The sequence below is a fragment of the Hyperoodon ampullatus genome, assembly GCF_949752795.1.
Source record: "Hyperoodon ampullatus genome assembly, chromosome: 3".
NCBI classification, from domain to species: domain Eukaryota; kingdom Metazoa; phylum Chordata; class Mammalia; order Artiodactyla; family Ziphiidae; genus Hyperoodon; species Hyperoodon ampullatus.
In genome coordinates, this window is record NC_136916.1 from 92,417,570 (window position 1) to 92,478,517 (window position 60,948).

General features: G+C 37.8%; 2 protein-coding genes across 2 annotated transcripts; both read right to left on the minus strand.

Moving 5' to 3' along the window:
- Positions 1-17,429: 17,429 nt before the first annotated feature.
- On the minus strand, positions 17,430-39,521 carry TERB2 (telomere repeat binding bouquet formation protein 2; the record flags this gene model as incomplete). Its single annotated transcript, XM_079699846.1, has 7 exons — positions 17,430-17,572; positions 23,329-23,417; positions 31,709-31,794; positions 35,728-35,789; positions 38,331-38,470; positions 39,260-39,341; positions 39,458-39,521. 7 exons carry the CDS (start codon positions 39,519-39,521, stop codon positions 17,430-17,432), a joined length of 666 nt encoding a protein of 221 aa, XP_079555972.1.
- Positions 39,522-45,511: 5,990 nt separating this feature from the next.
- Positions 45,512-60,430, minus strand: TRIM69 (tripartite motif containing 69; the record flags this gene model as incomplete). Its single annotated transcript, XM_079700710.1, has 5 exons — positions 45,512-46,053; positions 55,598-55,722; positions 55,805-55,827; positions 56,603-56,905; positions 60,089-60,430. The coding sequence occupies 5 exons, from the start codon at positions 60,428-60,430 to the stop codon at positions 45,512-45,514; spliced, it is 1,335 nt and encodes a 444-aa protein (XP_079556836.1).
- Between the last annotated feature and the right edge of the window lie 518 nt (positions 60,431-60,948).

The following is a 60,948-nucleotide window of genomic DNA, read 5'->3' on the forward strand; positions in this document are numbered from 1 at the left end:
CAAATTTTCTAGGTTCCCTGAACCTGGGGAACAGACTTCAGAACAGTTCTGCTCAACAGAAGTATAATGTAAACCCTGTATCTATTTTTTTTAATTAATTAATTTATTTATTTATTTTATTTTTGGCTGCATTGGGTCTTCGTTGCTGTGCATAGGCTTTCTCTACTTGCAGCAAGCAGGGGCTTCTCTTCGTTGCGGAGCACCGACTCTAGGCATGCGGGCTTCAGTAGTTGTGGCTCATGGGCTCAGTAGTTGTGGCTCACAGGCTCTAGAGTGCGGGTTCAGTAGCTGTGGCCCACGGGCTTAGTTGCGCGGCATGTGGGTCTTCCCAGACCAGGGCTCAAACCTGTGTCCCCTGCATTGGCAGGCGGATTCTTAACCACTGAGCCACCAGGGAAGTTCCGCTGTATCTAATTTTAAATTGTCAAGTAGTCACATTAAAAAGGTAAAAAGAAACAGGTGGAATTAATTTTAAGAATATATTGTATTTGACCCAATATATTCAAAATATTATTTTCAACATGTAATCAATATAAAATTAATTCTTTGTACTAAATTTTCAACAATCCACTGAATATTTTATACTTAGGTACATCTCAATTCAGACTAGCCACATTTCAAGCATCCAGTAGTACCAACATCTGGCTGGTGGCTACTGTATTAGACAGCTCAGGTCTAGAGTAACCTGACTTGCTTCCTCCTTCCCATTCTTACCTCCTATTGCCATCAGGTGCAGGGATTTGAGGGGTGAGCCAGAAAAGTTCAGGGGCCTTGTTGTCACGCTGATGCTATGAGTCCAATAGGAAAAACAAAGTTGCTCTTCTTCTGAGCCATCATCATCTATTCCAGTGTCCCCCTACCTTCCCCCTCCTGAAATCAAGGACTAATGTTCTCAGAGAATTTGGTCTATACTTTATTATAGTACCTATTTCACTTTGCCTTACAGTCAGATGTTTATGTTTCAAACTCCTAAACAAGATTACTAATGCCTTAATGGCATTTGTCCTATTCCCTGGCATCTCTCTTCACTAGGTTTAGCACTGAGTCTCAATAGGTGTTTGTTGATGAATGAATGAGACAATTCTTACAAGATTGATGAACATGCTTTATGGAAGCCTTCGTTTCATCTGGGACCTCCAGATTCATACAACCCATTTCCTGATTAAACAATGAAGCCACTCAGGGCACTGTTGGTCTGAAAACTGAGGGAAACACTTGCCTTTATCCTCTGGGGTCTCATGTTCATGAATTCAATTTAACAAATAGTCCCTGAACAGCTCCCATGTTCCAGGCACTATGCTGGGTGCTTTGGGAGCTGCAAAGATGAGTAAAAAATATCCTTGCCCTGAAGTCCCTAAGTATCTAGTAGAGGGCACAAATAATTATACATAATAATTATACACAAATAATTATAATTTTGGATTGAGTAAACTAAGTGCTATAAGTAGAATAAACAGTCCTGTGGGGAGAGGGGGTAAGAAGAGGCACTTGCAAAAGAAGCTTCATTCAGACTTATCCTTTGAGATGATACTTGAAGGTAGGACATGATTTGAACAGTTGGAATGGAGGGAGGGAAAGAAACAGCTTTAAAAATTTTACAGATGAGGAAGAAACACAATGCAGAGGAGGTATGGTGAAGAGACTAATTAAGACAAGGAAATGAAATGGACTCCAAAGAGCAGGGTGGAAGAAATCACAGGGTGGCAGAGAAAAAAAAACCCATTAGAGGGGTTAGGGCTCCCTAGGTCCTTCTTCTTTTTAAAAAAAAATTTTTTATTGGAATACAGTTGATTTACAATCTTGTTATTTACAAGACAGAAATAGAGTCACAGAGGTAGAAAACAAACCTATGGCTACGGTGCGGGGCAGTGCGGTGAGAGGGAGGGATAAATTGGGACACTGGGATTGACATATACACAGCTCCTTCTTAAACTCTTGTTTAAGAAGGCAATGCTGTGAAGAAGAACTCGCCTGGAGAGGGAGCAAAGCTGGGAATTCCAGGTGGTGAGGTAAGTCTGTGTCACAAACTCAGAGCGGCAGAGGCAGGGACTAGAGGTATGAAGAGCCCTCCGACCAAGGAAAGGGAAATCTCCTAAAGAATGTTACACAACCAGATCTGAGCAAAGCCCCAGAGTGACAAAGTATGAGCAGAGATCAGATAAGACAAAAAGAACTTTATGTGACGTGAGCGATATTCTGGCTAGAAAGTACTGAATGCCCAGAGATCAAGGAGCAGTAAGAACAAAAAACAGACAACAGCCTGGGAGACAGAAGAAGAATGGAAACAGCCATTGACTGGGCTGGAGTGTAAATTACAAGTTCTGATAGTCTTTTCCAAGCCACTAAAGTTGAGATTCATGCCTGGAGGTGTATAGGCAGTTCTGCACACAAATAAAAGTTGCACCCACAGTGGCAGGAAAAATTGTACACTGAGGCAGGTGTACAAAAGGAAAGCAGAAAGAATCTGATTTAAGGACAAAACTGATTTACTTTCAATTTTATTTTAAAATTTCAAATGCATCTAGTGCCCCCAACCACTTTCACTTCAGAAAAAGAGAGACCAGGCCCTTTTACCTTTCAGAACACGCATACTAGGGCACCTGCAGAGCACGTTTTTGCATTCAGTGATACACACCCAGAGCTGTAAAGGAGACTCAATGGCTAGCTTACACTGAGCAGGTGGCAACTACTAGGCCATGGGCAAAGTGTTTTTACAGGCATTATCTCATTTAATCCTCACAGTGTTACCTATGACATAATGTTATTATCTTCATTTCTCATATGGGGAAACAGGTACATAGCTTGGCAAGATCACAACACTAGTAACTCATGGGGCTGTAGGAAGTTTTTTATCTTATAAATTCATATTTTTTATAGTTATAAGACTAAACATATTTCCTCTTTTCTGGGTGTCTGTTTTAATAAAATATATTTCCTAGGAACTTAGACAGTTCTTTTTTTTTTTTTCTTTGCGGTATGCAGGCCTGTCACTGTTGTGGCCTCTCCCGTTGCGGAGCACAGGCTCCGGATGCGCAGGCTCAGCGGCCATGGTTCACGGGCCCAGCCGCTCCACAGCATGTGGGGTCTTCCCGGACTGGGGCACAAACCCATGTCCCCTGCATCGGCAGGTGGACTCTCAACCACTGCACCACCAGGGAAGCCCTAGACAGTTCTTTTAAATCTTCTAACTTACTGGCATAAATTTGGTCAAATTTCTCTCATAATTTTTTTAAGGTCTATTGGGCCTGAGATGTATTCCTCTTCATTTCTGCTATTGGCTTTATATGCTTCTTTCTCTTTTTCTTAACTAGTCTTGCCAGAAATGTATCAATTTAATTAGTCTTCTCAAAGAAATATTTTCTTGATTTGTTGTTCCTATTATAGGTTTGTTTCTTATTTCATTAATTTCTCCTCTTATCCATATTATTCCCTTCCTTATATTTTCCTTGGGGGTTTTTGGTGATTTTTTTTCTAGTTTCTTGAGATGGATGCTAATTAGAGTGATTTTTAGCCTTTGTTCTTGTCTAAAGTGTGTATTTAAGACTATACAACTTCCTAAAGCACACATCCCACATGTTTTGCTTGCTGCATCCCACGACTTTTGTATTTTATTATCATTTAGTTTAAAATATTTTCTAATTTCCACTGTGATTTCTTTTTTGATGCATGGGTCATTTAGACGTATTTATATCTCTTATTATTCAAATATGAGGGTTTTCCAGTTATTATTTTCATTGATTTCTTGCTTAATTGCACTGTGGTTAGAGAACATACTTTGACTATTTCAATTATTTGAAATTTGTTGAGACTAGCTTTATGGCCCAGCATATGGTCTGTAGAAGATTATATTTTCCAGAGATGGCCACAACAATATCCCAATGCCGCATACCCTTTTGCTATGTGATTTTGCCACTGGCCATCAAGGGGCAAGTCTATGTTTTCATCCCCTTTAATCTAGGAAGGCCTGTAACTAACCAGGATAAAATAGCTGTCCTGGTAGCTTTTGCTTCCAGCTTCTTGGAAGATGGGCACCATGTTAAGAAGGTTGACTACCCTGAGACCACCAAGCTGTGAAAGACTCAAGCCATGTGGAAAGACCTGGAGGATGAGATACACTGAGAAGAGAAAGAGAGGGCAAGGAGCACTAAGATGCCAGGACATGTGACTAAAGGAGCAGTCCTGGATATCTGTCTGCAGTCACATAGGAGACGCCAAGTGAAAACCACCCATCTGAGCCCAGTCAACCCACAGAACCTTGAAAGATAATAATAATAATAAATTGCTGGGAATTCCCTGGCGGTTCAGTGGTTAGAGCTCTGCACTTTCACTGCCAAGGGCCCCGGGTTCGATCCCTGGTTGGGCAACTAAGATCCCACAAGCTGTGCAGTGTAGCCAAAAATAAAAATAATAATAAATTGTTATTTTGAGTTCTACATTTAATGATAATTTGTAATGCAGCAATAGTTATCCAGAACATGGTCAATTTGTTTAAATGTTCTGTGCATATTTAAGAAGAATTAAGAACTGTAATTTCAAGGTGTGATGTTCTATGTGTCAATTAAGCCAAGTTCACTGGTTTGTATAACCAAATATATATACTTAATGATTCAGTTTGCATTCCATAAATTACTGAGAGAGGTATTTTGAAAAGCTCTCAATATGATTCTGTATTTGCCTATTTCTCCTTTTAGTTCTATAAATTTTTGTTTTATCTGAGGCTAAGTTATTAGGTTAGTATAAATTTAGAGTTCTATATCTTCCTGGTGAACACAATCTTTTATCATTCTTACTGAAGCCCACGCACCTAGAGCCCATGCTCTGAAACAAGAAAAGCCACCGCAATGAGAAGCCCATGTACCACAACGAAGAGTAGCCCCTGCTCACTGCAACTAGAGCCCATGCGAAGCAACAAAGACCTAATGCATCCATAAATAAATAAATAAATAAAATAATAATAAACAGGGCAGTCTGACTCTGTGCTCTTAGCGACTCCTTTTTATTGCTATTGAGATGTGATGCCCTCTCCAGTGCAGAGGAGATGAGTGCAAGTATCATTTAGAAGCATGTTTGCTTGGCATAATGAAGAATGCAAAGTAGGAAAAAAAAAAAAGAACAGATGGGTATTCCAGGAAAGATCTGTATATTTTAATAAAAGTATTAATAGCTTAAAGTGGGTTCTCCTGGTATAGAGTAGTAACAAGATGATAGATACATCACTGGGCCACTAGGCCCTTCATTTGAGTCCTTCAGGGAATCACTCGTTAAATAGGAAGTTATGCTAAATAGTATTTCTGGGAATAATTTGTACCTAGTTAAATTTTATATACACATAGGTGTGGAAGGTCCCTTAGAGATCAGTTATTCCAGACCACTCATTTATAGTATTAACAGTTATTATCTTTGGAGGTAGAATTCTAAGGGCCTTTTACTTTTTATATTATTTATTTACATGCCATTTAATTTTTTATATGAACACATTACACATAATGAGAAAAATAAAAGAGTTAGTCCTGCTAAGACAATTAAATGGGAGAAAGACTAGTTTTTTCAACAAATGGTACTAGAACAACTGAATATCCACATGCAGAAGAACGAATTTGTACTCCTTCCTCACACCATGAACAAAAATTAACTTGAATCACAGACCTAAATGTAAGAATTAAAACTATAAAAGTCTTAGAAGAAAACATAGGACTAAACTTCATGATCTTGGTTTAGGCAGAGACTTCATAGATACAAAACTAACAGCACAACCAACAAAATAAAAATAGAAAAAGTGGATTTCATCAAAATTAAAAACTTTTGAGCTTCAAACAGTGCCATCAAGAAAGTGAAAAACAGGTCTCTGGCGTTTGAAGCTGATGCTCACAACAGTCGAGCTCCATGCCATAGCAACAAGAAGTGGCTATGAAATTATCACAAGACTATGGGAAATCATCTTTGGGGATCTTATGAAGAACTTCTTATGAAACAAGATTCAAATTGGCTTATTCTAAGAGGTAAACATACCATAAGACCTCTGGATCTGTTGTGAAAATCAAGGATAGCAATGTTGCTATGCCATGAAATGAGAGAATGAAAATTTTCTTTGACTCTCAACTTTGCTTGTCTGGCCGTGTGGCTGACAGGGTATTGGTGCTCTGGCCAGGTGTCAGGCCTGAGCCTCTGAGGTGGGAGAGCCGAGTTCAGGACAGTGGACCACCAGAGACCTCCTGTCCCCACATAGTATCAATCAGCGAGAGCTCTCCCAAAGGTCTCCGTCTCAACGCTAGGACTCAGCTCCACTCAACAACTAGCAAGCTCCAGTGCTGGACACCCCATGCCAAACAACTAGCAAGACAGGAACACAACACCACCCATTAGCAGAGAAGCTGCCTAAAATCATACTAAGTTCACAGACACACCAAAACACACCACTGGACGCAGTCCTGCACACCAGAAAGACAAGATCCAGCCTCATCCACCAGAACATAGGCACCAGCTCCTCCCCCAGGAAGCCTACACAACCCACTGAACCAAGCCTTACACACTGGGAGCAGACACCAAAAACAATGGGAACTACGAACCTGCAGCCTGCGAAAAGGAGACCCCAAACACAGTAAGTTAAGCAAAATAAGAAGACAGAGAAATACACAGCAGATAAAGAAGCAAGGTAAAAACCCACCAGACCAAACAGATGAAGAGGAAATAGGCAGTCTACCTGAAAAAGAATTCAGAGTAATGATAGTAAAGATGATTCAAAATCTTGGAAAGAGAATGGAGAAAATACAAGAAACCCTTAACAAGGACCTAGAAGAACTAAAGAGCAAACAAACAATGATGAACAACATAATAAATGAAATTGAAAATTCTCTAGAAGGAATCAATAGCAGAATAACTGAGGCAGAAGAATGGATAAGTGACCTGGAAGATAAAGTAGTGGAAATAACCACTGCAGAGCAGAAAAAAGAAAAAAGAATGAAAAGAATTGAGGACAGTCTCAGAGATCTCTGGGACAATGTTAAATGCACCAACATTCAAAGTACAGGGGTCCCAGAAGAAGAAGAGAAAAAGAAAGGGACTGAGAAAATATTTGAAGAGATTATAGTTGAAAACTTCCCTAATATGGGAAAGGAAATAGTCAATCAACTCCAGGAAGTGCAGAGAGTCCCATACAGGATAAATCCAAGGAGAAACACGCAAAGACACATATTAATCAAACTATCAAAAATTGAGTACAAAGAAAAAATATTGAAAGCAGTAAGGGAAAAGCACCAAATAACATACAACGTAATCCCCATAAGGTTAACAGCTGATCTTTCAGCAGAAGCTCTGCAAGCCAGAAGGGAGTGGCAGGACATATTTAAAGTGATGAAAGGGAAAAACCTACAACCAAGATTTCTCTACTCAGCAAGGATCTCATTCAGATTCAATGGAGAAACTAAAACCTTTACAGACAAGCAAAAGCTAAGAGAATTCAGCACCACAAAACCAGCTTTACAACAAATGCCAAAGGAACTTCTCTAGGCAGGAAACACAAGAGAAGGAAAATACCTACAATAACAAACCCAAAACATTTAAGAAAATGTTAATAGGAACATACATATCGATAACTACCTTAAATGTAAGTGGATTAAATGCTCTAACAAAAAGAAATAGACTGGCTGAATGGATACAAAAACAAGACCCGTATACATGCTGTCTACAAGAGACCCACTTCAGACCTAGGGACACATACAGAATGAAAGTGAGGGGATGGAAAAAGATATTCCATGCAAATGGAAGTGAAAAGAAAGCTGGGGTAGCAATTGTCATACCAGACACAATAGACTTTAAAATAAAGACTATTACAAGAGACAAAGAAGGACAGTACCTAATGATAAAGGGATCAATCCAAGAAGAAGATATAACAATTGTAAATATTTATGCACCCAACATAGGAGCACCTCAATACATAAGGCAAATGCTAACAGCCATAAGAGGGGAAATCGACAGCAGCACAGTAATAGTAGGTGACTTTAACACTCCACTTTCACCAATGGACAGATCATCCAAAATGAAAATAAATAAGGAAACACAAACTTTAAATGATACATTAAACAAGATGGACTTAATTGATATTTATAGGACATTCCATCCAAAAACAATAGAATATGCTTTCTTCTCAAGTGCTCATGGAACATTCTCCAGGATAGATCATATCTTGGGTCACAAATCAAGCCTTGGTAAATTTAAGAAAACTGAAATTATATCAAGTAACTCTTCCGACCACAATGCTATGAGATTAGATATCAAGTACAGGAAAAAAACCTGTAAAAAATACAAACACATGGAGGCTAAACAATATACTACTAAATAACCAAGAGATCACTGAAGAAATCAAAGAGGAAATCAAAAAATACCTAGAAACAAATGATAATGAAAACACGATGACCCAAAGCCTATGGGATGCAGCAAAAGCAGTTCTAAGAGGGAAGTTTATAGCAATACAATCCTACCTCAAGAAACAAGAAACATCTCAAATAAACAACCTCACCTTACACCTAAAGCAATTAGAGAAAGAAGAACAAAAAACCCCAAAGTTAGCAGAAGGAAACAAATCATAAAGATCAGATCAGAAATAAATGAAAAAGAAATGAAGAAAACGATAACAAAGATCAATAAAACTAAAAGCTGGTTCTTTGAGAAGATAAACAAAACTGATAAACCATTAGCCAGACTCATCAAGAAAAAAAGGGAGAAGACTCAAGTCAGCAGAATTAGAAATGAAAAAGGAGAAGTAACAACTGACACTGCAGAAATACAAAGGATCATGAGAGATTACTACAAGCAACCATATGCCAATAAAATGGACAACCTGGAAGAAATGGACAGATTCTTAGAAAAGCACAACCTTCTGAGACTAAACCAGGAAGAAATAGAAAATATAAACAGATCAATCACAAGTACTGAAATTGAAACTGTGATTAAAAATCTTCCAACAAACAAAAGCCCAGGACCAGATGGCTTCACCGGTGAATTCTATCAAACATTTAGAAAAGAGCTAACACCTATCTTTCTCAAACTCTTCCAAAATATAGCAGAGGGAGGAATACTCCCAAACTCATTCTAAGAGGCCACCATCACCCTGATACCAAAACTAGACAAAGATGTTACAAAAAAAGAAAACTACAGGCCAATATCACTGATGAGTATAGATGCAAAAATCCTCAAGAAAATACTAGCAAACAGAATCCAGTAGCACATTAAATGGATCATACACCATGATCAAGAGGGGTTTATCCCAGGAATGCAAGGATTCTTCAATATACACAAAACAATCAATGATATAGACCATATTAACAAACTGAAGGATAAAAACCATATGATAATCTCAATAGATGCAGAAAAAGCTTTCGACAAAATTAAACACCCATTTATGATAAAAACTCTCCAGAAAGTAGGCATAGAGGGAACTTACCTCAACATAATAAAGGCCACATACGACAAACCCACAGCCAACATTGTTCTCAATGGTGAAAAACTGAAACCATTTCCACTAAGATCAGGAACAAGACAAGGTTGCCCACTCTCACCACTATTATTCAGCATAGTTTTGGAAGTTTTAGCCACAACAATCAGAGAAGAAAAAGAAATAAAAGGAATCCAAATTGGCAGTAAAACTGTCACTGTTTGCAGATGACATGATACTATACATAGAGAATCCTAAAGATGCTACCAGAAAAGTACTAGAGCTAATCAATGAATTTGGTAAAGTAGCAGGATACAAAATTAATGCACAGATATCTCTTGCATTCCTATACACTAATGATGAAAAATCTGAAAGAGAAATTAAGGAAACACTCCCATTTACCATTGCAACAAAAAGAATAAAATACCTAGGAATAAACCTACCTAAGGGGACAAAAGACCTGTATGAGAAATCTATAAGACACTTACGAAAGAAATTAAAGATGATACAAACAGATGGAGGGATATACCATGTTCTTGGACTGGAAGAATCAACATTGTGAAAATGACTATATTACCCAAAGCAATCTACAGATTCAATGCAATCCCTATCAAACTACCAATGGCATTTTTCACAGAACTAGAACAAAAAATTGCACAGTTTGTATGGAAACACAAAAGACCCCGAATAGCCAAAGCAATCTTGAGAAAGAAAAACGGAGCTGTAGGAATCAGGCTCCCTGACTTCAGACTATACTACAAAGCTACATTAATCAAGAAAGTATGGGGGACTTCCCTGGTGGTGCAGTGGTTAAGAATCCACCTGCCAATGCAGGAGACATGGGTTTGAGCCCTGGTCCAGGAAGATCCCACATGCTGTGTGCAACTAAGCAACTAACCTCGTGTGCCACAAATACTGAACCTGCACTCCAGAGCCTGCGAGCCACAACTACTGAGCCCACACGTCACAACCACTGAAGCCTGCGTGCCTAGAGCCTGTGCTCCGCAACAAGAGACGCCACCACAGTGAGAAGCTCACGCATCACAAAGAGTAGCCCCTCCTCACCACAACTAGAGAAAGCCTGCATGCAGCAATGAAGACCCAACGCAGCCAAAAATAAACAAAATTTTAAAAAATAAAGTAAAAAAATTAAAATTCTAGAATTAAAAATTAAAAAAAAAAGACAGCATGGTACTGGCACAAAAAGAGAAATATAAATCAATGGAACAGGATAGAAAGCCCAGAGATAAACCCACACATATATGGTCACCTTATCTTTGATAAAGGTGGCAAGAAAATATAATGGAGAAAAGACAGCCTCTTCAATAAGTGGTGCTGGGAAAACTGCACAGCTACATGTAAAAGAATGAAATTAGAACACTCCCTAACACCATACACAAAAATAAACTCAAAATGGATTAAAGACCTAAAGGCAAGGCCAGACACTATAAAATTCTTAGAGGAAAACATAGGCAGAACAGTCCATGACATAAATCACATCAAGATCCTTTTTGACCCACTTCCTAGAGAAATGGAAATAAAAACAAAAATAAACAAATGGGACCTAAAAAAACTTAAAAGCTTTTGCACAGCAGAGGAAACCATAAACAAGACGAAAAGACAACCCTCAGAATGGGAGAAAATATTTGCAAATGAAGCAACTGACAAAGGATTAATCTCCAAAATTTACAAGCAGTTCATGCAGCTCAATATCAAAAAAGCAAACAACCCAATCCAAAAATGGGCAGAAGACCTAAATAGACATTTCTCCAAAGAAGATATACAAATTGCCAACAAACACATGAAAGGATGCTCAACGTCACTAATCACTAGAGAAATGCAAATCAAAACTACAATGAGGTATCACCTCACACCGGTCAGAATGGCCATCACCAAAAAATCTACAAACAATAAATGCTGGAGAGGATGAGGAGAAAAGCGAACCCTCTTGCACTGTCGGTGGGAACGTAAATTGATACAGCCACTATGGAGAACAGTATGGAGGTTCCTTAAAAAACTAAAACTAGAACTACCATATGACCCAGCAATCCCACTCTGGGCATATACCCTGAGAAAACAGTAATTCAAAAAGAGTCATGTACCACAATGTTCATTGCAGCTCTATTTACAATAGCCAGGACATGGAAGCAACCTAAGTGTCCATCGACAGATGAATGGATAAATAAGATGTGGCACATATATACAATGGAATATTACTCAGCCATAAAAAGAAACAAAATTGAGTTATTTGTAGTGAGGTGGATGGACCTAGAGTCTGTCATACAGAGTGAAGTAAGTCAAAAAGAGAAAAAGAAATACCGTATGCTAACACATACATATGGAATCTAAAAAAAAAAAAATGGTTCTGAAGAACCTAGGGGCAGGACAGGAATAAAGACGCAGATGTAGAGAATGGACTTGAGGACACGGGGAGGGGGAAGGGTAAGCTGGGACGAAGTGAGAGAGTAGCATGGACATATATACACTACCAAACGTAAAATAGATAGCTAGTGGGAAGTAGCCGCATAGCACAGGGAGATCAGCTCGGTGCTTTGTGATGACCTAGAGGGGTGGGATAGGGATGGTGGGAGGGAGACGCAAGAGGGAGGGGATATGGGGATATATGTATACATATAACTCATTCACTTTGTTATACAGCAGCAACTAACACAACAATGTAAAGCAATTATACTCCAATAAAGATGAAAAAAAAAGAAATTAAAAAAAGAGTCCAAATATAGAATGGCAATTTCATAAAAGCTTAATTAAAAAATAAATTTATACATAAAAAGAAAAAGGAAAGTGAAAAACAACTGACAGTGGGGAGAAATATTTACAAATTATATATATAAGTGACTTGTATCTAGAGTATATAAAGATCTCTTATAACTTAATAATAAAAAGACAACCCAAATTTAAAATGGGCAAAGGAAGAAAAACATAAACAAACAAACAAAAACAACAAAACAAATAAAATGGGCAAAGGACTCAAAAAGCTATTGGTTGGCAAACTTGGGAGCTTCCCGGGTAAAATCTGTAACTGGTCCCCCTACGTGGAGGGTAAGGAGAGACCAAAGGAAAAGGCAGACCACTGCAGATTAGAAGATGGCAGTTTCAATAAGCAAGGGAAGTGACATATGAGGCTTGTCTTGTGTGACCACAATACGAGTAGATCTCCACTCCCATCCACTGGAACCTTAGAAGTTTATAAAGAGTCCTTAACTGGGTTCAGTCACGTATATTGTCCAGATGGTCTCAACAACACATTACTCTCTCAAGGATGTGTCCTTTTTTTTTTTTAATTTAATTTTTTGGCCGCACTGCACGGCATGTGGGCTCTTAGTTCCCTAACCAGGGATTGAACCCAAGCCCCCTGCACTGGAAGCACAGAGTCTTAACCACTGGACCACCAGGGAAGTTCCAAGGCTGTGTCTTTGAAAGTGGCTCCCACTGTGGGAACAGTGGGCAGAACAAACATTCCAAAGGTAGGGGATGGGGTGGTAAGCCACTGACCCCAGGTCCAGCTCACAGGTCAACCAGTGGTCACATCCTCTTGATGACCAACTACGTCCCCAACAATATACATCAATGAGATACCACTTCACACCCACAAGGATGACTATATTCAAAAAGATAGATAATAACAAGCGTTGGTGAGGATGTGGAGAAACTGGAACACTCACACGCTGCTGGTGGATATGTAAAATGATACAGCTACTTTGGAAAATAGTTGGCAGTTCATTAAAATGTTAACATAGTTTCCATGTGATCCAGCAATTTCATTCTTAGATATATACCCAAGAGAACCGAAAACACACATCCACACAAAAACTTGTGCATGAAATGTTCATAGCAGCATTATTCGCAATAGCCAAAAAGTGGAAACTCAAGTATCCATCAATTGATGAATAGATAAATAAAATGTGGTATGTCCATACAATAGAATACTACTTGGCAATAAAAAGGAATAAAGTATTGATACCTCATGCTATAACATGAATAAACTCGACATTATGCTAAGTGAAAGAAGTTTGTCACAAAAGAGCATGTGTTATATGATTCCATTCATATAAAATGTCCAGAATGGGCAAATCTACAGAGACAGAAAGTGGGTTAGTGGTTGTCTAGGGCTAGCAGTATGGGTGTGGGAGAGGGGCATGGGTATTGACTTCTAGTGGGCAAGAGGTTCCTTTCTGGGGTGATGAAAAAGTTCTAAATCAGACTGCGGTGATGGTTGCACAACTCTGTCGCTATACTAAAAACCATTAAGTTGTACCCATTAAATGGGTGAATTGTGTGGTATGTGATTATATCTTAATAAAGCTGTTAAAAAGAAAAAAATTACTATTCCATTAAATTGATACAATATGATTTAAGGTGCCATTCTATTAATTCATTATTAAACACTGAGGTCATTTTCAGTTTTTCTACACTGCTGAGTAACAGTGTAACCAAACGTTCCATTTGAAAGAACTATTTTCTACTAAAGCTGCTATAAATCTAATAGACATGTAATGTCACTAAGGTCACCTTTATAACTTCAAGATTAATACTTTACAGATATAAAGAACTAGTTATCTTCCACACAATTATCTTCCATAAAACAAGGTCAGTAGCCTGTTCTTAAGCCTCATTTATGGTTAGTTTGGCAGTAAGAGACACAAAAATATAGTGCCTTAAACAAAGGAGAAGTTTATTTCTCTGTCACATAAAATTCTAAGGCTTCCCTGGTGGCGCAGTGTTTAAGAATCTGCCTGCCAATGCAGGGGACACGGGTTCGAGCCCTGGTCTGGGAAGATCCCACATACTGCAGAGCAACTAAGCCTGTGTGCCACAACTACTGAGCCTTCACTCTAGAGCTCGCGAGCCACAACTACTGAGCCCGCGTGCCTAGAGTCCGTGCTCCACGACAAGAGACACCACCACAATGAGAAGCCCGCACACCACAACAAAGAGGAGCCCCCACTCACGGCAACTAGAGAAAGCCCGCGCACAGCAACAAAGATCTAACGCAGCCAAAAATAAATAAATAAATAAATTTATTAAAAAAAAAAAAGTCTAGAGGTAGGCAACCCAGGGCTGGGGTGGCAGATATCTCCACAATGTCCTCAGGACCCTAGGCTCCTTTTAGTTTACTGCTTTGTGAATCGTAGAGTATGCTTTTACAGTTCAAATAGTAGCTATCACATCCCCATTCCAAGCAACAGGATGAAAGAAGCAGGAAAAATGAGTGGAAGGAAAAGGGCAACGAAGGGAACGTGCCAGATGTCATTAAGAAAAATTCCCAGGGAATTCCCTGGTGGTCCAGTGGTTAGGACTTGGCACTTTCACTGCCGAGGGCCTGGGTTTGAGCCCTGGTGAGGGAACTAAGATCCTACAAGCCATGCAGTGTGAACAAAAAAAAGAAAGTGCCCAGATGCCATTTCTACTGTGCATCCATTGACCAAAACATTGTTACACAGCTATACTTAATTTCAAGTGAAACTGAGAATATCATCTTTATTCTAGGTAGCATGTGCCCAGATAGAAATTAGGGGTTCTGTCATCATGGAAGAAAGGGAAACAAACAGACATTCAGACGTTAGTAGCAGACTCTGCCAATGACTCATAGCTTATCTAATGACACAAAACCCTACCAAAAGCTAGAAAGAAAAATAATCTGATCACGAAGGATGAAATAAATAAGATGAACTAAGAACTACACACTAAATAAACAGTATGAGGAACGACTATGCCTAATAGTGAAAAGCATCATAGGAGACATGATTGCAGAAGGGTAGAGAAGTAACCAAAAGTTCTAATGTGGGGCAGCATTTTAAATAAAATGGGAGCCAGAGGCAATCTATCAGATACAGAAAGGTGAATAAAAAGAAACAGTTTAAATGATCAATGAAAAAATCATACTGCTTTTCACTTCCCATTTAGGTTCCTTAAAAAACTAAAAATAGAACTACCATACAGCCCAGCAATCCCACTACTGGGCATATACCCTGAGAAAACCATAATTCAAAAAGTGTCATGTACCAGTGTTCACTGCAGCACTATTTATAATAGTCAGGACATGGAAGCAACCTAAGTGTCCATCGACAGATGAATGGATAAAGAAGACAATAGATTTTTAACAAAACAGTTTATCTTTGCCTATTTTATTTGTTCACATGCTTCTAATTCCTGAAAGGCTTATATTATCAACTGATTTTATTGCTTCTGGTTCTATTTCAAGCATATATATTGCATCTGCCCTTTTCTATATACACTTAAAGATATAATCACTTTTGTTTGGGAATCACTTTTGTTGTAATTTTTTATTTACTTTGTTAATACATGCATACTACCTATGTCAGAAAAATACTTGAACACTCCCAAGAAATCCCAAGTCCATAACTTGGTGTAAATTTACTTAATCCTTTTAATCAATTCAAGATACACAGACAGGGGCTTCCCTAGTGGCACAGTGGTTGAGAGTCTGCCTGCCGATGCAGGGGTCACAGGTTCGTGCCCCGGTCCGGGAAGATCCCACATGCCACGGAGTGGCTGGGCCCGTGAGCCATGGCCGCTGAGCCTGCACGTCCGGAGCCTGTGCTCCGCAACGGGAGAGGCCACAGCAGTGAGAGGCCCGTGTACCGCAAAAAAAAAAAAAAAAGATACACAGACAGGCTTGGTTTTTACATAAGAAACATAATCAACTGGATGTGACTAAGATAATGTTCAGGAGAGATAATATTTAATACATTTCAGGAAAAAGATAATTGATACTTAGGTGTTCAGAAGAATTTAACCACAAATATGAAGATATACAAGGAAAAGTTACCATATGGAAAAAAGGAACTTTCTCAGCTAATGCTGAGATTAGTGTTAAAATTTTGTATTATGAATTTGAGTCATGAGAGAAAGTCCGGGGCCCACATATACACAAATGATTCAAACACTAAAAAAAGTTCATTTTCTTTAGATAATTCTACAACTGGTATGCACTTCCTAGAAGAAAGTACAGTTTTAATAAGATCGTAGCTTCACAGGTATGTCATTTACAAGTCTCCAAAATGTAATAAACCCACCAGATTCTACATAGCATGATCATATGAATAAAGATAAGAAGCTGCCTCTTGAAATCACTAAATCTCAACACTATTTCAGCTTATTTAAAAGACAAGCCAAGCATGCTGGCTTGTTTCTGAGTCCCTTTTGCAGATCTGCTATTATATCTGACATAGACTACAACATACACCATGTGGGAGAGTGGGGAAGCACTGGCCTGGAAAATCAAGAGGGTTGTGTTCCAGTCCTGGTTTAGCTCCCAGTTAGTCACTCTAAGCAAGACACCTTCTCAAGGCCTTCATTTTCTCATTAAAAACAAACAGGCTGGACTCAGTATTCTCTAAGGTCCTTTCCAGCGCTGTGATTCTATGGCGCCTTGTGGGTTCATTTCAGAAGACATAACACTTGTTTACATTAAATCACTTCTGATATATTTATTATCAGAAACTGTCCATACACGAAGTCTGAATTATTAAAATGTTTTACTTTTACTTTCTTACATATTTTTCAAGTCAGAAACAGTAATTCAAAACTCAACTATCGTGTTCTAATTTTTTAGTCAAAATAAGATGACCAGAATCATAAAACTTAGCATTTACAACATTAAACCTAGAAAAAATATGCATAATTAATAGAACATTAAAGCCAAAAGAATATCTGACAGAGAGAGAGAGAAATTAAGCCTTCTTATGAAGTATGTTTCATTGACAATTACTCCGTAACAACTGTGCACTCAGAATTTGTGGACATAACCTTACAAGCAGGGGAAAAGTCCAGCCCAAATGTCAAAACACAGAGCCAAATGAATCTGAATTTCCTAAAGATACATTTTGAGGAAGAAAGAATTCTTTCTTCTCCATTTCCCCATCCCTCTGTCCCAAAGAGGAGAATTTAAAATTATGTACATCTTTGGTAATATTTTACAGAAAGTAAATGCTGAGATAGAAGGACAATATTTAACTTAGTATTTCCTCTTCAATTCGTTTTTTATAGCAGACATGTTAATTTCATTTTGAACATGGTATGCCAAATAACCTGAACTTCCAGGAATGAAGTCATGTAGCTCCCCAAGAAATTTCTTCATGGCATCAATTGATATATAACCTACAGAATAAAATATATATATAGGGAATTCTATCATAGTATCTGCTTTTCAATGTCTTTGATTTATTAGAGTTAAGATTCCCAAAGAATGTTTTTAGAAAAGAAGTAAAAAGAAGAAATACCAGTGAGAAGATTCTCCATGAAACTTGATAATTATCAGGGAATACCCTCCTCCCCCCTTCACCACTATCCCCCCAGGCTTCTACCTCCTTTTAAAACACAGATTCTTGATTTGCCACTTTGACTACATAGAGTGTGATGTACAGGTTGGGGATGGAACATAAAAGTACCTAGACCAAAATAACTGGGACATGGGTCTGGCTTAGAATGTAATCACTTAGAACTACCTAGCCAACTAGCTACTAACAGCACAGACAGCTAGCTCATCTTCCCTAGTAGAGCAAGTGACACTTTCCTGCACTACTAACACTGAGATAACAGTCTTCAGTAAAAAATTAATAGGAAAATTGCTATCACTGCTTGGTCAACAAAGATTATAGGTGTAAGTAATTCTGATGTCATTAATAATCTGAAATAGATATGAGAATCAAAAAGAAAACCTAGAATGGGGAGAGCTTAAGGACTCAATGACTTTAAGCAATATTTCCTTGATAGCAGTTGCTCATCTGAGTGATAATGTTTCATGTGTAATATGTGTTTGTGGTTTATACTAAAGTTGAAACCTGGTTTAAAAGTAGATACTGTATGGGCTTCCCTGGTGGCGCAGTGGTTGAGAGTCCGCCTGCCAATGCAGGGGACACGGGTTCGTGCCCTGGTCCAGGAAGATCCCACATACCACGGAGCGGCTGGGCCCGTGAGCCATGGCTGCTGAGCCTGCGCGTCCGGAGCCTGTGCTCCGCAACGGGAGAGGCCACAACAGTGAGAGGTCCGCGTACCGCAAAAAAAAAAAAAAAAGTAGATACTGTATGAAAAAAATTCTGGTACAGCTCAGGGATGATTGAATTTAGACCACCACCATTATCACCAGGTTATCTATACAGTTTGATTGTTTATAATAATAGATAAGAAATTCACAGTTAATAAATTAACTATGAAGCCAATCATATAAAATAGACTCGTATCTTTAAAGATATTTTAATCATAGCCACTTACTTCAGAAAATCTTTTAAAGCACAATTACTATACTCCATATTGTTCATGGTCTTTGCCTAACGGCTAGATTTCTGTGTAAAATAAACTAGCACATAAAAATATTAATGTTTAATTAATTGCACATATACACTGTGTGAAGTTTCTAAAGATATATGTGAGGATAGAAAATTTTTAAATAATTACCATATTAATAAAAATATTCCTGTAAGGTAAAGAAGGATAGGACATTTATGCATAAAAATGGATTATTGTAGCAGTTTTGGAGTAGTTAGGACTTTAGGCTGAAGTTCACATACACCCAATTTAAACTAGCTTAAACAAAAGGGGAGTTTACTGGAAGGACATTGCCATATCAGTCAACCTATGAGGAAGGCAAACATATTGCTGGGAGTCAGAAATAACAAACATATTGCTGGGAGTCAGAAATAACTAGCACCAGTTCTCATGGCCATGTCACTAACCTCCAGTTTTTTCCTCTGCATGTTAGTTTCATTTTCCTCTCTTGACACAAGCTGGCTTTCCGTACATGGCAGAAAACACGCCTGCTAATAGCTCTTAAGTTTTATATCTTAGAGCTATGGTCACTTGAATAAGAATGACATGACTTGCTGCATTCCATGTCTAGAAATCCAGACAAAGAATGGTGATTGGCCCAGCTCAGATCAGGTATTCACTCCCAAACCAACTGTTGTGGGTAGGAGCAAGCTCATGTTTTAGAAAATGTAACCCACAAGAATTGGGAAGAAGAAAAGAGAGTTCTTAGGAAAGGCATCCTTGGTGGACAGTTCCATATGAGTCTGTGGTAGCCAGCCCTCCCAGATGGCCCTGAATGATCCCTATCTCCTGGTATTCATGAATTTGTGTAGTCTCCTCCTACTTTGTACTTGGGTTGGTCTATATGACCAGCAGCACTTGGCGGAAGTAATGATATGTCACTTCTGAGAATAGGATATAAAAAAGATATGGCTTCTGTCTGTCTTGGGCACACTCTTTCTCCCACTTGCATTTTGCACTCTGAGGAAAGAAAGCTACCATGTTGTGAACAGCCCTATGGAAAAGTCCACTTGGTGAGGAGTCTAAGCCTTTTGCCAAAACCCAGCAAAAATCCAAGGCCTGCCAACAACCACATGCATGAGCTTTGAAATGGATTTTCCAGTCGCAGCTGTCCCTTGAAATAACTGCAGCCTGGCAAACAATGTGACTGCAACCTTATTAGAGATTATGAGACAGAGGTATCCAACTAAGATGCTCCAGGATTCCTGGCCATCAGAAACTATGTAATAGTAAGTGTCCATTGTTTTAAGCTGCTAAGTTTTGGAGCGATTTGTTACACAGCAACAGATAATTAATACAGTATCTACTATAAGTTCCCAAACTTTTAATTATCAGAATTTTTGTTTAAAAATTTTTGCCTGCAAGATATTTGTCATTATTAGTAATTTTTTTCCTTTTATTAATCACACATGTAGCTGTTAATCAGAACTTTTTATCATGGGTAATAACCAGTGATATCAGACCTAGAGGATTTAATTCCAGTCAAAAACAAAAAACAGACAAAAAAAAATCCGTTGATATTTTATGGGACATTGGTAATGCCTGTATATATTTTTGGTTGTCACAACTTAGGGGTCACGGGGGTGGGGGCAGGTTTCTGGATGGGATACTACTGGCATCTAGTGGGCACTGGCCAGGGTTGCCCTCTCCAACAAAGAATACCTGTCCTAAAATGCCGGCAGTTCCAGGACTGAGAAACCCTGTTCTACAGTATAGCTCCAACTTGTACTTTCTAAAACCAAACATCTAATTAGTTTTATTTTAAGAGATTTAACATTCACTGAGTTGAACTCAACCCATTTTGAGGGACAGTCAAGGTATAGTCACAAAAATTGATACCACTGCCTAAATTAGAACTCTCACTCACTACATTTTCAATTAACACAAGATGATTTTCCCAACAAGAAGTTGGTTCTTCCTGTACAAGCAGATGGGCATGATAAAAAAGGAAGGACTGTCACTTCACATCAAAATTAAAGACAAATGAATTATCTTTTTTTTTTTTTTTTTCGGCCATACTGTGCAGGATCTTAGTTCCCCAGCCAGGGATCAAACCCGTGCCCCCTGAAATGGAAGCATGCAGTCTTAAGGGGCATGGAGTCTTAACCACTGGACCACCAGAGAAGTCCCTGAATTATCTTTTAAAAAATGAAGCTTTCTTCCAAGAAAGTGTTATTTTAAAATTTAATGTAGAAATATAAAGAAGGAAGATAATTATTCAATTGCACAAATTAAAAAATCAAAAATGTTACTTCTACTGATAAAATCAATACCAGCTTACCACAGGTTAAAATTTATACTTTAAAGATTCTGACTAATGATTATTTTTATAGTTCTTTTTTTTTTTTTTGCGGTACGCGGGCCTCTCACTGTTGTGGCCTCTCCCGTTGTGGAGCACAGGCTCCAGACGCGCAGGCTCAGAGGCCATGGCTCACGGGCCCAGCCACTCCACGGCATGTGGGATCTTCCCGGACCAGGGCACGAACCCGTGTCCCCTGCATCGGCAGGTGGACTCTCAACCACTGCGCCACCAGGGAAGCCCTACAGTTCTTTTTTAGTTTGTTTTTATATAACACTGTCATGTCTTTTTCAACAGTCAGATGGCAATGAAACATAGAGCAACATTGTTACTTGTCCAAATCTAAGCATTTGTCTTTATTGTGTGGCTGATTTTAATATTTATCATTGATCTTTATAATATGTTATCAAACACTTGGTAAGTCCAAATGAACAAAAGATATTTAGTACCTGGTGATGGAGTTGCCTGAAGCAAAATCAATACCAGTACTATACCACAACCATGGTTTAAGGTACCTACACTTTATCTGAATGTGTAGGTGTAAGGATAAATCTAGGCAGCAATCAGCTACTCCTAGTCTTAGTACTTAAGTACAGTTGACTCATCAGTAAGGTTGGGGTTAAGGGGGCCAACCCTTCCTGTAGTCGAAAATCCACTATATAGCTAGCCCTGGGGATTCAAGGTTCCTCTTATCTGTGGTTCTACATCCACAAACTCAACCAACTGAGGATTATGTAGAGCTGCAGCATTTATTATTGAAAAAAATCCTCTTATAAGCGGACCCTCATAGTTCAAACCCATATTGTCCAAAGGTCAACTGTACTTCTACTTAGTTCATTGTCCTTTGGAGTCAACAATTGCTCCTAAGAGTTCCAAAACTGACTTTTCTACTATCACAGTTGGATAGAAGTTTTCTTTGATGTCTCCAACACTCAGCCCAAAACTACACATTAAACATTCTTTTTGAAGTGCTTTTCTGAAAGCTATTTTATATCACTCAAATGAACAGAAGAAAAAAATAATAAAACAAATGGCTAGACAAATTGGTTAGAAGGAACAGTAATATGAGAGAAGACATTTAGGAATTTGTGAACTAGTTACAAGAGGTAGTTTTGACACTGCTAAATAAAGAGAAAATGATAAATGTACAAATGATTTTATAATGAAATGTCAAAAAGCCTATACTTTTTAATTGCAGTGTTTTAAAAACAATTTTTTAAAACTTCTATTTTTAAAATTATCGATGACCCTGCTGAATACTACCCAGATCAAATTATCCAAATATTATTTCCTTATCTCATCTCACATAGCACTATCCAAATCCCAATGGTCACTTTTCAACTAGTTCCCTTGTTTGCACCCTCTCAATGTCAGCCTCAGTTAGCTGTCTTCTCTTTATGTTGGGCACTAGGAAACCCAAATATGGAGTCCATTGACACCTGGGTGATTCATGAAAGGGCTTCTGGGCATATGTGAGCCTCTTTAAATTACATGTAAAGTTTGTGTGTTATGTTTGTGTGTGTGTATGCTTAGGGAAAGGGACCTATGTTTCATCAGTTTCTCAAAGGAAACTATAATTAGAATTGTCCATACAATTAATCTTCCAAATTGGGACACTTAAGAGTAAAGCAAAAACTAACACACCATTGTAAAGCAATTATACTCCAATAAAGATGCTAAAAAAATAAAAAAGAGCAAACACTAATGCCAGGACAACACACATAAATTGGGACTGTCTTATGTAAACAGGGGTGTGTTTTCACCTTACCCATAGACCAGGATTTTTTTTCTAACATCTTTATTGGAGTATAATTGCTTTACAATGGTGTGTTAGTTTCTGCTTTATGACAAAGTGAATCAGCTATACATATACATATATCCCCATATCTCCTCCCTCTTGCGTCTCCCTCCCACCTTCCCTATCCCACCCCTCTAGGTGGCCACAAAGCACCGAGCTGATCTCCCTATGCTATGTGGCTGCTTTCCAGTAGCTATCTATTTTATATTTGGTAGCGTATATATGTCCATGCCACTCTCTCACTTCGTCTCATCTTACCCTTCCCCCTCCCCCTGTCCTCAAGTCTATTCTCTATGTCTAGGGGCAGGACAGACCATCATTTTAACACAGAAAATATTGGGCCTACCTTTGGATTCGTTCTGCAGATTAATTTATTTAACATGTGAATGATGTCTTCTATTAGCATGTATAATAGAGGGGGCTCTACTTTGTACAAAATATTCCCTTGTTTCTTCCCTACTTGGGCTGACTCTAAATTTTATTTTAAATTACCTGTTACCATGTTGTTCACTGGATAATTCTGAAGAGGGAAGTACATCTGCTTTTCTACAACTGGAGTCCTTATAAAATGCTTTTCTGTGCTATAAAATATAGAAACATATAGAAAGTCATGTTTATATTTTTTTGGACTTGTTTTACAAATGAGAAATGATTCCAGGCAATATATATAGCAATCTAATTGCTCTGTGATCAGACTTCAGTCTTACTCGGTGAAAACGTTAACTACGAACTTCTTTGTGCTTCTAAGTAATACAGGGCCCATATAGATATTTTTGGTTTGCTCGGCTGCTTCATAAAATAAATATTTACCGAGTAAATACAGACGTGAGTCTTTTTCTCAATATTCTTGAAAGTATAATAATGCAATAATACTTTATAATTAGATAAAAAACAGATATACATATGTAATCTCAAATATGTTAAAAGAAAAGGCTCCATTTTAAATAATCACAGCATTTATTATTATTCAGTGTTTAAATAATTGGAACTCTATTAATTCGTACTTCCACACTTTAAAATAAATAAAAAATGATGTCTGGGAAAATCATGAGGTATACTAAGTGACTTCTGAGTTAAAAAGGAAAAAAGTTAAGTTATTCTGAGCGTGGTTGTATAGTATATAATTAATTATATTCTAATTTTTAAAGAGCTAAGCAGTTTTCAACTAAAATATCCTATTTTCTAACTGCCAAATAACAATTTACTATATTTAGACTACATATAATCCATAGATAATACAATTGTATGAAAATAAAAACCTTAATAAAAAATTGGAGTCATCCTTAAATTTATTTTCCTAAAAAATCTAAAATTACACTGAGTGATAACAAAGGTTTTATTTTCAATTTGTTTAAAAGTTAGAGTTCATCTAAACTCTTCTAAAAGAAACCATAGCTCAGTTAGGATGAGATCCTACAAATAAAGCAAAACAATGTTCCCAGAAAACTCAGGGACTAAACAAGGATACCCATTATCATTGTTATTATTTATCATGGCTCTAAAATTTCTGGCCAAGCAAAAAGAGATGAGGGAGGGGAGAGAAAGAAATGGAAGAGATATCTAGTGAAATGGAAGAGTTATATAGTGAAACGGAAGAAGAAATAGTTTCATTATTAACAAATGATATAAATGTGTACCCTGAAAAGCCAAGAGAATCAACTGAAATATTTTTAGAATCTTAAAGATTCCAAGTGGGTAAATATAAGACAAATGCCCCCAAATAAATGACTTTTCTATGTCAGCAATAACTAATGAAGGAAAAAATGATCCAATCCACAATAGTAATAAAATTCATAAAAATCTAGGAATAACATAATAAGCAGTTTCTGATTCTATCTGTAGAAAAATCAGGAAACTTTACTAACATATAGAAAAGAAAAATAAAGAAAAACAAAAAACCACTGTCTTGGATAGGAATACTGAAAATTATAAAGACATCAATTCTTCTCAACCTTTAATACAATTCTCAATAAAACCCCAAAGGGATTTTAGTGTTTAAAAAAAAATAATTCTAAAATTCACGAGAACAATCACATGTTAGAAGATCTAATAGGAGGCAAGAACAAATTTACAATAGAATGAAAAAATTACCTAGGAATAATCTTAAAAGAAGTATAAGATTTATATGAAGGAAATATGAAAGTGTTTTTTAAGGGCCACAAAAGAAAACTTGAACAAGTAAGGAAAAAAATACCATTTTCTCAGATAGGAACATTCAGCATCAAAGTCTCCCTAAATTAAGCTATATTTTTTTGTAATGTCACTAAAAATAATAACAGAAGTTTTTGTTTTAATATGAACAAGCTGGTTCCAAAACTCAGATGGAAAAGTAAACCAGGAAGAATAGTTAACTAAGAAAATTTGGAAAAGAATAAGGAGGAGGAACTAGCTCTAGATATTAAATCATATTATAAACAACTGAAACAGAGTGGCACTGTTATGGAATAGAATGGAATAGAATATAAAGTCCAAAAATAGACCCAGATACTTATGTGGATTTAACCTAGGATAAAGGTGGCATTTCAGTACAGTGGGGGAAAAGATGAATTATTCAATCAATAGCCAAGAGTAGGTAACTATCTGAAAAAAAAAAGAAGGTGGATCACCACCTCATATCTTACACCAAGATATATTCCAAACGTATCAAAGATTTGAATTTAAAAATAAAGAAATCACTAAGAAGAAACCATAGCAAAATAATAGTAATCTTAGAGAAGACTTTCCTAATTATGACATAAAACTCAAAAAGCCATTAAAGAAAATATTAATAAGAATGAATACATATAGTAAAAAATTTCTGCATGTAAAACCCAACATTTTTAAAGTCAAAAGACAAACATAAGCTAATAACTGTAATTTATTTCACAAAAAATTCATTCTCCTAAATGTAAAGGGTTCTTGCAAAAAAATAAAAGTCAATAGAAAAACGTGCAAAGGATATGAACAAACAGTTCACAGAATAGGAACTATAAATGGTTCTTAAACATATGAAAAGACATTTAACCTCACTCATAATAATGGCAATTCAGACAAAAAACTAGAGTGAGATACAACTTTATATCTATCAGATTAGGAAAGACCAAAACATATGTTAGCACACTGTGTTGGAGGAAGTATAGAAGAAAGAATGGTGACTAACCATCCCAGTTTACCCGAGATTGAGGGGTTTCTCAGGACATGGGCTTTGCAGTGCTAAAACCAGGACAGTCCCAAGCAAACCTGGATGGCTGGTTACCCTAGCCTGGAAAAGGTACTTAAATACACAAACAATAGGAATGTAAACTGGTTTAACCTCTATGGAGGGCAATTTCACAATGATTGTATCAAGGATACAAAATGTATATGCCTTTTGACCTAGCAATTCCCCTTCTAAGAATTACCCTAAAGACACTCGCACACATGCGAAATGACATTATATGATCAATCACTGAAGCACTGTTTTTAACAGCAACTTAGAAATTACCTGAAAGTCCAGTAAAATAGGAGACTAGTTAAATAAATTATGGTAAATCCATACAATAAAATTCTACACAGCACAAAAATGAAAAAGCTCTTTATGTAGTAATATGGAATGATCTCCAAGGTAAATTATTAAGAGAAAAAAGGCAAGGTGCTGAACAATGTTTATAGAATATTACTATTTGTGAAGAAAAGAAAAAATGAAAGAATATTTGTTTGAATTAGCTAGTATATGCATATATAAGAAAATGATAACATTGGCTGGCTCTGAGAGGGAAATTGGCTATCTAGGAGTCAGTATATTTCGTAGTTTCCCCTTTTGTGTATCTTGGATTTTGAACCATATGAATATATTTCCTATTAAAAATAATTAAAATTTGAAAATAGAAAAATAATAAGTAGGCATGAAGAACTAAGGAAGAGATTTTTAAAAGGAGAGTATCACACCGGTCAGAATGGCCATCATCAAAAAATCTACAAACAATAAATGCTGGAGAGAGTGTGGAGAAAAGGGGACCCTCTTGCACTGTTGGTGGGAACGTAAATTGATACAGCCACTATGGAGAACAGTATGGAGGTTCCTTAAAAAACTAAAAATAAAACTACCATACGACCCAGCAATCCCACTACTGGGCATATACCCTGAGAAAACCATAATTCAAAAAGAGTCACGTACCACAATGTTCATTGCAGCTCTATTTACAATAGCCAGGACGTGGAAGCAACCTAAGTGTCCATCAACAGATGAATGGATAAAGAAGATGCGGCACATATATACAATGGAACATTACTTAGCCATAAAAAGAAACAAAGTTGAGTTATCTGTAGTGAGGTGGATGGACCTAGAGTCTGTCATACAGAGTGAAGTCAGAAAGAGAAAAACAAATACCATGTGCTAACACATATATATGGAATCTAAAAAAAAAATGGTTCTGAAGAACCTAGGGGCAAGACGGGAATAAAGACACAGACCTACTAGAGAATGGACTTGAGGACATGGGGAGGGGAAAGGGTAAGCTGGGACGAAGTGAGAGAGTGGCATGGACATATATACACTACCAAATGTAAAATAGCTAGCTAGTGAGAAGCAGCCGCATAGCACAGGGAGATCAGCTCAGTGCTTTGTGACTACCTAGAGGGGTGGGATAGGGAGGGTGGGAGGGAGGGAGACGCAAGAGGGAAGAGATATGGGGATATATGTATATGTATAACTGATTCACTTTGTTATAAAGCAGAAACTAACACACCATTGTAAAGCAATTATACTCCAATAAAGATGTTAAAAAAAATTCCCTGTGCTAGGGGAGGTCCTTGTTGATGATCTGTTTTATATAGAGTAGAGTGTGTATGTTAATCCCATGCTCCTAATTTATCCCTCCCCCCACCTTTCTCCTTTGGTAACCATAAATTTGCTTTCTATGTCTGTGGGTCTGTTTATGTTTTGCATATAAGCTCATTTGTATCATTTTTTTAGATTCCACATATAAACAGTATCATTTGAAATAAATAAATAAACAAAAATAAAAGGAGAGTAATGAGTTTGGTATTTACTTGGCTTGTCAGGTATTAAAATACATAAAGTTATATAACTTAAAAGAATATTGTATTGATATCAAAATAGATCCATAGATTAATGGAATAAAACAAATAGTGTAAAAACAGATCTCCAGACACATTAAACACAACATATGAGAATGGAAATCACATCAGTTAGAGATAGATCTATTCTTAAAAAACTGGTGGAAAATTCTTATTTGTAAGACAAAAATAAACTTCGATCTTCACCTATTACCATACATCAAAATAAATATCTGCAGAATTAAAAAACAATTTGATACCTGAATGGGAAAGGACTTTTCTGAACATAAAAGCGATAGAAGAAATAATAAAGGAAAAGTGATTAGTTTAACAGTGTAAAAACTCAAAGCTTGTATCTCTAAAAAATATAAGCCTGAGAACAAACTGAGGAAACAATGTGACAAACTGGCAAAAGGATAATATAGCTAAAAATGTCAGACAAGTTGATAAGAAAAGCAATAAGACTCCCAATAGAAAATGGAGAAAGGATAAAAACAAGTCACAGAAAAGAAAATGTAAAATGCTAATAAATTCAAAAAGATTCAAACCTACCAGTAATCAAAGAAAAATGCAAATTAAAACAAGATGCTGGGGCCTCCCTGGTGGCGCAGTGGTTGAGAGTCCGCCTGCCGATGCAGGGGATACGGGTTCGTGCCCCGGTCTGGGAGGATCCCATATGCCGCGGAGCGGCTGGGCCCGTGAGCCATGGCTGCTGAGCCTGCGCATCCGGAGCCTGTGCTCCGCAACGGGAGAGGCCACAACAGTGAGAGGCCCGCATACCACAAAAAAAAAAAAAAAAAAAAAAAAAAAAAAAAAAAAAAAAAAAAAACAAGATGCTGGGCTTCCCTGGTGGCGCAGTGGTTGAGAGTCCACCTGCCGATGCAGGGGACACGGGTTTGTGCCCTGGTCCGGGAAGATCCCACATGCCACAGAGCAGCTAGGCCCATGAGCCATGGCCGCTGAGCCTGCGCGTCTGGAGCCTGTGCTCCGCAATGGGAGAGGCCACAACAGTGAGAGGCCCGTATACCTCAAAAAAAACAACAAAAAACAAAAAACAAAAACCCAAGATGCTATTTTTCATCTATTAAATTAGCACAAGCCTTCGTATTAATAGTCAATATACTGATGAGGATGTGGTGAGACCAACACTGGTGGCAGTTTTAAATTTGTACTTTTGAGGGAAGCAACTGACAATAGGCATCATGGCCTTTAAAAACACTCATACCTCATTAATACTGTAAATTCCACATCTGATAATTTACATTAAGAAAATTATCAAGGGAATTCCCTGGTGGTCCAGTGGTTAGGACTCTGTGCTTTCACTGCCAAGGGCCTGGGTTCTATCCCTGGTTGGGGAACTAAGATCCCACAAGCTACATGCTGCGGCCAAAAGAAAAAAAAAATCTAAAAAGTAGAGAAAGATTTATTTTTAAAAAGATGTTCATGAAGGTGCCGCAAGAGTAACAAATTGTAAATTTTTTTTAAAAAAATTAAAGGAAGGTGGTTAAACAGACAATAAGATTAAATGCCATATACAGCCATTACATATCATAATATCAAATAAGGTTTTTCAGAATGGGGAACTGCCCATAGAATACTAAATGGAAAATCAAGAGCCAGACTATATCTGCAGTCCGACCTCAACTCTACTTAATGTGTATGTCTGTATAAAACTAGCAAGAAATGTACTAATGTTGATGGTGGTTATCTGAGTGGTGGGTTTGCTTACAATTTAAATTTTCTTTTCTTTTTTAGTAGTTTTTCTTTTTTTAGTATTTTCCATTTTGACAAATTACATGCATTATATTTATAATAAAATAATTAAGAACAAGAAAAATAAGCAAAAATTCATGCCATTTTCAGAAGATCTGGGAACTTACTGGGAAAGGAAAACAGCATAGTGATTAAGAGTCTGGACTCTGGATCAGCTAGAGTCGGTGTCAAATTATGTTCACTACTTAAATAATATTGGGTGAATTATTTAGCTCTCTGAAACTGTTTCCTCAATTGTAAAACGAGGCTAATGCTATTTAACTATCTTATAAGGTTGTGAGAATCAAATGAAATACTGTGAACTGCTTAGCTAACAAATGTCTTGTATTTGGCAAGTGTTCAAAAACTAGCTCACCACCTAGTGTTCACTATCACTAGTAGCATGCCAAAAAAATAAACTTCGAGTAGGGACAAAGTGTATTTTATCTATGTTTGCACTGCACCCTCTGGTGGTTCCACAAAGAAAAAGGCTCTAAGTAGACACCTACTTTGTCTATTTTTGTTGTTGTTATTGGAAAATACTGGACATATTTTCCCCAGATTTGTAAGCCCTCTTTGTATATTAAGGAAAATAGCCTTTGTCAAATACTTTTTCAAGTGTATATTTTTCTTTTGTCTTGGTTTATGGTATTTTTATTTCCATGTGCAAGTTTAAAATATTTTTGGTAGTCATATTATCAATCTTTTCCTTATGCTTCTGCATTTTGCAGGACAACCATTTCTTTTTTCTTTTTTTTTTAATTTTTTAAAAAAATTTATTTGCTTGTGCCAGGTCTTAGTTGCAGCACTCGGGATCTTTAGTTATGGCATGTGGGATATTTTAGTTGCAGCATGCAGGCTCTTAGTTGCAGCATGCAGGATCTAGTTCCCTGACCAGGGATCGAACCTGGGCACCATGCATTGGGAGTGGAGTCTTAACCACTGGACCTCCAGGGAAGTCCCAGGGCAACCATTTCTTGAAAATATATATATATATATATATATATATATATCTGATGTCTTTCCAAGTCAAGTGAATCACTGGGAGTTACTTTTTAATTTCTATTTCCCATTCTTCTCTTACAAGGTCACTTAGGATAACCATTTTCTCCTACTTCTATTTCATTTTTCTTCCTCTCCTTACCAGTTTCTTATCTCAGAAACCATAACAAGTTCAAAGGAGTGATATACATAGAGATCCCAAAGACCTAGAATATGGATACTCAAACCCAAGTGGTGGATTATCTAGAAGTCATAGGACCATGAAGAAATCGTTTACTAAACTTAAAATAATTAAATATAAAACTTTGTGTTAAATCAGATAATAACTTATTTCAAATTAAAGAAAAACAGGAGGTACAAAAGGTATAAAAAATTAGGGGAGAAAAACTTAAAATTAAAAAACTATATAAATTAAACTCATTAAGTCTTATATTGAAGAAAGATCATTTTTATTTCAGCAGCTAAATACCAGACTTTCATATAGTTAATGCTCCCTATGAACATCTGAAAACCACTGAACTGGAAAATACGGAATTAGGACTAGATAATGAGTAAGTCTGAAACAAGGGGGCCTCTCAGAGATTGGCCCTAACACAATGGCAAATCCATGTCTGTTCGTCTTTTAAGATATAATTTTAATTTCTTAAAGCAAGTAGCCACATTACGAACAATTTGGGAAGGAAAGGGGGAAATCACCCAGAACTTCCAATCCTAATAAAATTACTGCTAATATTTCTTTCTTTCTTATTATAATACATAGTTTAAAAATAATGTAACAGTGATCAAAATATACATAAAAATTTTATTTTCTGCAAGGATAGTCTAGCATAATAGTTAAGTGCATGCATTCTGGAATTAGACTGACCCAGCTCAAATCCTGCTTCTCCCCATTTAATAAGTTTGTATGACTTTGGGCAAATTACTTAATCTATATATAGTTGATCTCTTTTTCTGTAAAATGGCAATGGTGATAATGATATCAATCTCATAAGACGACTGTGAAAATTAACTGAGATAAACACACAGTGTTCAAAGGTGTCTATACTTAATTGAATATTAGTGAAGTATACAAATTCAGTACCTTTTAGATAATTCTTTTTTGTGATCTGTTGCTAGTTCACTGCTTTCCCTAAGGGACTTTATTTCGTTTGCTGTTACTTCATCATGCTGTGGAGAGCAAAAGAAATCACATTTTAGGGCTTCCCTGGTGGCACAGTGGTTGAGAGTCCGCCTGCCAATGCAGGGGACACGGGTTCGTGCCCTGGTCCGGGAAGATCCCACATGCCGCGGAGCCGCTGGGCCCGTGAGCCATGGCCACTGAGCCTGCGCGTCTGGAGCCTGTGCTCCGCAACGGGAGAGCCACAACAGTGAGAGGCCCGCGTACCGCCAAAAAAAAAAAAAAGAAAGCACATTTTAAAAAATCAGCACACCAATGATGCAATCAATAATGTTTTTTTAAAAAGTAAAGAAAAAAAATTGGCAATATATATCAAGAGTCACAAAAATATTTATACACTCAGGTCCATCCCATCTAGTTTGGTGGGAAAAACTCACAAAATTTTGTACACACACACATACACACACAGAATTATATTATATATTTTTAGAGATACGTAAAGAAAGAAGACCAGGATTTTTAAAATATCAGCTGTGCTTGTATTAGATAGTAAAACTGACTGATTTTATTCTCTTTTTAATTTTTTGAAATTTTCCCTAATGTGGTCATATTACTTTTCAGTTTAAAAAATAAGGAAGCCAAAAAAAGTATTATTAATTTAAACTTTCTTAAAATCCTTGACTTGAAAACTCCTAGGCTTCCTGTGAGCTACAAATCAAAAATATGAAGTAAGCTGAACAAATTAAGTTTCCCCTTCAAAATTAAAGTGGAGTATTTAGCTATGAAGTTACAAAAGAACTAAATGTATATTAAGCTTTTCCAAGAGATTATGTGAAAGTGACTGACCTCAGATACTGGTACCTATCACATAATATATTTGCTTAATATGCCATTAGGAAATTCTATATTTGGGTCACAAATCCACTCCAAACAACAATAATGTTCCCCAAATTACCTTCCAGGTTTACCCTTTTTAAAAAATATTTATTTCTTTATTTGGCTGCATCAGGTCTTGGTTGCAGCGTGAAGGCTTACCTGTGGCTTCTCTCTAGCTGTGGCACGTGGGCTCTAGAGCTAAGTTGCCCATGGCGTGTGGGATCGTAGTTACCTGACCAGGGATTGAACCCACATACCCTGTATTGGAAGGCGGATTCTTAACCACTGGACCACAAGGGAAGTCCCCAGATTTACCCTTATTATTGCCATTGGATGAAGTACCTTCTACTTACATATTCCATGGTTACATTATTATAATTGGATAATATTCAACACCAATCAATATTTGAAAGAACAAAATCCTTTATTGTATAATCATACAATTTCTAGAGTCAACAGTCAGTACAGGCATTTGCTATTAATTTTTTAGTAGAAAAAAACATTGGATTGGGTTGGAGCTGAGAAAATCTGTTCCACTTTGCTAATATCTGGTTATGTGAACTAAGTCAGGTCTTTACCTTCTTACCTCAGTTTTCTCATTTCTAAAACAGAATGATTAAATTAACGATCTTTAAGGGCCTTTCGGTACACTCAATAATTATTATCAAATAATAACCATTCTACCACCACTCATGTCCCTGGAAACACTCTGACAAGTCAAGGATTAGATATTTGATCCTTAGTACAACATAGCCAAAGATACTAAAAGAGCTATTATTTTCAGATTATGACACTTTGGGAAGAAATAACAAGTTAATGAAAGGAATACAAAATGCATAAATTAATTGCTGGGCTTTAGACATAGAGATTTTCTCTCTTTTTATTTTGAAAAAGTTCAAGCTTACTGAAAAGTTAAAGAATAATACAATAAGTACTATGTACCTTTTGCCCAGATTCACAAAGTGTTAACATTTTTGCCACCCTGCATGCCCTCTCTCTCTCATTTTTTATTTTTGCTGGACCATTTGAAAATATTTGCAGATATTATGACATTTCACTCCTTAATCTTTAGCATGCATTTTCTAAAAAAACCCAACATTCTATCATAATTAAGAAAATTAACATTAACTCAATATCACCTAATATATACATTGCATATTTAAATTTTTCCAACTGTTCTCAAAATTTCTTTTTTACCTTTTTTTAAATTAAAAAATCCAGAATCCATTCAAGGTTCATACATCACATTTGGTTGTTATGTCTCAATCTAGAACAGTCTTCCCTGTTTTTTTTTGTTTTTTATGACATTGTTTTAAAGAGTCTAAGCCAGTTAGTTGCTTTGTGACATGTTCCATAATCTGGAATTATCTGAGTATTTACTCATGATTAGATTCAGAATTTTGAACAAGAACACTACAAGATAATATTGTGTACTTTTCTTTTTTTGGCACCATGAGGTGGGCGAGATCTTATTTCCCTGACCAGGATTCGAACCGGGGCCATGGCAGTGAAAGTGCCAAGTCTTAACCACTGGATCCCCAGGGAATTCCCTATATTGTGTACTTTTTATTACATCATATCGAGCTGAAAATAACAAGAGGTTGTTCCAATATTCAGTATTGGTGATGCTAAATTTTACCAGTTGGTTATGGTGGCATCTGCCAGGTCCCTCCATTGTAAAGGTACAAGCATTGCTTGCTTTTGTAATTAATAAGTAATCATCAATGAAGTGATCATTTTAGATCATGATTTTAACACCCATTAATGACACTTGCCTAAATCAATTATTTTACTGGGGGTGGTACAGTGCGAATTTTCTATTCTATCATCCTTTCTTCATTTATTACCTTTTATTCTGAAAGGAAATTTTCCCTATCCCACCCTTTCCTTCCTTCCTTCCTTCTTCCCTTTTCACCTTTCTTCCTCCTTTCCTTCCTCTGTTCTTCCTTTTTTCTTTCTTTATGCTTTTGGAGTATCACTATGGAATCACAGATTTTTTAAAAAATTTAATGTATGGGCTTCCCTGGTGGTGCAGTGGTTAAGAATCCACCTGCCAATGCAGGGGACACGGGTTCAAGCCCTGGTCTGGGAATATCCCACATGCCGTGGAGCAACTAAGCCTATGTGCCGCAACTACTGAGCCTGCGCTCTAGAGCCCGGGAGCCACGACTACTGAGCCTGTGTGCCACAACTATTGAAGCCCACGTGCCTAGAGCCCGTGCTCTGCAACAAGAGAAGCCACCGCAATGAGAAGCCCACCTACCACAATGAAGAGTAGTCCCCGCTCGCTGCAACTATAGAAAGCCCATGAGCATCAACAAAGACCCGATGCAGCCAAAAATAAATAAATTTATATTTTAAAAAATTTAAGGGCTTCCCTGGTGGCGCAGTGGTTGAGAGTCCGCCTGCCGATGCAGGGGACGCGGGTTCGCGACCCAGTCCGGGAAGATCCCACATGCTGCGGAGCGGCTGGGCCCGTGAGCCGTGGCCACTGAGCCTGCGCGTCCAGAGCCTGTGCTCCGCAACGGGAGAGGCCACAACAGTGAGAGGCCCGCGTACCGCAAAAAAAAAAAAAAAAAAAAATTTAATGTATTATAATCCATTATTCTTTTTGATGTTCAAATTATCCCAAATTTGGCTTTGCATAAAGATTCTGAAGTAAGTCACAAGCATAGGCAAATTTGAGGCAGGATGGCAAAAGCTAAAAAACTTTCAGTATTGCACACATTTATTAAGGGGTATTATTCATAACATTTAACAAACGGTACAACACAGGAATTAATCAAATAGCATCTACACTGGCAGTAAAGAACTGGTAAATACTGTGTACCTATTACTCCCTTAATATTACTGAGATTTTGAAGTTTTTTCAAATTTTTAAGTTTTTTATGTGAATAATTTTATTCATACAAAAAATCTCAATTTTACTAAGGTACTAGTGTAAAAATAATGTCAAACTAGATATGTTTAATAAAAGCATGTCCTTTAAGTTCCTTACTCTGGGTCATTGGTGCTAACATGTCACAAGTAAGCATTTTTAAGATTACATTGCTTTCAAATTTTTTTGAAACTGTAGATTCTAATCGAGCACCTTAATTTACTCTTACCTTTTCTATCAGAAAGTGTTGGTCTTGTTCCCAAATAAAACTACCAATTTTTCTTCTTATTTCTGTAGTAAGAAAAACAAATCCAATACTGTTTTTTAAAAAGTAACTTTGTAGAACTTTCTGAATTTTGTTTAGGTTTCAAATTTCTAAGTCAGTATTATTCCACTTGCATCAAAAGTACCTAAGATACTTGTTTAAAATGCAGATTCTTATTGAACCAGATCATTGAGGAGAAGCTGGGGAATTGCATTTCTAACAAACTCTCCAGATGACTCCAGTGCATTATGAGAATCATTGTTGTAAACATTTTTGGCTGTAATACATATCTTCATCCAATGTCAGTGTCTTTAGGCCAAGCATTAATAAAGAAGACAACTGTCTAGTCAAAATAAAAGGCACAGGGCTTCCCTGGTGGCGCAGTGGTTGAGAGTCCGCCTGCCGATGCAGGAGGCACGGGTTCATGCCCCGGTCTGGGAAGATCCCACATGCCGCAGAGCGGCTGGGCCCGTGCCATGGCTGCTGAGCCTGCACGTCCGGAGCCTGTGCTCCGCAACGGGAGAGGCCACAACAGTGAGAGGCCCGCGTACCGCAAATAAATAAATAAATAAATAAATAAAAGGCATAAAATTCCTGAATCTGTAGAGTGTTTCAAGAATTCAAGAGTTTACTTTGTTAAAAAAAAAGGTTGGATGAGCAACATGTCTAGTGGGCGTGGTAGTACAGGAATTCTACAATGCTCAGCATGTCAAAGGACTATGAAATTATCTTAAATCAATGATCTCAAAACAGATGTATATGTATAATTGATTCACTTTGTTATAAAGCAGAAACTAATACACCATTTTGAAGCAATTATACTCCAATAAAGTTGTAAAAAAAAAAAAAAAGTTTCCACAGTAGCCCACTCAAGGACAAAAAGTTAACATTCCTCTAGACCTAAGCTGTCCAATATAGCAGCCACTAGACTAGATACATATTGAAATGTGTGGCTAGTCCAAAATGAGATGTGCTGTAAGTTTAAAATAAACACTGGATTTCAAATCCAGTATCAAAAAAGAATGTAAAATTTATCAATAATTTTTATACTGATTATATATTGAAATGATAATATTTTAGATACATTAGGTTAAATAAAACATTTCTTAAAATTAACTTCATCTCTTTTTATTACTTTTAATGTGGGTAGTAGAAAATTTTAAATTAGTATGTGGCTTACATTTGTTTGCCTCTCACACTTCTACTAGACAATCCTGGTCTAGGTGAATAATAATGCATACTTTTCATTTTTAAAAAGGATCATGTTTTCATTTAAAACAGATTTAATTGAATGCATTTTAATGTAAGATGCTAAACACAAAGACTTAATAGGAGTGATAATTTAAAATTAGATCAGATAGTCATTCCACAATATAAGTTCCCTGAAGGTGGGTATTCTCTGATATGCAGTTTTTGAGTAAATCAATTCTCCTATCTAGTCATTAATTTATTTGCATAACCACTTAGAACAATTTATTTTTATAAATTATAACTAGGTCTCACCAGGACATCAACTATAGAAGGAACCCAATCTTTAGGGTTTCCAAAGCTCTTCTATAGAAACATTTTTCAAGTTTTTTTTTTTTTTTTTTTTTGTGGTATGCGGGCCTCTCACTGTTGTGGCCTCTCCCGTTGCGGAGCACAGGCTCCGGATGCGCAGGCTCAGCAGCCATGGCTCACGGGCCCAGCCGCTCCGCGGCATATGGGATCCTCCCAGACCGGGGCACGAACCCGTATCCCCTGCATCGGCAGGCGGACTCTCAACCACTGCGCCACCAGGGAGGCCCTTTTTTTTTTTTTAAATACTCTGCTCACTGGGAATTTTTACTACTTTTAGTCTGTCTTTCTAGGGATGGACACAAACACATCGAAAAACACATCAAGAATTGGATAATAAGACCTACAAAAATGGGATATTTAAAATTAGTCCATAAAAGATAGGTAGGCTTTGGACAGAACAGGATAAGAAAGGGTGTTCCAAGCAGGGAAAACTAAAAGAACCAATCTCAGAAGCAATTTATTCACTTGCCCTTTACTTGATAGGGTTGCTGAAATAATTAATGTGAAAGTACTTTCAATAATATAAAGAACAATATAAATATATGGGTTTATTATCACACTGAATCTTGAAATATCAGGAAAAAAATCCAGAAAAATAATGGTGAGATTCAAAACTAGCAACGGACATTTATTATATACTCACAGGTCAGACGACTTAATATATTATCTCATTTTATCCTCAAAACAACTCGGGAGGTGACAAAATTAGTAAGTGTTGGATCCTAGCCAGTGAACACTGTGAGGACAAGATCTGTATCTTAGTCACCAGTGAATCCCCAGCACCCTGGTTGAAACATGGCACACAGTAAGAGCTCAGTGAACGTGTGAATGAATGATAAACAAAGCAAGGATGCACACCCAAGGCAATCTGATCCAAAGTACATGCTTTTCTATTTATATTAAATGATACAAAACACAAAAATCTCTGAGAACAAAGACCAGTAAAGTTGGGTGACATAGCTGGATTTGGCAGTCTAACAGAGATTAGATGAAAGACCTTTGCTAACCTTTTTGCAGGCATTCAGGAGGAAGAATGAAATGACCTAAAGCCACCGAGTTTTTTATTTCAGCATTAGCTACTGCAGAGAGATAGCAGGCGTGAAAAACTGTAGCATTGTCTTCTATGTAATCAAGACTCTGATATATTCTAGGAGAAAGAAAGGGAATATTTGAAATTATGAAATGAACAAGAATGTATTCAACATTTTAAAACAGAATAAATGAACGGAAAGAGAATTATCGGTAGGTAACCAGGAGACTGGGGGCGGGGGAGTGAAGGCGTGAGAAGGGGATCAGCCAGGACGGTGATCAGGCGTCTGTTTTGTAAACATAATCGGACGGCAATGTGAAGGGGGATCACAGGTGGACAGATTGGAGGCAGAGCAACCTCTCAGAGAGACTACTGTGATTTGGGGGTAAGAGGTAATTTACGGTGTATACTAAGATAGTGGCAGGAAGAACAAAGAACATTTACAGGGGCACAATCCATGGTGTTTGGTCATGGATTAATTGGATTAATTAATGGATTAATGGGGATAGGGGTTATTATTCAAAAGAAACTACCAAGGTTTTAAGTTTAAGAACACAGCAGCTGGTACAGGTATGAGGCAATCAGGAGATTTGGTTTAAACATGTTGAATATGAGGGTCCTTCAAGGCGCCACGGGGATGTGGGAGAGTCAAATGGAAACACACCACTGGAACTCGGGAAAAGATCTGAGGACCAGGTAGGAGGCCATGCCATTGCGGCAGAAAAGAGAGGAGAAAGGTTAGCTATTTCCGCCCCTACTTCCTCCCCGCACATCTAGGACTGAACTGAAAACTTGCTCGTTTCCAGTATCTTCCTATTATCAATATTTATTAGTGGACTGTAACTTCTATCTCCAACTCCTGGCTCCTCATGACCCAAAAGGTACTGCCAGGTGGGCTTCAGGTACCTCAGCGTGTCTGGGTGTGAGGCATCGCAGCTGAACAAGAAGTCGGCGGCCCTCGGGTCACTGATGGTCCCCCCTTCGGCCACTGTGGAGGCAAGAGCACAGGGTAAGCCCATCAAGTGTCCTGCCGCCAAGGTACCATAGGGAGGAGGGGGTGCTCCCCTCCCCACCTCACCCACCCGCTTCTGCCCAGCTTCCTACCCCAGAACTGCCTCAGGTCGCCGCTGACGCTGCGGCAGAACCAACCCCGCTGCCCTTGAAACATGGCGCCGCCTCACACGCCTCACAAGCGAGGACGTGGGGGGAGGGGGCCAGGAGCCGAGATCACTGATTGGTCGGATGTCCGAAGCCAGCTCCATGATTGGTTCTCATGGAGTAATGGGCGGGGAAAGCCTGAGGCACAAGGAAGAAGGTTCCCGTCGCTGCCAGCCTGTGTGGACCAGCTCGTGGTATTGTGGGGAGGCCCCTCAGCTTCCCCTGACTCGGTGGAGGACGCAGGTCAGTCGTGCTTGTGAGATTTAAACCCTAAGTATTAACAAAGTTGTTGTGCTGTGTTGTTATTATTATTATTTTATTTATTTATTTATTTATTTATTTTGCGGTACGCGGGCCTCTCACTGTTGTGGCCTCTCCCGTTGCGGAGCACAGGCTCCGGACGCGCAGGCTCAGCGGCCATGGCTCACGGGCCCAGCCGCTCTGTGGCATGTGGGATCTTCCCAGACCGGGGCACGAAGCCGTGTCCCCTGCACCGGCAGGCGGACTCTCAACCACTGCGCCACCAGGGAAGCCCTGCTGTGTTATTATTTTGAAGCAAAACTCATTTTATCACTTCATCTATAAATGTTTCAGCTGGAATCTCTAAAAGATGAAGGCTTCTTAAAAAACAATATCATTGGACTTCCCTGGCGGTCCAGTGGTTAACACTCCGCACTTCAACTGCAGGGGACAGGGCTTCTATCCCTGTTCAGGGAACTGAGATCCCACATGGTGCATCCCACATGCCGCATGGTGCAGGCAAAAAAAAAAATAATAATAAAAAATAACAATTCTTCAATATAGTCATATATCACCAGTGTTCAAATTATGTTTTCTTTATAGTTTCCCCACCCCCCGCCTTACATCAGTTTTGATAAGCTATATTTTTCTGGCGTTGGGTCCATTTAATCTAAAATTTCAAAAATATTGATATAAAGTTGACCATAAAACCTTCTATAATATTTTGTAATGTCTGCAGGCTCTGTGGCAATGGTTCCTTTTCCATTTCTGATATTAGTTACTGATGTTAGTGCCTTCTTTTCATTTCTTAGTCTCACCAAAAGTTTGTCTTTTTTTTTTTTTTTTTTTGCGGTACGCGGGCCTCTCATTGCTGTGGCCTCTCCCGTTGCGGAGCACAGGCTCCGGACGCACAGGCTCAGCGGCCATGGATCACGGGCCCAGCGGCTCCGCGGGATGTGGGATCTTCCCGGACCGGGGCACGAACCCGTGTCGCCTGCATCGCCAGGCAGACTCTCAACCACTGCGCCACCAGGGAAGCCTGAAGTTTGTCATTTTTATTAGACTTTTCAAAGAACAAACTTATGACATTTTTTGATACTCCCATATATTTCTTTTGTATATCCTTAATTTCTGCCCTTATAATTTCCTTCTACTTTTTTTTTGGCTTTAAATTGCTGTTCTTTTTCTAATTTCTTGAAAGAGATGACTGATTTTCATCCTTTGTTTTTCTAATATGTGTATATAAGACTTATCGATTCCCTTTAAACTGTGTGCCAGTTTTTCAGATGTCATTTTTCATTATCATTCAATTCACAATATTTTCAGATTTCCAATAGGAGTTTTTTTGATCCATGGGTTATTTAAAGTATTTAAAAATTTCCAAATACATGTGATTAGTTATTTTGTTATCGATGTCTGGTTTAAATGAATTAAGGTCAAAGAATATAGCTTGTGTGATTATAATCCTTTTAAATTTGTTGAAATTTTCCTTCTGACTGAAGTATATGGTCAGTGTTCTGTGTGTGTTTACAAAGAATGCCCTGCAGCTGTTGGATGTTCTCAGGTGTTTGGTACAGTGTTCTAACATATGTTCATTGAGTCAAGTTTGTTAATCATATTGTCTGATTCTTCTATCAATTACCGAGAGAGGCATGTTAAAAATCTCCTAAGTTGTTTGTAGATTTATTAATTTATTGTTAATTACTGCTTTATCTATACTGAAATTATGTTGTTAGGTGCATGCAAATTTATACTTGTTACTTTTAGTTGATTGAACAATTAAGCATTGAAATATAAAACACAGAACTTTAAAACATGTAGAATAAAACATAGGAGAATATCTCTCTGACCTCTGAGAAGGATTTTTTTGTAAATGAGACACAAGTATTAAGCCATAGGAGAAGATATTTGCAGTGCAAATAACCAACAAAGGATTGGTATCCAGAGTATATAAGTAACACTATGAATCAATAAGAGACAGTCTGATGCAAAAATGGGCAAACATCTGTATAGGCATTTCACAGAAGAGGAAACTTAAATGGTTAATAAAATTATGAAAAGATGCTCAACCACAGTGGTAATTAGGGAAATGCAAACTAAAACCTGGAGATACCATTATGTGTATCCACCTTACTGATAAAAACCGAATTGGCAAAGACATAGATTAATGGGAACTCTCACTGCTGTTGGCAGTGTAAATTGGCACAATAGAGTTGACCAACTGTTCAGCATTACCTACTTGAAGATGTGCATACCCTATACACCAGTGCTTATCAGGTGTAAACCTAGAGAATTCTTGCTCCCATTTACCAGGTCACATATCCAATAATGTTAATAGCAACATTGTTGCTAATGGCAATAGCAACAGCAACAATTAAAAAAATAAAACAACTAGAAACAACTACTTACCTATTAACAGTAGTTTGGATGTTTAAATGGTTGAATTTTCATACACTGGAATACAACATAAGTTTGAATTTTAAAAAGCTAAGGAAGGCGTACAACATGATTCCATTCATTTAAAGTTCGAAGAACAGACATAATGAAACTATACTTTCTAGGAATACATACATATGTAGAATAGAAAAAACTAAACAATACATTTGTTGGAAAAACATACCTATGAATTATTTGCAAAAAAGAAAAATCCAGACACAAAATGTAGAATAGTGATTACCTCAGGGCTGGGAGAGATACACAGGGGCCTTCAAAGGTTTTGATACTGTTCTATTTCCAAAGCTAGATGGTGAATTAATGAGTGTTTGTTTCTTCGTATTATTCTCCAAACTGTACATATACATTGCATACATGCTTCTGAATGTATTTTACAAGGCATTTTCCTTTTGAGGTTCTCACCTCAGTGAATCCCAACACGCTGACTGGGGCCTCTTTATACTCTACTTCATATTTTGGTTACTATCAGCCTCATCTCCTGTGGCCTGAGAGAAAACAGTATATAAGATAGCCCCAGTCATGCTTCTTAGTGAATACTATTCAGAGTCTATTTCTAGCAGGGAAATCCCATATTGGTGTTTCATAATTCATACTCGTTAGAAGAATTCCTGCCTTTTTAAAAAATGTTATTTTATTTATTTATTTATTTATGGCTGCGTTGGGTCTTCGCTGCTGCGCGTGGGCTTTCTCTAGTTGCGGCAAGCGGGGGCTTGTGGTTCACGGGCTCTACAGCGCAGGCTCAGTAGTTGTGGCGCATAGGCTCAGTTGCTCCGCGGCATGTGGGATCTTCCCGGAACGGGGATCGAACCCATGTGCCCTGCACTGGCAGGTGGATTCTTAACCACCACGCCACCAGGGAAGTCCCAAATTCCTGCCTTTAATTATAGTCTGAGTTCTAAGTAGAGGGATTGTTCAAATTATTCAGTATAGAATAACCAATTATAAAAATAACCAATTATCTGGGAAAACTGGGGGAAATTTTGTGTCATCTGTGTTAAGACAACTACTGGAGAGCTGAGGTAGTATATCAGAAAAAGTATTAAGATTGACTCCTACAGATAGTGGAAAATATGTATACACCTGTGGCCTGTTCTAATTCCCCTGGTGATCTGAATAAAACATTTCATTTTTTCTTTCCCTTTTTTTAAACACAGCTTTATTGTGGTATAATTTACATCTCAAAAAGTTGCCCATTATAAGTTTACAGTTCATTTATTTCTAGTATATTTATATAGCTATGCAACCATCAATACAAAACATTCATTTTTAAGAAGTATATTTTCCAAATCTAGATTAGAATTTATATTCATTCCTACTCATCTTTCATTATGTCCAACTTAATCAATCTTTTCCTTAGAATTTTCTTCTATTCTGGTGAATACTGACCTCCCCTTTCTTTGAACTCTGTAGCACTTGTCTGTCCCAAGGACAGACTTTAGATATCAATTATCTAGAATTCTGTCTATGACTTAACTAGACCCTCTTCTTTCTCCCAAATTCTTTGTCACATTACTTGAAATTTTACAGTGCCTAAAATCCCACCATTAGAATTAGTTACTTATTTATATGGACTGTATATTAGCTAGTAAGTAGTATTGTGTTGATGTAAAATTTTCTGAATTTGATAATTTAATACTGTGATTATGTAAGAGAATACCTTGGTTCTTAGAAGATACTTGCCGATGTATTTAGGAATAAGAATTATAATGCCTGCAACTTAATCTAAAGTAGTTCAGCAAAAATAACAGTAATAATTATACTCACACACAAAATCATATGGGGTGGATGTGGGGGAGAGAGACTAAGAAAATGTAGCAAAATGTTAATAACTGGTAATGTAGGTGGAGAGTATATGGGAGTTATCATATAAATATGTAATTTTTCCTCTACGTTTGAATTTTTTTTAAAGATTAAAAAAGGAGAGAAATCATGTTCCTTTAGTTCGGTGGTTCCCTGCCCTAGCCACACATTAGTAAGCTTTTACAAACTACGAATGCCTAGGCCCCATCTGCTAGAGATTTTTATTTAATTGGTCTTAGGTGGGGTCCAGGCACCTGAATTTCTTTTATATCCCCCTAGATGAACCTTTTTTTTTTCTTTTTATGCTTCTTTTATATCCTTCGAAACATCTAGCAAGGCTCCAGGCACAAAATAGGTCCTTATTACATTCCAGTTAAAATGAATTCTTTTTTTTTTAAAAAAAGGTAATTTCTTAAATGTAGCCATAACATGTCATGGCTGTTTGCCCAAATCAGCAGCTATAAATGTATGTATATTGTATATACCAACACTACACGAATATTACCTGTAGTTGTATGTATCCTTCCCACTATGACAGATAGGATAGAGGGCTTTTATCCTGCCCAAAGAGCTGTGCTAATTGTAATTTTAGAGGGCCATACTGCAGGTCCTAAGTACTGCACCCCTACCCCCCACCTCTCCCAAAAAACCTGTCAGATATAGAGCATGAAGCCCAGTTAGATGGGACTTCCAAAGGAAAGGAAATAGAGGTGGTTCATCAAGGGTACTGCTGAGATCAATAAGCCTAAGAAGTTTAGGCTTAGAAAGAAGGAACAAGCTAGAGGATGAGTATATTGGAGAGGACAAGATGAAATATATGGGTATTTAAATTATAGGCAGGAATGACTAAAAGGATATAGTTAAAAGTAAATGGAAATACTTAAATGTATTTGAATACAGAAAAACAAGTGTTCCATAGGTAGGTAAAGCAAGAAAAAGGGACTGAGAAAGAGTCAGAGATTCGCTGGACTAAAAAGTATCTTGAGAGAATTCAAGACAAGATTATAAACTAGCCCAGAACATTTTATTCTTTAAATCTCTGGAACAGTTTTTTTTTAATTACAGTAACAAGTTCCAGAAAATAAATGTGTTGCAAAATGTATATTAAAAGATAATTAAATGGGAAGAAGAGCACACATCTAAAGATTAATCTATTGAGTCATTATTGTTGGAGAATAAGGACAGTATGATAGAATTTCTGAGAACGTTTGAAAAGGGTTCCTGAACATCACAAACCCAAGTTGCATTTTGCTCCAGTTATAATAGGATGATGATCATGCTCATGAGAATGGCTCCTGTGTCACAGTAGACCCCAGAGAGTTAGAACGACAGCTTGAAAAGCTCCAGTGAAATCCACTTAGAACAGTGAGAACAGAATTCAATTTGTGAATCCTCTTTTCATTATTCCAGAGTTCCCCATAAATTGGGAAGAGAAACCAGTGAGACTGGTAAACTATTTCAATACCCCTTTAATAATGCTCTGAATTTATACAATAGTATGACAGATTACTGTGGATGTAAGATATGCAATGGTTCTTTATTCTCTCCACCATCATTAAGGCAAGGGCAGAAGTAGGGATAAACTTTCTCCGTGAAGGTGCTACTGAAGGTGTAAATGTGGGTCATAGTTTTAGCATTGTAGAAGGATACCTGCCCTCCCTCATAATCCAGGTATATGCCCACCTTGTTGAGGTTGTTAGTCAGTTTCATACTACAGGAAGGCAAATCCAGAGCCTTTAGATCAGTTTGGTTCCTTAGTCTTAAAAGCCAGAATCCTTGCTCAGGAGTTAGAGGACAGCTGCCCTTCCGAAGGATGGATTCTCTGACGACTCCAACTGTCCATTTTGTCTTCTTTGCTACTTCTACTTCCCAGTACCACCTTCCAGATGTGAAGCCTTTTGAGCCCAGCACAGCCACACTTGAGTCAAACCTCTCTGGATCATCAGGCATTACCTGCTTAATGTCACCATGCCACACACTGGTTCGGTTTTTGGAGAGCACTAGATTTGGGTGAGCAGTTTTAGGGTCCAGAGTTAATGGAGATAGGCCTAGTAAGAAAATAAGAGAAAGCAGGGCATGGGGGAAAAGGGATGAATGCAGGTTCCCATAGATAGTATTTACATAGACACCAGTGCTTTATCTCCCCATGCCATATACTCTTAGACAGGCAGGTAATTACTTATATACTTTATATTGTTTTGATATCCATGTGGCTATATTCTAGACATTTTTATATTTGTGGTAAAAATCAGACATTACTCTGAAGCAATTATTATACTTAATAAAAAATGCAAATAAGATAAATCTGTACTAATAAATATAAGAAAATACAAATGCTGAAAGGGTAAAGATTAGGTAAGTGGGTCCTAGGAAAGCTTTCTAAGGGCAATAAGCATTTTAGTTTTGATGTAACATCTATGAGATGTATCAGGATGCTTTGGATAAAAAAAGGCAAAATAGGAATGAGTTAAAAACAGTAGCTTGCATGAGAGAGAAGATAAGGGCTTGCCCGTTAGAAGCAGGTGAGACTGAGCTAACTGGCACAGAATTTAGAGGACAATGGTGATAAGTTTACATTTGGTTTAATAGACACTGGAACTTTTGAGGTCTGGAATGGTTGATGCCACTGATAATCAGAATGTGGTTCACAAACTGTGTAATTGCCAGTCTGTGACAGGATAGTACAGAATTGAGAGTAAGCTCTTAGAAACTTTCATAGAATTCTGACAGTAATTTTGTCAGTTGATTTTGTTAAAAAACTGGGCTTGCACTTTGTAATCTTTGTTATTTTAATTCCACTTTTTCAAGTAATTAATTTATATCGTATTCTACAAACATATCAGTTTTAAAAACTGGTCCTTTATCACAGGTAATTTGACAAGTATTGGTTTAGACAAATCAATGGGCAGCAGTATAAAAAAGAATTTCTAAATAAAGAGAGATTGGAAGCATATCAGCAAGAAGGTGACACAAATTCTAGATGTGAGATAATTGAACCTTGGCACAAAATTTGATACAGGAAACACAAAAACTATTGTATGTTCACATCATGGACACAGATACAAATATGCATACATTTGTTGTTAATGGATTTACTTATACTTGGAAGGAAGATCAATCCAGTCTGTCTCTCTCTTCTCAGAAAAGCCTGAATCTTTTCCATCATCCTAAGGATTTTTTCTTTCTAACAAGAGGTTTGAAGAATCCTGAAAATTTCCCATATAGGCTGAATCTTCTCTCTCACACAGATCCTCATCCACTTTGGGTTGTTACTTTTTCCAGTGTGAGAACTAGGATTTCTTTGGAGGTATCATAAAGAATTCCTGCCAGCCTTTTAAGAACCACAGTCTGCTCTCATCACCAAACCTCTGACACCTCCAGCTAGCTCAGCCGGCCTTGGCTTTGAGGATTCCTAGGAGTCAGCTTTGCATCCCCACTTTTCTTCTTATGCCATGTTCAATCCAACAGTAAGTTCTGTCAGCTCCACATTTAAAATATATTCTGAGCCTACTCAGAATATGTAGACAGATAACTTCCACAAATACCACTGGCTTCGAACTACTGCAATAGCTTTTTAACTGTTCTGTTTCCACTCTTGCCTGTCTGCAGCCTATTCTGCCCATAACACGAATGAGATCATCCAGTTCTCCTACTCAAAATGCTCTTATGCTTCCCATCACCCAAGGTAAAATCCAGAGTCCTCACAGAGCAAACAAGACAAACATGATTTACCCACTTCTCTGACCTCATTTCCCACCACTTACCACCCCATCGCCCCATTTAGTTTGGTCCAACCACCTTCGCCTTTTGGCTGTTCCTTGAACATACTAAGCTCATTCCTACTTCAGAGACTTTACACTTTCTTTCCTTGTCCCTGAACACTCTTTCCCCATATGTTCACTCCTTCACATCATTCAGGCCTTTATTCATGCAAGTTCAATAAAATGTTAATGATAGAATCTAGGTAGGTGTAGGAGTGTTCATTGTAAAAGTCTTTAAACTTTTCAGTATGTTTAGAAATGTCCACAGTAAAACATAGGGAGAGGGGACTGTTTGCTCAGAGAGGTTTTCTCTGGCCATTCTATCTAAAATAGCATGTTCATCTGTCTATCACTGTTTGTACTGTTATCCTGCTTTATTTTCTCTCATGAATAATTATTTACTGAGCATACCATGCTTTGTTTTCTTCACAGTAGTTATCACTATGTGAAATTATTGACTTGTTCATTGTCTCTTCCACTGGAGTGTAGTCTCTAGAAGGGCAGGGACCATATCTGTTTTGTTTCCTCATATATCTTCAAAATTTGGAACTGTTCCTAGGTATTCAAGTAACTATTTGTTAAACAAATAAACGAACTTCAATTAGAGTTCCATTTGAAACCTTGACACTAATTAATTTCACCATGCTTCATACTCCTGTTATCCTTGGTATAAACGCCCAGAATGTAGACTCCTCTGATGATTTCTTCTCTACTGTACTTTTATCCCCACTCTTCTGTTCTTTCCCTCCTCTGCCTTCACCCATCCTTCCACTGTTCCCACCCAACCCTTTCCACTCTGCCCTTTAGAACTACCTCCCTAATTATCTCTCCTGCATCCTCAGTTTACAGAATTCTCTCATCACCTCCTTAATTTAACATAAATCTGGCTGGTTCTTCCAAAAAGCAAACTAACTAATTAAAAACCAGCTTCCAGAAGTTCATGAGACTATTCATTTTCTAAATTCAGATGCCAGAGATCAGGTTGCCACCACTGCTACTTCCAGACCCATACTCTACTCCTCATCCTCATGTAAAAACATCACTCTTCATTTGAGACTCTTGTCATTCCATTTCATATTTCCTTCTATCTCTATTTGATGCTATTATGTACAAAGTTCCTGGTTATACCCCCTGCACTTTGGGTTAACCTTACTTCTCTACCCCAAATCCAGCCCATCATCTCAAGTGATTTTACTATCTTTTAGATATAGCTACTCTTCTATTCTTGAATGTCCTTGACTTTACTGCTGGTGACTTTTGACTCCATTACATCTAAGCTGTCCATATCAATGACTATATTCTGGATCTTGTAGTCATCAGGAACTATTCATTCTCTAAAATCTTCAATTCAGGTATGCCATACTCTTTTTTTTTTTTTTTTTTTTTTGCTGTACGCGGGCCTCGCACTGCTGTGGCCTCTCCCGCCGCGGAGCACAGGACACGCAGGCCCAGCGGCCATGGCCCACGAGCCCAGCCGCTCCATGGCATGTGGGATCCTCCCAGACCGGGGCATGAACCCGCGTCCCCTCATCGGCAGGTGGACTCCCAACCACTGCACCACCAGGGAAGCCCCATACTCTTTATTTTTTGAGCTTTCTCACTCTCATCTCTCCCTACAACCATTACTTGACTTCATTAACATCTCTAGTCCCCTATCTCTCTTTATTATCTCTTTGCTTCCTGGCTTAAAATCCTTCCCTAAACAGTTAGCAGTGATAGCTTTGTTGCCAATAGCCTCAACACTTATCCTCTTATGCTATTTCTGCAGCATCTGCCATGCAACTCTCCAACCTTGGATTTATTCAGCTATTCAAATTAGCACTCCAATTCCTGACCATTGCAGGAGGAAAATCACAAAATTGTGCATACAGGTACCACTACAAATTCATTATTTCCACTCTATGCTTGGCCATCAGCACTGCCGAGAACTCTTATATTTCCCAAATCAAATCCTCTCCAATTCCTCACAACAGCAATTTCAGACCTTCAACTCCCACCTCAAACCCTTATTCCACCACTTCCCTCCTCACTCCCAGGCAGAAGACTTCATCTCCTGTTTCACAGAGAAGCTACAGTACATCTTATAGGAATCCCTCAATTCTTCCCACTCATACTGCAAACCCCACCCCACAGAATTGTTCACTTCTACCATCTTTATCTCCTCTCCAGTTTCAGAGGAAACTGTGGAAAGTCAATACCTCTCTCTGCTGTAGCTCTCACTCTTCCCTACTTCCACCAATTATTCCCTTTCTTATACTGTTGATTTCTGCCTTTCTGCAGGCTACTTCCCTTCAGCATGTTTTCCATTCATACATCTTCCTTCTTAGTGAAACTTCTCAAATGAGTGATCTATTCACTTCATTACTGCCTCATTCCAAATTACTCCTGAACCCTACACAATAGCTTCTACTCATTCCACTCTTTTGAAATTGGCCTTGCCAAAGTCACCAGTTGTTGTTTAAAATATCTCTTTTCCAGTCATTTTCTAAATTGATCTTCGCATTTGGCGTGAATGACCATTCCCTTCTCTTTGACAGTCTCTTTGTTTTAGATTCCATGTGGACTTCATTTCCTGTTTTTTCTTCTATTTCTGTTGCCAGAATTCCTCAGTCTCTTCTGAGGCTTCATTGACCTTCATCTGTTGTTATTCTCTATAACATGCTTTCTCTTTGACTGTATGTTCTCAGTTTCCTTAGGAAATCTCATTTACATGAATAGCTTCAGCTACCCACACTCTATATTGATTATTCCAGCCCTGGCTTCTCTCCTAAGCTCCAGTTAGAATAATTACCCATTTGAATATATTCACTTAGTTGTCCTGTAGGTCAACACAACATTGCCCAAACTGAACTTATCAGCACCCTCCAAAATCTGCATCTCCTGTATTTCCATCCTTGACATCACCTTTCTCTATCCCTTACCACCAGTTACTGTCCTGTATATTTCAGCTCCAGGAATTCTGTCTCCAGAATCTGTTCTTTATTTTTCCATTCCCATTCCCATGCCTCTGGCTTATATCTTAATGTTTCACCTAGAGGGTTGCAACAGACTCTAACTTGGTCTTCTAGCCTTTCCTGAGGAGCAGAAACTATGTCTTTTATTTCCATATCCTTGGAGCCCAACTTAATGCTTAGCATGTAGTAGGCCCTCTAGAAGAGTGTGTTGAATGAATGAGTGAACTTTGGTGATATTTTACTAATACACACAAAACTAAAGGAAATATATTAAAATATTTTAAGTTAAACAATTCCCTACCCTGGAATACATGAAAAGCCATATTGTCATGGTTGCTTTTTCACTGCAGTGGCATAGTTAAGTACTTTCAACAAAGACCAAACAGCCCACAAAGCCTAAAATATTTACTGTCTGACCCTTTACAGAAGTATCAGCCCCTATCCTAAAGCAACAGCCTCATTTGTAAGGCAGGAAAGAAGAAAATATGAATCTGCAGAATAAGCAAAGGCCTAGAAATAAGAAATATAAAGTATATTTTACCAGCTGACCATTTACCAATGACCATGGTACATTATTATTAAAATAGCCGTCTATTAAATAAATCCCATTTGATTTTCTTAAATGTAAAATTATACCAAAAAGAAAAAAATCAGTTTGTGCTTTAAATGATTGCTAAAAGTGAAATTAGATTTTACAGGCAATGAATACAAGAAGAAAAACACTGTGATCCTGAGACAGCTAGAATTTGCAGGGTAGAGTAACACAGAGGAGGGAGCTGTACATAGAGTTTCAAACATCTACAAAGGGGTTCCCTCAAGGCTGTGGCTGAATATTGCCACATGCGTTCAGTGAAACTCATTAAGTCCAGAGAGAAAATCTCCAGAAAGCAGTAGGCCTAATAATTTCTAGAGCTCACACAAGACTGGGAATAGTTTTCAATCCTGTCAGCCAGAATGGAAAAATGTTATAGTATGTAGAACATCAGACAGAGTACTCAGAAGGTTAATACCTTAGAAAATTGGCAAAATTAACCCTAGATTAAAGGCTGCTCTTGAACCACTCTAACAAAGCTTAAAGGCTCATCAAAGCTTAAAGTGTCAAAAGGAACAAAGTTATTTCAAATAACTTCACTAAATGCCAAAGTTAAATCCATAGAGCTTAAAGGATTACAACAAAATTCAGCAAATAGCAGTGTAAAACTGATCATGTTTGACAGCCAGAAGAGACAAATCTCCCATGCAGAATTCCAAATAATTTATGTAGATACTCCACCCTCAAGGAGGAGGGAGCATAACTACCTACTCCTTAAGTGTGGGCTACACATAGTAACTTGCTTCCAAAGTATACAGTATGGAAAAGGGAGGGGGGAAAAACTTTACAGTGGAGAAACTTGACAAACACTACCTCAGCTAGGTGATTAAAGCCAACATCAACAGTCGTAAATTTGTTGACAGTATGTATGCTTGATATGATGTGATGAAAATGGCACTTTAACTCTGTGGTCTTCCTCTCAATAACTCATAACCCTGGTCTTATCATGAGAAAATCATCAGACAGATTGCAGTAATGTCGCATCCTACAAAATACATGACCAGTATTCCTCAAAACTGTCAAAGTCATCAAAAACATGGAAAGTCTGAGAAACTGTCACAGCCAAGAAGAACTTAAAGAAACATGACGACTAAATGTAATGTGGAACCTTAGATGGGATCCTGGAATAGAAAAATGACATTAGGTAAAAAAATAAGGAAATCTGAAGAAACTATTGACTTTAGTTAATAGTAATGTATTAGTATTGATTCATTAATTATAAATCATGTATCACACTAAATATAAGATAATAATAATATAAACTAGGAACGAGGTATACAAGAACTCTCTGTACTATCTTTTCAATTTTTCTGTAAATCTAAAAGTATTCTAAAAAAATTAAGTCAATTAAAAATTTTTAAAAATACCAGCCATGCAAAGCAGCAGGAAAATATGACCTACAGTCTCAAGAAGCTCACGCAATAACAACATGTTAGAAATTACAATAGTGGTGGAATTAGCAAAGACATTAAAACAGCTATTATATATATCTTGCATTTGCATGAGAATGTAGACGAAACAATAACATGGTATGGAGAGAAACTGAAGATATAAAAAGACCCAACTTTTTGAAGAAATGAAATGTATCTGAAATGAAAAACATCTTGAACAGGATTAACAGAAGATTAGACAGTGCAGGTGAAAAGATGAGAGAACTGGGCTTCCCTGGTGGCGCAGTGGTTGAGAGTCCACCTGCCAATGCAGGGGACACGGGTTCGTGCCCCCGTCCAGGAAGATCCCACATGCTGCGGAACGGCTGGGCCCGTGAACCATGGCCGCTGAGCCTGTGAGTCTGGAGCCTGTGCTCTGCGGCAGGAAAGGCCACAGCAGTGAGAGGCCCGTGTACTGCCAAAAAAAAAAAAAAAAAAAAGATGAGAGAACTTGAATAGCAAGAGAAGCTATTCAAAATGAATCACAGAAAGAAAAAAGTCTAAAAAATGCTCAACATCAATGACAAGTGAGACAATTTTAGGTGGTCTAACATATGTAAAATTAGAGTTCCAGAAGGAGAGAAGAAAAGGTGGATAGGTAAAAAAAAACTCTTGAAGAAATAATAGCTGACATTTTCCCAGACTTTGTGGAAACAATAAACCCATTGATCCAAGAAACTCAATGAACCACACACTAAATAAATAAATAAGAAAACACACCAAGACCCAGCATAATCAAACTGGTGGAAACAAGTGACAAAAAAAGTAACTCTTACAAGGAGAAAAGAGATAGTACATACAGAGAAATGAATATAAAAATGATAATAGACATCTCATCAGAAACTATACAAGTGAGAAAACAGTGGAGTGACTTTTTATATTAGTGAAAAGAAGTCCATTAACCCAGAATTCTATATGAGGGGATATATCTTTCAAAAAAATAAGGTAAAATAAAACTGTGGTGGTATCCAAACATTGTCGAGAGAAAACCCAATATGTAGTGAAAGATGAACAAAGTGACATAAAAATGGAGATTGATATTAAGAGAAACAAAAAGAGTCTTCTAGATCAGCGTGGACAGTACTCCATATGGATGAACCAGAAGCCGAAGGGGGGGAAAAAGAAAAGCTGAAGGCAAAGCGAAAGAAAGAAAAGGGGGAAAGCAAAGCAAAAGCAGTAAAGGCAGTGAAAGGGTTTGGCCTGGTAGACTCTTAAAAATGAAAAATGTCACATGGGATAGATCTTTGATTAGAATGTATATATTAGTTTCAGCTTCTACCAAATGAAAACTTTATTTCCATATTTTAACTTGGCCTTTTTCTATTTAAATGCAGCATAACTTCTCAAATTTGTTTTGGGAACTTTAATAAAATATCTTTTTTGATGGAGTTAAAAAAATCAAAAAGATCGACATTATCAAGTTTTAGCAAGGATTTGGAGAAACCGGGACTCTCATCCACTGGAGGTGGGAATTAAGATGGTACCACCACTTAAGAAAAAAAATGTGATAGTTTCTTATAGTTAAGCATATACCTAACATACAACCTAGCAATCCCATCACTAGATATTTACCCTAAAGAAATTAAAACACAAAGATTTGTAAACAAATGTTCAGGCAAGTTTATTCATACTAGCCATAAACTAGAAACTACCCAAATGTTCATCAGTTGGTGAATGAATAAGCAAATTGTGATGTATCCATAAAATACAGTGATTGAGGGCTTCCCTGGTGGCGCAGTGGTTGAGAGTCCGCCTGCCGATGCAGGGGACATGGGTTCGTGCCCCGGTCCGGGAAGATCCCACATGCCGCGGAGCGGCTGGGCCCGTGAGCCATGGCCGCTGGGCCTGTGCGTCCGGAGCCTGTACTCCGCAACGGGAGAGGCCACAACAGTTAGAGGCCCACATACCGCAAAAAAAAAAAAAAAAAAAAAAAAAAAAATACAGTGATTGATACATGCAACAACATAGGTGAATCTCAAAAAGCATTTTGCTAAGTGAAAAAAGCCAAACAGAAAAGACTACATAATGTATGGTTCCACTTATATGAGATTTTAGAAAAGACAACTAAAGTGAAATAAAGTAGATCATTGAGTGTCAGTGGCTGAGGCTAGAAGAAAAGAGTTGACTGCAAAGGGGTATGCGGGAACTTTCTGGGATGACAGAAATTTTCTATATCTTGATTTTGGAGATGTTTACATAAGTGTATACATTTGTCAAACTCATCAAATTGTACTTTACAATTGGTGAATTTTATTCTGTGTTAATTATACCTCAGTACTGTTTTTTTTCAGTGTCAGTCACCTGGAAAAATTAACAGGGATAGATTTGTGATTTTCATTAAATCAGTAACTACAAATAATAATGAGTCTATATGAAGTCTATAAAAAACTTTATTTAGAGCTTTATTTCTGTAATGATTTTTATAGATCTCTAAACAATCTCCTAAGATGAGATAACTCCATGTTATAAACATCAAGCACAAGAGGAACTGTATTCATACACACAATGAGTATGTACAGTAACCTCCTCCTCCAGGGCAGAGATGCCTCAGGGACTTACATAACTGTTTTAGAAAAACATTAAAATATTGGTTGTCACATTTGATAGAACAATCAAACAAAATCGTAGGCTGAGAAGTAATTCGGACATCAGTCTCTGTTTACCAGTACAAAGTCATAAATTCTTAGATGACGGTAAGAGAAGAAATTCAGTCATACCAACTAGCCTTCTTTTGGCTGAACTTCACCCCTCCCTCTGTCCAGTCTCTAACGTACTATTTAGGGCCACAGAAGACATCCCACAGATGAAACATAAAGTGGGAGCCCCAGGAACAAATAACTACTACCCACTGATACCTGGAGAGAGAGTGGACTGCATTTCCCTCCACATCATATACTGGATGGGACCTTTGAACAGGCCTGGGTTCAGCTTTCTGGAGATAAGCTCTCTGGGTGCCAGCACCCTTATTCCTTGCTCCAAGCTGCAGGGGACATAAATCATTTATTCTTAGACATCCTCCAGGGACTGAAGGAAGGGTATTAATACCACAGGGAAACACTTACCTATCCAAGAGAGGTGTGATGTCCTAGGAGAGGAAAGGAGAAATAGAAAGGTTAGATGCCTGTTCATCAGCTCCAGAAATTTCTTTGGTCATACTGGCCACCACCAGAATTTGATGGTCAAAACTGCGATCCTATGCAGATGGTCCCCATCCCATTGCCACCAACTCCTCTCATCCTCCATATGCCTTTTCTGATCTTCATCCTTCATCTATCCCAGGATAAACTGGCTTACTTTGCTCTGATTTTCTAGAGTTCCCTTTTACAGGGAACAAGAAAGAAATTAAGGTTAAGCTGTTTTTACCTACACTGCCACATAGTCTCAGGAGAAAAACACAGTAGGTATTCCAACCCCAAGGCCACTTTTCCTTACTCTGACTAATTAAGCTTCTGAGCACTGAGGTAGTAACCAATGCCACTTTAGAGGTGAAGCGTGAGGAAGCAAAAATTGACCAACAGCTTTTCAAACAGGTCAATTTATGATTGCTGAGAGCCAGTAAAAGATACAACTTTTTGGCAACATTCTTACTTTTGAGAAATAAAGCTTCAAATTTCTTTATGGAGAAATATTAAAACATGCTGGTTTTAATGGCATTTTATTATCTTCTTGTCTAGGAGTGTGAAAGTAAAGCTTTCAACTGAGTATAGGGTAAAAGCAGCCTCCTGCTTTTCTCCCAAGGAACCTTAAAAGAACTACAGCAGTTTTTTTACCCTCCTGGAGGGGAAAATCTGCTTCTACATCCTTTCCAACCCTCTTTCACCCTCTGTTGTACCCATAGTCATGTTGGTATGGAGTCTCACTTTGAGAAAGTCGAAGGAGTTCTGCTGTTCCATCCGTGCCTGGATGCTCACCAACATCTCCCTGGCTAGGAGGCACTGTTCTTGAATGTGGCTCAGATTCAGCTCCATCTCCTCATTCAAGGCTTTCCCCTCTTCTCGGAGCTCATTTAAAGCGTCCTTTTCTTTGCTGTGCAGGAACTGATGCAGCTTTAGAAACTCCAAGGAGATGTGTTGCTGCAGATGTAGCTTGTTTTCCTGGAAAACTCCATGATCATCACCATGGTAATTACTGAGATTAACACTTGGGGATGGGAGCCCACACCACTAACACTCACACAACTTGGGAAATACTATAACAGGAAAATGCATGCAAATGGCTGAGTATCAACATTCAACTGTACTAAAAGGAGCCCTTTGGGAGACTTACTCTGTCTTTCCCAGCTCATTTAATAGTTCAGCACGAAATAGTCAAAAGTCATCCTAGGTTCCTATTGCAGTACTGAGGTGGTAACCAATGCCATATTAAATAAGACCGTGGGGTTAATCAAACATTTTTAAATGAATGATAATTCCCTTTTATCCAGAAGTACAAACCAATATCTACCAAGTGATGCTGTTAGATTGGGTCCATATGAGGCTGGAAGAACTGTCCTTTTTTAAGAAATCAGAACTAGGGGAGATGCCATTCCAGCTGCCAGGACAATATAGAAGAAGCAAGAGATGGGCAATGTCTGAAGCACTGAAATTGATAACTGCTACACTGGCATCTCTTTTCTTAGGTGACCTCAACATCCTCATGAGTATGCCATCTGACATCCTGGTTTCTCAGTTCCTCATCATCATTTCTAGTGATTTTTACCTTTATTTACTCGTTCTTTTAGTCACATTGAGGATTTTATCATCCCCAGCAATTGTACCGTCTCTAAAATTACTTTTTATGCTCAGTTACTCAGGTACCCCTATTGCAACAATTATTGGGTCTCATTGAAACTTCCTGTTCATTGACCCCTTCATTTCCATTCATCAACTTCTCTCTCTTCATGTCCCCTATTATCCAGCTTACATTCTATGGTCAATCATTATAATTGCACTCTTAAAATAGTCTTAACTCTCACTGTCCTCTAGGTCAGACTTTTCCATTTTTCCTTTTACCTATTTCACCACTATCTCTCAGTCTTATTTGTTGGTTCTGTCTCCTCTGACCAAGCTCTAAATATTAGATTACTTGGTATTCTTCCCTGGGCTCTTTCCCCTTCTCATTCTACACTCTCTTTCTAGGTAATAGCCTCTCCTTTCACAACTTTAAATACAGTCTATATGCTGACTTCTTATTTTCATCCTAGAGCAACTTCTGAGCTCCAGATTCCTATACCCAACTGTCTATTTGATACCATCACTCACCTCTCACATCTAATCAATCCCCACATGCAGGTAATTTTTATTTCCAAAGCATATGCTGAAGCTATTTATTTCTTTTGATCTCTACTGCCTTTTTCTAGTCCAAGCCATCATCATTCTCTGGGATCACTGCCACAGCCCTCTGCTAACCATTATCCTTGTCATTGTCTTTCTCCAATCCATACTCCACACAGCCACCAGAATGATGCTTTCAAAATGAGATGAAGCCATGTCCTATTTAAACCCTTTAGTGACTTCTCATTATTCACAGGATGAAGTTCAAAATTCCTAACATTATCTACAAGGGCCTACATGATTGGCCCCACATCTGCCTTTTCAGTATCATCTTGCTTACCATGATCCAGCTTAATTGGCCTTCTCTCTGCTTAACATAGCAGCTAACTTCCTGTCTCAGAACTTTTCCATACGCTCTTTCCTCTTCACAGAACATTTTCCAGGCAATTTCCTTCATATTCACCTCACCCAGTTCACTTGACTAAGGATAACACTTATCCTTTCAATTCTCAATTTTTAATAAGTGGCTTCTTCAAAGAACACCCAGTCTAGATTAGGTTCTCCATTTATATGCTCTAATATATCCTATATTTTCATTTATAGTAGTTACCACAGTTGTTGTTTTATTGTTATTGGTGGGATTGTTTAATTAACATCTGTCTCCCACCATGGTAGGAATATAGTGTCTAGTATAATACCTGACCCACTCAATAAATATTTGTTGAATGAATGAATGTTGACTGTAACAGCTGAACTAGGAACTCTTACAACAAGAACAAGATTCTCTTGAGACATCATTTCCATCTATCCTTCTTCTTTCCCTCATTGTACATATTTCTTCTTCCAGATGCCAAATGCCAGAGAAGACACCCCTCTACAGAATAATTAATGAAGAAACAGAACTCCCAGTTTATTCCCCCAACCTAGGAACTGATTTGCCAAGTCTCTAACCATTAAGCTCCTGTGAAGTTGAAAGTATAAGCAATAGTTTTATTTAGTTTTAGGGAAGCTAGGAAAGATCAAATCAGATGAGAAAAGACAGCAATCTGAGAGACCTTGGTTCAAAGGTGCGTGGTATGTAAAGGTACCTTTCCACCCACATAGCTGAAGTTACAAGGAGGGTATATTCTGGTTGTATCTCATAACCCCTCTACCCTGTTCCTCACCTTGTGAGCAGCAATAGCATCTTTCTGCATGTTCCTCAGGGACTGAAGTTCCTTCAGGGTTGCCTCCAGTTGACCCTGATGGATGGTAAGCTCCTTCTGGGAATACCATGTTGAATTAACACAAGGTAATTGAGAGATAAAGGGCCATAAGGGACATCTCCCCCAAAGCCCCAGGGTGTCAGGGGAAAAAAAAGCAAGCTCTTGTTACAAAAGTCTCCTTTACCCTGTATCGTAATTCCTGTCTCTTCCAAAAATTGTGAAGAAAATTACAAGCAGCAGAAAAACTTAGTTTTATCCTCTTATTAGCTAACTTCAGGGGTTTGAAGAAGATAACAGAGCTCTATATATTTTCTACTCTAGTTACACTGTTCTCACTATCTATACTTTTACTTGCATTGTTCTCACTTAAAACACTCATTTCTACCTTCTGCCCATCCAAATTCAAATAATTTTCCAGTTCAAGCTTTCTTTCACCATGCCTCCCCTGACTATTTCAGTTTTCTCTAATCTCCTCTGAAATTCTAAACATTTGCGAATTACAAATGTGACAAAAATTTAGCTCACAACAGTAGACTATCTTATATTCCTTTCCTTGTTTTATTCATTTTAAACTTGACTAAATTTCAAGACTTTTATAACAAAAGCAGTATCTTATATGTCCTTATTCTGTACAGTGTCTAGTAGAATGCTGTCGTGGCAGGGTTTGGGTAAATATTTGATTGACTGAGGGAGTAGACCAGAGCTCCTTCACTGCTTTCCTATAATTGGCAACTATAGAAAAAGAACTTTGCAAGATATGTTGTATTTTCTGGGCACTCTGAGCTTTCTAGTAATCATCTGAATAAAGGGGTGGTATTGGAAGAGAGAAGAAGTCCAACAAAAGATTTTTCCCAGCCTTCCTAAGGAATTGCTCAAGATTGCTCAAAACCCAGGGCTCACCCACCGTGAAGAAACGGACAGCATCAGAGATCTGCAGGAATTCTTTAGACTGCCCCACAGACAATCGAACATCTTTGCATTGAAAGCATATCAGTTTCCCGTCTGGCTTACTGAACAGTTTCAGGTTCTCTCCATGCTCTGGGCACTGTGGATGGCCCTTGAGTAGGGGTAGCTTCTTCATCTTCTCTACCAGCTTCTCCAGTACAAGGTTAAATGTACAGTTGCTGTATTGACATAGCATCTTACACTCAGGACAGAATGTTTCTTTTGCTTGCTGCTTCCAAAAGTTTTGGATACAAGACTGACAGAAGTTGTGGCCACAGCTTAGCATCAGTGGATCACGAAACCAATCATTACACAGTGGACAGTGTAACTCCATAGTAATATCTTGTATCTGCACTTTAGAGGGTATCTGGGTGATGAAATCATTCACTTCAACGTAGTTGTCTGGGTCAGTGTTGACGGAGGGGTTGGAAGATACCTTTGGAAAAGAACAGCTAAAATGAGTTTCTCTTTCTTATTGCCCATTTCAGCATTCCAGGATAGTGGGCTCTGTTCCTAAAGGAGCTGAGAATTGGTGCAGTCAGAGTAAAAGCACCATAATCTTTTCTTTGAAAGTGATCAATAAATTCATTGTTATCTAACATCATAGTTTATTACTACTCCCAACATTATTAAACTTTAATAGAGAACCAAGGCAGAAGAAGAAAGAGTACTCAGTCAAAGAAATGTATTTTGTCGTACATCGCTTCTTCCACCTGCTTTCTCTATGTATCAGCTGAAAGTTTTACTTCCAACCTCTGTTCTACTAGTTATTCCCTTTTTGTTTTGTTTTGTTTTCTGGAAGTC